The 58,382-nt window shown below is 40.0% G+C and overlaps 3 protein-coding genes across 5 annotated transcripts; 1 reads left to right on the plus strand and 2 right to left on the minus strand.

Moving 5' to 3' along the window:
- Nucleotides 1–12,483: 12,483 nt before the first annotated feature.
- On the minus strand, nt 12,484–29,905 carry dhx38 (DEAH (Asp-Glu-Ala-His) box polypeptide 38). Of its 2 annotated transcripts, none has more exons than XM_005929553.3 (27): nt 29,626–29,905; nt 28,601–28,929; nt 28,161–28,354; nt 27,744–27,905; nt 27,489–27,651; nt 27,016–27,137; nt 26,862–26,938; nt 26,624–26,779; nt 25,949–26,110; nt 25,722–25,829; nt 24,867–24,991; nt 24,626–24,763; nt 24,192–24,378; nt 23,650–23,835; nt 23,429–23,569; nt 23,130–23,240; nt 22,787–22,903; nt 22,591–22,698; nt 22,381–22,493; nt 20,266–20,474; nt 19,133–19,287; nt 18,363–18,518; nt 17,980–18,114; nt 17,462–17,587; nt 17,278–17,373; nt 15,597–15,718; nt 12,484–13,537 (listed from the first exon to the last, which is right to left on the minus strand). In XM_005929553.3, the coding sequence occupies exons 2-27, from the start codon at nt 28,924–28,926 to the stop codon at nt 13,456–13,458; spliced, it is 3,777 nt and encodes a 1,258-aa protein (XP_005929615.1). In that variant the 5' UTR covers nt 28,927–28,929; nt 29,626–29,905; the 3' UTR covers nt 12,484–13,455. The 2 variants fall into 2 exon arrangements, with proteins under 2 accessions (XP_005929615.1, XP_005929614.1); XM_005929552.3 differs by having other exon boundaries at nt 28,161–28,357.
- Nucleotides 29,906–31,137: 1,232 nt separating this feature from the next.
- Nucleotides 31,138–35,806, plus strand: LOC102311689 (cytochrome b5). 2 transcript variants are annotated; one of them, XM_005929551.3, is made up of 5 exons: nt 31,138–31,619; nt 32,625–32,753; nt 34,019–34,045; nt 34,147–34,178; nt 34,313–35,806. In XM_005929551.3, exons 1-5 carry the CDS (start codon nt 31,422–31,424, stop codon nt 34,401–34,403), a joined length of 477 nt encoding a protein of 158 aa, XP_005929613.1. In that variant the 5' UTR covers nt 31,138–31,421; the 3' UTR covers nt 34,404–35,806. The 2 variants fall into 2 exon arrangements, with proteins under 2 accessions (XP_005929613.1, XP_005929612.1); XM_005929550.3 differs by having other exon boundaries at nt 31,140–31,619; nt 34,310–35,806.
- A 5,601-nt stretch (nt 35,807–41,407) lies between these two features.
- Nucleotides 41,408–44,612, minus strand: zgc:162592 (uncharacterized protein LOC561993 homolog). Its single transcript, XM_005929549.3, has 2 exons — nt 43,588–44,612; nt 41,408–42,547 (listed from the first exon to the last, which is right to left on the minus strand). Exons 1-2 carry the CDS (start codon nt 44,387–44,389, stop codon nt 42,252–42,254), a joined length of 1,098 nt encoding a protein of 365 aa, XP_005929611.1. The 5' UTR covers nt 44,390–44,612; the 3' UTR covers nt 41,408–42,251.
- Between the last annotated feature and the right edge of the window lie 13,770 nt (nt 44,613–58,382).

Raw genomic sequence — 58,382 nt, forward strand, 5'->3', positions numbered from 1 at the left:
TGTGTGTGTGTGTGTGTGTGTGTGTGTGTGTGTGTGTGTGTGTGTGTGTTTGGGTAATATATTTTTAACAGCTTCCTTACTTTGTTTAGTGCATATTGTGTCAGACTGTAACAATTACGTCAATGGTATGTGCATACATGTTGTGACTTTAATATGTGTGTGCATGTGGCGTGTATGTGCACGGCTGTCCTTTTTCACGGATTAGCTGGTGAATGCTGCAAGAGGATGATCAGACTGGGAGCACACCAGGGTTGCTCTGCGATCACATAGGGATTACGGGGGATATAGAGCTGTAGTTGATTCCAGGCCCGCCTCCAGTTAGGCTCATCTCCGCCACAACTCCCCTCACACATACCACTTTAATTGCCTTTGCTTCTTTCATTACTTTTATTGCCTCTCCTCTGCTTTGCGTGCTCCCTGGGCTTGTGGAAAGGTCATTGTGATGGCGCTGGTGTGCTCACAGCCACTGACTCTCTGAATAGCAGGAGATGATGATGCGGAGGCTGAAGCTCTGCAAATGAGTGACACATCAGGATGGCTACTGACAGGCTGTGGATAGATTTTTGCCTTAAAGTCTATTAAAGGCTATTATAACAAAAGAAGTCTTTAAAGGAAGTCAAAACTAGGATCATAGCTTAAAATGCCAACTAATGTGTGACATTCATTAATCAGATTCAATCAGAATACTCATTTAATCACAGAAGAAAGAAAATGTTTTCTTACAGATGCTTAAATAAAGAACTATTCAAACATTTCAAAGTCAAAACAGTGCTATGTTGAGTATCGACTAATACAAGTGAAAAGGAGGAGGACTTACAAAGTTCACTGGCCCAGATAGGAGTGATTTCTCGTGGCGTTCTGTGATGCATTGTGGTTAAATGAGTTCTTTTGTTTAAGGTGCTGTGCAACATGAGAGAGATGGTGGAGAGGGATTGTCCAGTATTGACGGTAACTTGGACAGGATCCTTCTTTCTGAAACCTTGGAAACCTCAGTCGAGCTCCACGCCCTGGGTTTGCAGATTAAAAAAAAAAATAGCTGTGTATATATCAGTTTAAAATAATAAAGAAGTATTAACATTACTTTAAAAATGGTTATTATCAGTGTGCTAAAGGAGGGCTTTGCAGGGGTGTCAATGGTAATGTCAGTGTGTTGGTGCAAAAGCATTAAAGAGTTGATGGCCCTTGAGACATGCTCGTGCTTCATTGTGTTCCCTGTGCACAACACCAAATTACTACTGATGTTAGTTTATTTTGTATACCAGCATTCTCTTGTTAATCCTGCTATAAAAACATGACACTTGCACTCAGTTAAAGTCTGTTGCTGTACTAGTTTTTTGTTGATAATTTTTATTCATTATTCTCTCGCATTGATTTGGGTCTTGCAGTTTTAAACATGCAGTGCAGCTACCAGGCCAGGTCTGGTTGCTGCACTGCTGGCAGTGTGGGAGTTGTGTGTCATTTTAATAAAGGTAATGATAGCATCTCCCAGACTCAGCTATGCCCTTAATGTCACTCTTATCACTGTAGGTCTTCTCAGTCCACATCATAACCAGTTTTTCTAAATGCTCCTTTGTGCCTCTTTGTGCCTCATTTATAAGACTTCACAGGCTTGAGTCTGGGGAAAAAAACCAAAAAAAAAAACCAAGGGTACTGCAGAGCAGCATCACTGCTATTCAAACAGCTCCTTGGGATTTTTATATTTTACTTGCCTCCTACTGCCTTTGTCCTTTACTCCCCATCTCTCGCTTCCTCTGTCTCAGTCCCAGTACAAGGTAGAGGTTTTGTGTTGCGTTAGACTGTTCTCGTGTCCACAAGAAGCTTTCCACTGTCACCCAGTCAGTCCTGAAATTTAACCAAGTCTTCTTTATTAAACACTCCTACTCTTAAGATCTTTCTGAACTTTCGTAGTAATTGGTTTTTATCCCAACAATAGCTAATGCACATTTTATCGCATCCCAACGTTGCTGCAGGCAAACAAATGAAAAGCTGGCACTGAAACTAAAGGAGCAAAGAACTAGTCTACGCCAAGAGAGAGAAAGTAGAGATAGGAAAGTTATATTTATGTAGTTTATTCTCAGTTGAAACAGAAAATCAGTGCACCTTTTTCTTTGTGTTTACAGGTTCACCTGCAAGAGGGCGGGGAATCGGCAAATTGAGGTCAAAGCTACGCTCAATGAGAAGACAGCAGAGGAGAAGACCTAGGTACATCTATCCATCTGTTTCCTTCTGCTTATCAAATTCAGGGTTGCAGGAGGCTGGAGCTCATCCTAGTTGCCACAAGGCAAGAGGTCGGCGACAACCTGAAGAGGTTTCCATTCTGTAGCAGGGCCAACAGATGACCATTCACACTCACACCTATGGCCAATTTAGAATCACCAATTAACCTAAGCTTCCTTTGAAATGTAGGAGAAAGCCTGGGTCCCTAGAGAGAATCCATGCAAACTTCACAGAAGAAAGGCCCCAGTTTGAAATCTCATTGGGTTTTTTTTTTTTTTTTTAATTCCAATACTTCTGAATAATTGTACTTATTTTGTCTTGGAAACTTCTGATGTTATATAAAATGTGAACTTTCTCTAGAAATGAAGGCCAGCTCCACTTTTCACTCCCTCCCCCATAAAGCATTAAACAGTTGGGTCAATATGGTATCTACATAACAGTATATTCTTACTGGGTTTAAATTTGATATAGATGTAAAGAAAAAGAGGTGATTTTGATTTGGCTTAAGCTGTGAAGGATCGGTAACTACGAGCATATAAAGTAAACACTTAATCGAGCTACCTTAAATAGCCTTTTTACGCCAGATATTGCAGCTTCAGTATGTGAAACAGAAATAAATCAGAAGAGGTCATACGGTGAGCCTGGTGTTGAGCTACACTTTAGCTCAACACCAGGCATATATGAACACTGCTGGTTAGATTTACTATGCATTTACACTTCCTGAAAATAACAAATCAAACAGGTATTGCAGTAAATAGAGTTCAGCAGCATGATATGAGCTGACACTTGATTTGCTTCACCGACAAACAAGACCTTTTAGTGTTTTCCATTAAAAACTTGAGCAAAAGTTGTTGGTATGGTTGTCCGAGCACCACCCCTGCCAGAATATCCCTCCGCAAGTTAGTGTGCTTCCTTTCCTCTACATCCTCTCTCTGAGCTGACAACCAAGACATTGCAAACTCAAATGTGAGACGGCCCACGACCGGCTGAAAATGATACTCCTTGCAAAGACCCCATTTCTCTTCAAAATGAGGGGCAGCAAATCTATACAAGCCCCTCTCTGCTTTTGCTCCGGTTGACTCCAGAGACGGTGTCAGTGACAAAGAAGCAAGCTTTCAGATGGAGCACGAGTGTTCCTGGAGTGGCTCGTCTGAAACGTGGGTCAATAGAAACACTCACCAGCACATCACACAAACTGAAAAACAAAGATGCTGTATAGCTCCCCAGATTTTATTGGCTGTCATGTTGATTTTTTCTTGTTCTGGGATTAGCATAGGCCTCAGTGTGTTGGTGTGACTAATGGTCTGTGTTTTTCCCGGCTGTGAAATCAGTAGCCCGAGAGCCCAGAACAGCCTGCACAACAGTGTTTGAAGTCTGCCTCCCCCATGGGTGGTGCCTCTGGGTCCTGCTGCTAATGCAGCCCCAGCATATTTCTGTCTCCGTCTCAGAGCGGGGGCTCTCCTTTACATACAGCCATGTTTAGCACTCCCCCCACTCCACTAATCTACCCCTCTACCCACTTTGTGTGCACCTCACTTGTGTGGCCCAGCCTTGACTGATGGCTAAAGCTTGTTAACACTGAAGACACATTTGTAGCTGGGAAATGTTAAGAGTGGCAAAGGGACAGGTGGTGATCAGAGGACATGGAAAGGCGGCGGAAGAGGTCTCACATTCCTGATGTAGTTTGAGCCTCCAGAGTTGGCAAACTTTTCCCCCACAACTAACCCAAGGACATTCTCTCCTCTTGCCAGACAGACAGATGAGTGTTGGTCGCTCTTAGTGTTCCCCAGGACCCCATAGGAGGCTTTAAGTAAACATGTCACTCAGCTATCACCATGGAAACTTGGGTTATTCCCTAAATATAATATGAATTTTATGTGTTGCTTGGGAAATAGTTATTTGGTGCTGGAATGGTATCTCCCAGATGAAGCCTCATTTCATTTTTCTCAACCAATATCACCTTGCTTCAAAGTAAGCCAGGTCTGTGTTGCCCGGTATTTGCCTGCAACACATTCTTATCTGACATCCTCTCAAATTGAAAGCAGGGAAATTGGGGCTGATTCAGGGGATACGTTTTTGGTGATGGAAGGACAGAGGGAGGGGAGAAAGATGTGAACCCAATCTGCTATGTGTTGACTGTACTGATTAGGGGCTTGTGCTAAGAAGAGCCTCTCTATCCCTTCATTCCTTGTGTTTACTTTGAACCCCACCGCCCTCCTCTACACGGGCATCACTGCAGAGTGCCCTCTCTATCCATCTCTTCTCCACTCCTCCATATCAAATGTATCACATGAGCCACAAGCACTACTTTGAATGCCATCTAGTAAAATTAAAAAGATGACAGCTTAACTAGGGCTAGAAGGGGTTTTTGCCAATCCATTAGGGAAGGTAGAGTAAGTAGAGTGATTAGTAATGTGAGGAGATGTATGACACATCAGAACCTTGACTGAGTTTAGGTTGGACAGCTGTGCATTTGTGCGTATTTGTGGAGAGCAGGAGAGTACAAATGCAAAACTGAGCCCATTAGGGGCTGCGGGGTTACTGGAGCAACGTCCAGCTAATGTTTCGGGCCATTCAGAATGCCTGCGGGGAGCCGGGATTACAGAGCTGGTCTTAAAAGCGAAGCAGAAATACAGGGAATAATAATACATAGATAAATAAGGGATGGAATGGCATGGGAGAAGCTGGGAAAATAGCACATCTATTCTCACGCAGCATGTTTGTTTATTTATGGCGTCTGAAGGCCTGGTCTGGATGCAGGGTGGGGGGCTGGTGAAAGGCTTTCCCTCTCATACTCCAGCTCCCTAGCTTTCATTAAGTGTCATTACCAGTACTTTCAGAAAGCTGGCCAGGCTGAGACCTAACATCCCCTCTACAGATAGTTTGCCATGCATATGGATGCATTTCTGATCCCTCTTATCCACCACTGAGGAGGGGGAATTAGGCCAGCGAGGAGGAGAGGAAGAGGGGGGGGGGGTAAAGGGTGCATCCATATCTGACTTTAATGGCAGAGACGGAGCTATTACTTCAATTGAGGGACAGTATCCACGCTTGGCTTGTTTTTTGTATATGTTATCAACACTGCAAGAATTTCACTTAAGATTTTCCGTTTTTATGACCAGAAAGGTCACGTACCCCCCATTTCTGTACAATCAAATGTGTTTTACACTCTTTAGAAGAGTTGCATTTTCATTTCAGCACAGTACAATGTACTCGCAGTGCTATTTTAAAATGTGCATTTCTAGCAGCGCGGTATTCATTAACAATTTGCTATTCCAGTTCACTTACTTTGAGAGCGTCCCCTGATTGATGGGGGGCTTGTTCTGTTTATTTGTATATCAGGGAATGAAAAATTCATATTGTGCGCTTTTCGAGCAGAAGTTATCTAGATTCAGTGTAAATGGTACTTGGGATTAGATTTTCACAGCAGATTGCTGTTATTAAGGAGAAAAATCCAGCTCCTTTGAGCAGTCATCTTCCTGGGAGGCAATCTATTTCTCTTTCACGCAGCCCGAGTGCTGGACCAGGCTCTTAATGCACTGAAGCAAAAGTGCTTCGGTCCGCAACCTTTCACGCCTTCAGCTCTCCTTTATGTGATTGAATAGTTAATAACTATGAGTCGCCTTTGAAAGGCGCGCCGTGGTCCTTCTGAGGCACTTCTCTTCTTTTTGTCTGTTTGGCTGCTGTACCTGCCCATTGCTCTGTCTACCTGCACATCTACTTTGCCCAGATGCCAAGTCAACTGATAGCCCACCCGTTTCTCCACCAGCTCCTTTTACTTTTATCTTTGTCTCTCCCCTGACTTGCCGCTTGTGTCTGGCTGTCTTGGTGTGCACATCAGAATTTTGAGCGCTGTGCATCAACATTTTTATTTATTTATTTTTAGTATTTCATCTCCTGCTTCTTCTTTCTCTTCACATTCACACAAACAGACAGACACACACTCCCTCACACAGCTCATTAGCCCATCCCACGCTCACAGCTCTAGCAGAATGTGACCCTGCCTAATTGTGTACCATGCTCATTTGTTCTCCCTGCGTGATGTGACGATTGCTTATTTATTCTCCTCAGGGCTCCCATCTCACATTAAAATGATTGACTCATTTCATTCACTGCACATTTTCAAGCTTTATTTGATAAGCTCATTTCCCTTGGCATTCAAATTCCTCCTTTTCCCATGCTTAAAAGTTATAATGTTACCGAGGCACGTTATTATTCATAGTCGGGATTGTTTCTTCAGCTAATTATCTGTGTTGGAAAATAATTTTGCACGTGCGATTCTGTTTATTCTGGTGGAATTGAGCAGTACAAAAGGGCAGACATTAACAATGCAGTTGGGATAGCTGAGGAGCCAATTGTGTACACAAAGTTGGCAGACGCGGTCAACAAGAAGCTTAAGAGGGATTGGGACGCTGTCGAAACTTGGCCAGAATAAGCAGAGCAAATTTGCATTTGGTTAGAATTTCCATCTGGTTAGAGACCTGTTTTACAAATGAGAAAGCCATCAACCTTTTTGTCCAGTCGTGTAATGAGGGAGTGTTTTGACACAAAAAGAACCATAACAAGTGATTGCTGATTGGGGATTTGGACAGCATTGTTACAGACGGATGTTAGCTTGTAATTTAGTCAGCTGACAGTCGATGTTTTCTCCCTTCAGCTACTGTATATCGACCAGGCCTCGGTGACACAGCACCTGCTGGAGGCTTACGTGCTGTGCTGCTGGGTCACTTGAGAATAAGATTTGTGCAAGTGACAGGCTTAAAGAGACGTGACTGGCAGAGCTTAGTAATGCACATGAAGTATCATTTGGCGTGAAGCAAACAGAAGGGTTGATTCTGTTCATCTAGATGTAGCGTTTTCTGAAAACGTTACGTCTGGATGAACAACTCTTTGGATTTCCTTGCCTGGATGGTTGAGCATGAATCAACACAAAGAGAAGGGTACACGGATTGTTTGCGTATCTACTACAGGATGATTCATTGTCATGTAATAATAATTTAAAAAATAAAGCCCTTGTTATGTTCCTGAGTAACTCTCCACAGAGTAGTGGTTCACACATTCAAAAGATCTCTGGTTTGAGACCCGAAGGAGACAAAAATCCATGGAAGAGCTGTGTCAGGGAGGTTACCTGGCACAAACATCTGTACAAAATCAAACATGTGAGTTACTGTGACAAGGAAGTAGCTGAAAGAAGTTTTATGTAGCTGAGCATTTAACACTTGAGAATTTTTGCTTCTTTTAATGACGAGGTACTCTGACAGTTGGGTCATTTATTTTGGTAAGACTAAAAAAAAAAGTGAAGCAGCAGAAGCCAGGACTCCGTATTTTTGAGGGAGAAATACAGTTCAGGCTCTGAAAACACTGGATCCTTAATGAGAAGTCTGATTGTATATGTATGTCTCTTTCTTGTGCTTTTGCAGTTTTCGGTTAGCAGAGCAGAGAGCCGAGGGAGGAGGAGCATCACTGCGAAAACCTTTGCCAGCATTTGTCCATCCAGCAGCCAGCAGTCATGGCAGCTGGATGGAGGTTCAGCTGAAGAGCTTGTCCTTGAAGTTACTTCACCCTTAAGAAGGCAATTCTTGAAATGGACAGACTGCATCACTCCAATGTGAGGGGCCTTTAACATCTTAATGATTTTTTTTTTCAATCGTATACACTACCTATTTAAAGTAAATAGTTCAACGATTCTGTAATACCAGACTATAAAGGTGGAATATAAATGTTTATAATGTTTGATGTGTTTCTTTCCTTTCCTAGTCAGAATGTCCTGAATGACATTTTTTGTGTTGTTAAGTTGAACAAATTATTGGCTTAAAGTAATAATAGTCTATATTTTATGGTTAAGTTTCTTTACACTGTTTTCTATAAAAGTGTAGCACTTTTGTTTGGAGTCACAAAAAGCATCTTCTCCTAGAGCAATAGACCCACAAGCCAAACTCCAAAATCTTAATGAGTGTACCCAGATAGACAAGAAATTGCATCCAAATAAAAGAATAATAAAGGCATCTAAACCGTAACAAGTCTGCCTTTGTTCTTCCACTCCACCCACCACAAGCAGGCATTGTTGCAGCTTTGAGGGCAGCTCTGAGAGTTCCATGCCCATCGGCCTTCAATCACATGGGATGTCTGAGTTTGACAGTATAAAGTCTTTCTTCTAGAATAAAATATAACCCCTAAGCAATAGTGGATGAGCTGTTAGTAGCCATGCAGTCCACAGGGATCTAGACCAAGCATGGTAGTACAGTATACACAAAGTGCTGGTTAGGGATAAGACAATGGACCAGTAAAAACATCACTCGATGCCGCAACACTTAAATTTCTCACCATTTGCTTCTGTTAGCAAATATTTTTGTTTCAATGGTAATATTTAAGTTGGCTTCACCAAAATTAAAAAATAAATAACGCTCTTTAAAAAAGTTAGTCTGTTTAAAGGTAATTTCATTACTATAAAAGTATTAAAACACCCTCTTTAAAAAAAAAAAAAAAAAACCTTCACCCACCGAAACTGGATCTTCTACCGTAGTCCTGCACCGCTCAGTCATTCCAAACCGATTGTGTCCATCTTTCCTTTGATGTGTCAGAGAACATCATTGAGGATGCAGCGTGAGCTCGAATAGATTTTCCTTGGTAAGATTTTCACTCACTGGCAATATGGAAGGTTTCACTCCTGCTTTACACCAAGAGGACATCATCAGTTCTTGTCTTGGTCAAATCAATGGACAACATTCTTTCCAGCATAGCGGTCAATATGCAACGCTTAAGGTGTCTGAGGAAACTAAAGAAGACCAATAATTGTTATTAATAACATGGATCTCCCAAAGGATTGTATTTACAGGCTTTCAAATGTAACTATAACATGCACATAACCTACAAAGGTCCTGTCGCCCTGTCTGTGAATATCTGTGTGCAGGAATGTCAACACCGCAAATGGACCAATTATATAGTAATTGTGTTTTTACACAAAGAGGAACTCAAACATCTAGCCAGTGCATTCATGGCCACTTGAAGATGGTCACATGTATGAGTTCATTTGTCCATTGATTTGGTTAGAGAGGACCTTTTGTGCTTTTGATTCATTTTTCAAATACGTGCTGTTGTATCTCTCTCCTGACTGTCTTCATGGGCTGACAGTGATCTGAACCAAAAATTTCAAATTTTGATTCAAAATTGACACCGATTTTCATCATGTGTTTAGTTACTACTAATATCAAAGTGCCTAAACATGCTATTTAAAATTGTTTTTTGTGTGTGCACAGTTTCACGTAATGACAACACTGGTTCATCCCTCGAGTTGGATCCCTTTTTATGCTTGAATGATTCACAGGTCCGTGTTAAGTGGCTTAAAAAGGTCTAAAATGGTCAGGTACAAGAGTGGACTGAAAATGAATAAACAAGCATCCAATGTTCAAAGAAAAACTTTGGACCCTTTGGAGCAAAATATAAAGAAATGAAGGCGACTCGAGAGTTTTGCATAGTTCTGCCTGTATAACTATTACAGTGGAGGTGCTCATATTGAACATAGTGTTTCAAATAGTGAGGGAGATCAGTCTTGGCCCCCCATTTTTTTAGGATCTCTATGATGAACTCTAACTGGGAGCAAAGAAGCCCCACCTACTTGGCTGGCTGAAAGCGAGGTGGAAACGAGCTAAAAGACAAAGGATAAGGTGAAGGGTTCCATCCATCCTCTTCCACGTATCCAACTGGGGGTCATGGGGGGACTGGAGACAATCCAAACTGCCTTTGAGCGACTATAAATAATATATAATAACAATATATAGTTAAAGTATGAAATTATTTTTGAATTGTCCAACATAAACTAATCTACTCACATTATAATTAGGAGAGTCAAAACCCAAACATAACAGGGTGAACTTGGTAAACATCCTCCCAGCATCACGCTGGCACTTAGCATTTAGCACCATTGCACTAGGGCTGAGTTCAGCCATTACAGAGCTTGTTTACCATTTTCATGTTGTAAATGACACCTGTTATTTTGGAGCAGGCCATGTCACGTATGACATTCTTGACATTAAACATCATTTAAACTGAATTTTATAGCAAAAGTAAGTATTTTTGCTATAATCATAGCAATTAGTGGAAAAAAATGATTTGCAACTGATTAAAAACCCTTTTTTGTGCTGAAAAAACCCCCCAATTACAACTAATTTGGCATGATCTTTGGCGCTAACGTGAATAGCTGTAAAAATAAACGAATAAAAATCACAGCAAATTGATGGTTGCGTAGTTTAAAGACACCACAGGTCATTTATTTTAAATCTCTTCTCTCTTTTTTTCCCCAGTTTCTTACAGGGACACTAGACACAAACAGGCTTTTGTGCATCAGTTGCCGCTGCCCATTTGCATTGCATACAAAGGCACTCTGCGAAAGCCATTTTAAAGTGAAGGACGGTTAACAACAAGCATACATTGCCTCCTGTTTCCATCACAAACCACATGTGGGTTCAGAGCTGTTGAAGGTAAGGGACTACAGAAAACGGGGGTGAGGTGTGGGGTGTGTAACATTCAAAATTCAATCAAGTGAAGGCCATCTCCAGCAGGGTAACAGTGTGTGGAGGCAGGGTGGGGGGAGGGAAAACTCAGCTGAAGTTTCCACTGGGCCTGCTGTGTTCCTAATGCAGCCTTGGATGTAATTGGGTCCCAGAAGGCTGTTCATTATTGTGGGTGAGCGAGGCAACAAAACAGAAAGAGGTAGAAGGAGAAAGAAAATGTCTCATTCTTTGCTCAGTGTCTTTGTCCTGGCACCATTATGGGACAAGAGTTAATTAAAAGAGCAGTTGATGCCTCTGTTTTTCTCATCAATCTCACTTCTGCTCTTATTAAGTTTGTAATGACAGCAGAGCTTGTCCCTGTCAGCCACCAGACGCTCGACTGAGGGGAAGGCGAGGGCGGGGCAGTTAATGTGAGAGACAGCTCATCTCAACAAATCTCACAGTGGTCAACAGCTAACATAATCCCTCCATCACATCTCGGGGTGACGATGTATAGTCCGTGGAGGATGAGCTACTTCCATGAAAAGGCGTCTGCTTTATTCGGGGTGTGGCAGGAGAGCCCGTTTAAGAGGCGTGGCTTTACGCCCTAATCCTGTGGCTCCTACATGCAGCGCCTTGGAGGCCATTTTAATTCCTCCATCATTACAGGCACCGTCCCTGGAAAGCTTTAGTAAAGGTGACTGCTGACACTGTCATTCACAAGGACAATTTCAAAATGTCAGCCCATAGCTGAGATTTGTCTCATTAAAGTTGGTGGAGTCCATTATATCTATCCCCTCCTCCACCTGCCACACTCAATCAAGATGACTTGGAGAAATGAGGGGATTGAGGAGACTCATAATATGCTTATTTGCATTAGAGTTACAGTGAGACAGACGATCACTGACCAACAAGAAAGGCCTGTGGAAAAGGAAGTCAGCTGAGAGGGAAAACACTGCTGGCATTTGTAGAATTCACAAGCAGACAGAGCTTCGTTTAGTCTTTCCTTGCACATTGATGCCAGCTGGCAGGAAAGGTTTCCTCTAAGAAACATGAAAAAACAAGGGAAAAAAAATCTAAGTGTGACTGTGATAAAGACGCTGGCTCTCCATCCAAGGCGTTGTTCAATTTACATACAGCTTTAATTGCCCAGCTCTTCATCCAAAACATATCAGCACACATGTAGATGTGAGGCTTTCACTTTGTTTCCCTTTGATCAGTTTCACTCACCTCAGTTCTTAAATGTGAAGCTGACGGGGGAAATTTCGCATCATCAGCAATGTGGCTGCGTTTGGGTAGTTGGACAACGTGCAGACAAACCTCTGAGCCTCCAGTTTGTTTTAATCAGCTGTTACCTAAGCTTTTTTGGATGCTTCCTTATTAACACTTGGCAAACTTTTCCAGTCGTGGTCGTCTCCTCCCGGTCATCTTCTTCTCAAACTTCTTCTTTGTGACTTTTGGAGTATTTTTTGATAAAATATGATGAAAAATATTAATAAAGACTCAACTGGTTGGTTAACAGAGAACATTGTTACCTTTTCAGTGCCCAACCTCTGGGTGTGGAACTTGATTTAATGGCGGACATGCTTTATGATCATAGTTAATGACTTCTAAATTGATTGTTTGCCACTTAGTTTTAATAGATACATAAGCAAAAACTGAGTTGCATCATTTTCACTTATCAAATCATTATTCACAGCACTGCAAAACCAACCAATGTTTTGCATGAATGTGCAGAAAATGCATCAGAACTACACTGGATTTAAAAAAAAAAAAATTAAAATTGCTAATGTTTATTTTCATTTGTAAAATATGTAGAAAGAAAAAGAAACATAAGCTGAGTTTCATGTAAAAGGACGAAAAACCGACACACCAGTCTATGTGAAGCTGCATGGCATTCTGATCAGCTGAGGGTAAAGAGGAAGGTGCACACCAACAAAGGCATATGAGCATTTCTGAACATCTGTTTCAAGGAAAACCAAAAAGGTAATGTTTGCCATAACAGTGACACCGTTTATATATTTAATCCAGCGTGGTGAAATAATGAAGCGATGATCAGCCACAGTACGTTGTTGGAACAAGGTCAACAGGAGTTAAAAAAGGTCAATTGCCTAAGCCTGCATGTGAGTATTAGGGCGTATGACAATACGACTGTAGAGTCAGTAGACACTCGTGCCACAAGTACATTTTCAATAGTGCTTCTGTCTGTAGAGGAGCACTTCAAGGTGGCACGTGTCGTTCAAGTCACAACACTGCAAGAACTAGTAAATACAAGGACATGAAGACACGTAACACTTACATCAGCTTACCATTTATCAGCTGCACTCTGACAATACCGTCAGGAATATAGAAAATTACGTTTGAGTTTTTAGTGGAGGTACAATTATTGTCAACACCTCTCTAAAAGCCTTTCAATAATAAGCACATATAAATACTGTTTATGGGGGAACAGAAAGAAAGAAAACAGCACAGTCCTTTTTCCTTAAAATGCATCATGGAAACAGCTAGTGAAGGTGATGGAGGTGGAGGGAGGCTTTCTGATCAACCCAGCTAGTCTCCAAGTCTTGTGCCTTATACAAGTTCTCACTCTAGTGGTCTGAACATGAACTGCAGCTGACGGCCACACTGGGAGGAAGAAATGGCTGAAAGCTGCTCTGCTTTTGCTTTTGCTGGTGTGGTCCGAGCCTCGATGACAGTGACTGCTTAGAAGCGGAAATGGATCGGGAGCTTCTTACTTCCAGAAGCCGTTTTACAGTCCGAAGCGGGCGGGGGTGCGTCTGGGTGTCATGGGGACCTCTTCTTTCCTTCCTGGCGTGCAGATTTTCACCGCCCTGAATCAGGAGAGAGAAGCAGGTGCAGACAAGTTACTTCCTGTGGCAACATACACAACAGGAGCTTTATTCCTTATTGCGGTGTTTGGTCAACACTGAATGTTTCCTACTCTGGGTTAAAAGAGCTGGGTTTTTTAAAGCTGCGTGAAGAGGAGAATGAATGAAAAGAGAGCGGCGTGTCTCTGTGAAGAGTGTTGGGACGTAGAGCCTGACGCCTCTGACAGTGCAATCTATCATCTTTAATTACAGCAGTGTGACACTGACACTTCTCTCGTGCCTTCCTCCTGCTAACACACACACACACACACACACACACACACACACACACACACGCACACCTGCAGCAATTACAACAATCAGGCCATAACCTCCTTCTGTCAATCTGTCCCCGCTCTCTGGCTTACCGGTCACTTTGGGAGAAAATGTTGTGCTTCCCTTAACACAAACGCTTCCAGTAGCTCCATTAAGCTCAATGAACATGAATGTCTGACTGGTGGTGCATGTTTTATAACAGTGATATGCTTTTTTTTTTTAGTGTAGTGTCAGCTGGCCCACTGACCATTCCTAAAGGACTAAATATATCTGAATACTTGATCTAACATGTTCCAGCTAATTTTTAATGTTATGTAAAGTTTTAAAATGTAATCACTGCTGACTGGTGTGCAACTGCACTATATGACAGATAACTACATCTATTGGTGCACTCAATTAGATTTTTACCGCATGTTCAGTTTGTCTGATAAATATTGTTTGTTTATTAAATGCTCCCCGCTCTCAAACAGCAGAAGTGGTAACTCGAACCTGCTGGAAAGTGCAATTTACACTTTACTATTACTAAATGCTTTTCAACCTAATATGTCAACAGGAAGCTGAGACTTTTCTTTTGAAATGTATTTAATATTTAGGATTTTTAGGGGGGGGAGTAGAATTCATAAGAAGACCAAGCACATTACAGAATAAAACTGTCAAAATCTCTATTTCTGAAAACATAAGACCATCCAACCACTTTCTTCTTCTGTCTTAGTGTGAGGTGCAGGATACACCCTGCAGAGGTTGCCAGTCTATTGCAGGGCTAACACAGACAGAACCAACCAGTCACGCTCCATTCACACCTCAAGTTAATTGAGAATCGCTGATTCACCTGACTCCGTGTATACTGTGGGAGGAAGCCACACAAGGAGAACATGCAAACTCCACACAGAGAGATGGTGCTAACCATTGGAGTTAAAACTTGTTGCGTTGTCTCTTAAGCATTTCATATAGAACAAACACACAGGCTCCAAAAACACTCAATGCTCCCCATTTATACACAACACAAGCAACAGGGCTGTTTACTAATTCACAGCAGTGATCTGCGCTGCTGAGCAGGGAGACGGGTGATAAGCAGCTGCCACTCGAAAGCACGCCCGACAACATATTTCATCCCAGTCACACTGAACTCAGAGAGGAGACGCTCGTGAGGCCCGCCAGAGGACAAAGACAGCCACGAGCCCAGGAGAGCCTTCAACTTCATTATCACACGCCCAGCTTCCTCTTCTTAAATCTGATTCTTAATCCTATACCTCGAGTGTGATTATTTTCAACATATCTGTCACAGATGTGGCCACACTAAGCTCGAGACAGAAAAACCAGCTGATTAATTAACAATAAAGGGACTTTTTTAAATTTGTCTTTATAACCCTATTTCTCTATGTAAAGCTCTGAGATGGGTGTGAAATTAATTTTTTTGGTCTAATTTGAAAATGAACATTCCCCTCCTTTCTCTGTTCTGCTATGGCACAATTTAAATTGCTGCAGTAATGGGGGTCAGCCAGGAGTCAATATTATTTCTTTTTGTCTCGTCTGGAGGGACCAGAGGTGAGAAAAGCTCATCATGAAGAGTGAGAAAGGTGGAGTAGAGGGAGGGAGGGAGGGGTGGAGATAGGGGATTGGCAGCAGGGTAGGTAAATTAAACGTTTCTAATCTTGACTGTGTATGGAAAATGAGGGCCACAGGGAACTATTGTTGGACGAGGCCCGTGTAGAGAACCAAAAGGAGGGGAGATTTGTTGCCGCCTTACCTCACGCTGCCGACGTTGTTCTTCTTCTCCTGCTCTTCTCGACGAGCTCGCAGCTGCTCCTCGGCCATGGCCATCTCCTCCTCCATGTTGGTGATCTCCTCCTTGGCCCTGCGACGGTTCTCCTACAAGTTGAACACGGACAAATGGTTTAAAAAGAAGAATACAGAAATGTTTACATGCACAAGTCAATGTTAACATGTTATTCTAAAATCAGTGCTATTAACAGTCTCCGCTCTTCTGAGAAGAGAATTTTATGGGGCAGGTAAGTTTAGTTCGTTTCACTTATAGATCTGTCTTTCTGCCTGAGGATATTTCCAGGTTGGAACAAGTGACTCCACCTGTCTACCACTGCCGCTTATCCAGAGGGAGGTGCTGGACCTCATTCTCCCAGGCCAACTTCTCCAGCTCATCCGGAGGCACTCCAAGGCGTTCCTAAACCAGCTGAGATGTTAACTTTTCCAGCACATGCTGCTCTGCCCCGGGGGCCTTCTTCCACTACGGCCAGAAACACCTCACCTGGAAGGCGTCCAGGAGGCAGCCTCGTCAAATGCCCAACACACCTCAACTGGCTGGTTTCGATGTTGAGATGTAGCAACTCTGAGTCCCTCACCCCGTCTCTATTCCCCAGCCACCTTCAGAGGAAGCTCATTTTTGCCGATTGTATCCATAATCTAATTTTTTTTGAGCTTGCGTTCATAAGGTGTCAATCTCACGCCTCCCTATCCCCTCACTTGTGAGGCCCGCCACAGAAACTCCTCCATTTGGGGCAACAGCTCATCCCCTAATCAGAGTGAGCAATCTACCCTGAGGAACATGGACTCAGACTTGTAGGTGCTGGATGCTGATTTAGCTCACTGGTTGAGCAGGTGCCTGAATGCCCTACAGCTGAAATGCAGTGGGCCTGGATTCCAGTCTGACCTGCAGCCCTTGGCTGCATGTCTTCCCCTGCTTTCTCTGCCCGTCTTTCTCTTCTCCTCTTTGCTGCTAAAAATATAAAATAAAGGTAAACCCTAAAAATAAATCTTTGGAGGTGCCAATTCTTATCCCAGCCACTTTACACTGTAGTGGAAGCTGATTAGACCAAGACAACCACATCATCTGCGAAGAGCAGAGACATGATCCTAAGTCTGTCAAAGTTGACACCACTTGGCTGCGACTAGGATTTCTATCCATAAAAGTTATGAACGAGGGCAGGCCTGATGGGAAAGGATCCGATTTGGCGACGCAAACCAAGCTCTCACTACGACTGAACAGGGAATAAATGGTTCATAGCAACGGGGCAGTCAGCCTGTACTCACAGGATGCTCACAGGGACACGGTCCACAAAACACATGTAGACTGGTTGGGCAAACTCCCACGCTCTCTCACACAACTTTGAGGTGAATAAAGAGCCAGTCCAGTGCTCCACAACTAGGATGGAAACTACGTTACTCCTGAGTCTAAAAAATCTTTTTTTTAAGAAAAGTTGCCACCACACTGAAAAGCTGATAAGGACCACAGCTACGGGTTACAAAGTAAATCTGAGGGGTCAAAACAAAAACAACACAAAAATGTATATTTTATATTTACACAAAATTTCCCACCTCTCCTTCTGACCTTCCTGTCAGAGCCGCCTGCTCTTTCACCCCTTCCACAACCCCAGCATCCACCTGCATGCTGCTCCACCCATTTCTTGACTTACCTGTCTGCTTTTTCCAGCATGTTTGATGCTATAAAACATGGGTCCCAGTTCTGCTAGCCACTCTCCATCCACTGCAGTCACACACTGCATGTACTCCTGCAACACAAAGCACAAGTTAACATCAGCAACATTAAAAACCATCAACTGTTTTTTGCCAAAAATCTGCAGCAGTCGGTCTTCTTACCTTTGTGGTCATTACGAGCTCGTGGTAGATGATGTAGTCGGGAGTGTAGCCCATACCAAACAGGGAGCTGGTAGGATGGAGGTGACATGGCATACCTGTCCTCACATTCACATATTCCCCAATGCCCTGGGAGCAAACACATGCATAAATAAATTAAATGTTCAGGATCCTGGTTCCTGCAGTGTGCCTGTGTCTATGTTTGCACTATAAGGTCAGAGCAAAGCAGGTCATCTGGGCTAATTTGCTTCTCCACCTGGGTTGGACAGCAGGAAAATAAATTTAAAGTATATCCAGCATTACTATGATTGCTTGGGTTAGCTGCCTACACATAAGTCAAACTGAGAACCTTGATTATATAGTCATGATTTTGAATTTCCTTTCAGATTTTACCGCTGTATTAATGGGAGGCCAGGGGGGATATTTCACCACTCTGTAATTATGCTGCTATAAATCTGCCACAACCAGTCGCCACCAGGTGTAACATATTAACTGAAGGAAACCGTAAGTGAAGAAAGTACCTTGAGCTTGGCAGCCTGGTGGAAGTAAGCAGCACAGATGCATTTTCTGATGATGTCCCAGTCTGAACCACAGGAAACCAGGTTCATCCTCTGCTGCACCATGATGTCCTTCAACTGGGAGCGTACCTCACGCACCTGCACAAACACCGGATTTATTGGAGGTAGACCCCAACAGACAAAACAAGTCCAACCTGGCTGCTTACGATTGTTTTAAAAATACATATCATTGCAATAATGTAACACCCTGAAAATCTCACAGGATTTAAACTTTGCCCAAACAGCAAACTTGACACTATTAACCATTAAAACTGCACAATATTCATATAACAGAGTTTACAAGTGCAAAGTGAATGAGAGAATAGGTGAAGCAGTGCAAGTCTGACCTTGCGCATGGCCTTGGTGTGGATGAAGTGCTCGTTGCACCAGATGCTAGAGTAATTGTTGTTCTTCCACTGCATGTACACATTAAGGTAGGTGAGGTGGTCACTCTCGGGGACTGAGAACTTCTCCCTCACCTGGTCACTCTCCTCCTCACGACCCTGTAAAAAACGCACAGACAGAGTTTAATATTTAAAAGTGTTTATTAGTGTTTAAAAATGTAACAGCTAACCAGCGTGTAGCAGAAACGTAATATTATACGTCAAATTTGTTTGGATGGAGTTATGTTCCCCACCACGTAGCACAGTCCAACATTCATTTTCTTCACTTTCTCCTTTACTTTTGTTTTTTTTTTTAAGTCTCCACTAATTCCTGAGGGAATTATCAGACTTTTAAGCTGCTAGTCACCAACTGTGTCTGTCTTCTGTCTGGTACAGTGAATTAGCTTTTCCACTGAAAAGGCAACAACTAAAAATAATGCCATGAGGGTGCTAAGAGTGAGCCAGAACAGTGCGCGTCTGAGGCAGAAACGATACGAAAGGGGAAAAAAAAGGAAAGCTTTTAAACTCCGAAGAGCTCCCTGGGCTTTACATGGACCAAAATATACTAAAACAGTGCAGATGTCAGGCTTTTGATGTGATTCTCATGTCATCATTTGCTTCTTAGAGCAAACCTTTTCACATTCAAGAAGTCATGTGACGGGAGCTCATATTTATTTTCGAGAAAAAACAACAAATCAAATTCTTAAAAATTAAAAAAAAAAAAGGAGTTGTACCTTAGGTCTGTAAAAGATAGCTGGCACAGACAACATGGAGACGATGATGAGAATGTCAGCACTGCAGCCCATGTCACAGGACACTATCAGCATCTTAGAGAGGGCGGGGTCAAGCGGAAACTCCACCATCAGACGTCCCGTTGGTGTCAAAGCTCCTGAAAGGACGACAGAGGACACCGTGACAAACTCAGCGTGTGTGCAATATAAACGTACATGACATGTAAAGAATGTAGGAGGGACAAGTATTAAGATGAGTGGATAAGCTGCTTTTCCATCAAAAGCCTGCTGGCGTAAGGGAGAAGGCAGCATTGTGTGACACTTATTTATCTTTCACTGTGAGAGAGTAGAATGAACTGCTGACAGCTGAGAATACTTGTAGGGGAAAAAATAGAGTGTGAGATCAAAAAACTTTGCAGTTTCTGATTTAAATGATTAGACGAAAGAGTCTAAGAAGCTTACGAGGAGGAAAAGCAGAGTAGCAGAGAAGCCAGTTTGGGGCAGGTAAGCCTTAATCAGAGATAATCTGCTGTTAACACACCATACAGGGAATCATCAAAAGTCCCCCCTTATCCCCAAATCCCTAAATCCCCTGGAATCTGGCTAAGGATGAGACCAAAATGAGACCCGACCAGTCAAATCAAACACAGGATCAGTTACTAGGCAATTACTCCACTGGCTAAACCTCACAACTGTCTCCTCCAGGCCTGTTTGCAGCGTCTGCACTATCAATGCAGCATCCTTTACAGAAGCCGGTCTCGTGCCTGTTTGGGGTGTCACAATCACTATGTATCAGCTCAAAGCAGCACTCAGAGGGGAAATGCAATTCCTAAATACCCAATATCCTCTATCATCACTTCAGGAAAATGATTTATATTGTTTGGCCCTACTGGAAAAAACGACTGACCTGGGCTAAGTCCAGCCTGCTACAACAAATTTGGTATATAATTTTACATGTCCATTTAACACAGATGGAGGATATAGAAATACATTTAGACTTAGTTTTATTTTATGTCATCACTAATCGGAAAATATAATACTTGTAATATAATAATTGTACGCTTTTTTTAAAAGTCGACGTACTAGAAATCAATTTAAATGGGGGGAGGATTTCCGGTTGGACACTAGACACAAACCTGTGTTGTCCAAAGCTCCCAAGATCCAGAGCTGGTACATGGAGTTGAGCATGTTATCCTCAGGTGGTGGATCCATGAAGTGGAAAAGGAGCAAATCCTGAACACCCAGGGACTTTAACAGCAGGACTACGTTGGCCAAGTTGGTTCTCTGGATCTCTGGTATGGTGGTAGTCAGCATCTCGTTCTTAAAGGCGCTCTGAGTGTACAGCCTGTTCGGGCGGAGGAGACACAGAGTAACGGTCAAACTGGTTTGCTTGTTTTTGAAGCAAACAGAGCTTGAACGGAGAAGATGAAATATGCTCATCTTATTATGTGGACACGCGTCATTAGGAAAGTACCGAGCATACAGTCAGGTCCATAAGCTTTCGGACTGTAAAACAAGCCACTGCTGTGGATTTTAAAATCACACAGTCAAATAACTGAAATGCAGACTTCCAGCTTTAATTTGGAAGATTTTCATTATTTATTTTTTTACATGAACTGCAATTACAATTCAGTCATTTTCACACAGTTTGAAAATGTTTCCTTTTCCCTTCTCTTCCCATGATTTGTGAACAAGTTAATTTTGCTTTTATCTGTTACATTTTTTTCCTAGAACTGTGCGGGCTCTTTTAAATGTTTTATGGAAAACTCTAATCTGGATTTCCCATTCTTGACTTTAAACAGTGGTCTGCACCTCATCAAGGAAACTCCTGATACCCCCACCTACTTGATGGTGTTTTTGACTTTGTTAGATGTTGTGAAGCTGCTGACCTGGTCAGTACAATCATTATTTTTAAGAACATAGCAAATTGTTGATTCGACCCCTCCTAAAGTTTCTGCTGTCTCTTAAAGGTTTATTTAGTTTTTTGTTTTCAGTCTAACATCCTTCAGTCGTTAAACCACGAGGGAACAGGCCTCAACCGGTCATGATACTCCTTTCAGTGAACTTATTCTCTAACTTGGTCTCGAATTCCTAAACAGTTATTGCAATAATTTTTTATCAAACCCTTTGAATGAAAGCAAAAGTCTACATTTTATCTTATTGAAAGTCCACTGTGGTGATGTACAGAGGCAAAGAAAGTGTCACTATCCAAATATTTATGGACGCGACTGTAGAACGACTGCAAAGGGAAACTCCTTAAGTTAGAATTCAGGGAAACTTCCTGAGCATGGGTTAAAGTATCTCTTTCAGCAATTACAGCAGTCTGGTGTAGGTGCTTATAATTACAGGATGATTTGAACATTGAGGGATTTGAGCGTGTGTGGGTGCCTACTGCAGGCACCCACACATGCTCAAAGGATCTTTGAACAGGGAATTCTCCACACGAGCTGAGTAAATCACCGTGAATCTCTCTGTGCGCTCTCACATCCGCAGCTGCTCAAACGCCTCGACTGCGCCGTGTAAAGCTGTTCCAAAACCGATTCTTTGTATATTTTTGTGAGCTTGTGTGTTAAGAGCAGGTGGGTAGGATTTATCTCAGCATACGTGGGCCTCACAGCTCATTTCAAATACAAAATGCTTCACTATGTGTAGGCACGTCAGCAAGTCTCTATAATATGTTATAATAAGTTATAATATATCCAAAGAGCGAGAGGTCAAGTAAAACCTCTAAAAGGATCTCCTTTCCTGCCGTACAAACAGTCAAACTGCATGAAATCCTCCAGAGATTAGGCTTCTGGCACTCTCCCTCCTTTGCTGCCTCTGTCTGTCTTGAAGGCATGGCCACAACACACATGAACACAATTTGTGAACACATTAACAGTTCAACCAGAATGATGCAAGCTTTTTAGACAAGCAGGAGCAGAATAAAAGCCTGACTCTAACCCCGGGTGGTTTGTTTCTGAATATGTGCCATTCAGCCAAAAATACATTTACAATTGTAATGTGGAACCGGATTGCACGTAGTTACTGTGAGAGGGTTTTAAAGCAGGCAGAATGAGAATATCTTCCCTCTTAAAGGATCAAGAGACTTTCAGTATTGAAAACAAGAAAAAGCCTGAGTTAAAAAAAACAAAACTGCTAAAACTGTAAACTATGCACTAATTCCAGCTCAGAAATCCTGGAATGTGCCATGTGAATGTGTCTGCACAAATACCGAGTGTGCATAAAGCAGACAAGGGCCTGAATATTACCTGTAACATTGCCCTGGTCCTGTACGTCCTGCTCGACCAGCACGCTGGTTGGCATTAGCTTGGCTAATAGGATAAACCTGGAGCGCGTCCATTCCAATGCGAGGATTAAAAACCTTTTGAATAGGGAAAAAAAGGGAAGTAAATATCAATGGTGTCACTTTCCTTAAATACTGTACAGTAATAAAAATATCTTCAGCGGGATTGAGCTACCTTAAGTTTGCAATAGCCTGAATCCACAACAAACATGATGCCATCCACAGTGAGGGACGTCTCTGCGATGTTTGTAGCGACTATGCATTTTCTCACACCATCTGGAGCCTAGCAAGCGGCGAAAGAAAATTAATCAGCTGAAGGTTATTAGTTTGCGTAAAATGTTTATTTCAATTAATTCACAAGTGATAAAAACCTTCTGGAAGATCTTGGCCTGGAGGTCAGATGGAAGCTGAGAGTAAATGGGAAGCACAGCTAGAGCAGGAGCATTTTCCAAGTCTTCCAAACGCTCCACAATCTGATCCGATGTCACCTGCAATAACAAGGAAATACTGAAAACTTTACCAGACTCTAAAACTAAGATATTTCCTCTATGTTTTTATTTTATTTTAGTTAGTTTAGTTTTCCAAGTTCACAAAATTGATTCAGTTAGTTTTCTCAAAAATTTTGCTTTTCTCTTTTTTACTAAAACTAGAATAAGTTTGGTGAGAGCACACAAACCAAACAAGAAATATATATATCACGGTCATGTTGCTTACTTCAATGTCCTCTTGCCCAGGCATAAAAATGAGGATGTCTCCCAACAGCCCACTGAGGTGAATCTGCAATGCTTGCTTCACAGCTGCCTCCACGTAGTCCTCCTGAGGTGTCTACAAAGCACCACACACAACAAATCATCCAGACTTTGCATAATATATGAACTAGTTGTATTTCACAAACTGAAAGCTTCATGTTGAGGTAAAAATATGGCAACCTAATTTACATTTATTACCCGTATGATACAAGGTTCACAGAAAGGCTCTTATACCCGAAATAAGGAATAAAATCATAAACATACCTTGCTAAACAAAATGTCAACTGGAAATGTTCTCCCTGGAATATGGAATATAGGTACGTTGCCAAAAAATGATGCAAACTTGTCAGAATCCATGGTTGCAGACGTAACTATGAGTTTCAAATCAGTGCGCCGAGATACAACCTGATAGGAAAAGCAAACAGAAGTGAAGAGCTTGCTTGACATCATCGAGTATTCTTCTCATAAAAGTATGTTGTACCGACCTCACGCAGCAGACCGAACAGCACGTCAGTATTCAGTGAGCGCTCGTGAGCTTCGTCCATTATAACAGCACTGTAGTGGTCCAGGTCCGACTCCCTCAGTGACTCCCTGAGCAGGATTCCATCTGTCATGTACTTTATCAGAGTTTTCTCAGATGTACAGTCCTCAAATCGGATTGCGTAACCAACCTAGAGGAAACATTGTCAAAATAATCAAGTGAAACTGGAAAAAAAAAATGTGAGAGAATGACCACTAACCCAATACTCCTGTGTGACATGCACAGATATTCATTTTAATAAAAATGAAAGGGGGGAAGCAATTAAAGCAAAGATAGTACCTACTGGCAGAAGTAAAACAGAATTATTTTAAACCCTCTAAAAACATAGGTTCTCCCTTTACCTACTACTATTTTTCAGCACTTGAAGTTGATTATTTCAATCACTGCCACATTCCAGGTCGCTAACAAACCTGATATTTTCCTCCTGCCCACTAGATGGCAGTGTTACACAGAATATGCAAGATGGCTCCAGTGTGTTGGCTTTACCTCCTCTCCGAGGTTGGTGCCGATCTCCTCGCTGACTCTCTTGGCCACGCTCATGGCAGCCACTCTTCTGGGCTGAGTACAACCCACCATGCCGTATCTGGTGTAGCCATCCTCGTGCAGGTACTGGGTCAGCTGGGTGGTCTTCCCACTGCCGGTTTCCCCAACAACAATCACTATGCTGTTGTCCCTGCAGTTTGCAGTAAACACAATTAAAAATTGAAGGTTATATTCAAAGAACTCATCTCAGTTTTAATGCGGGTTTCTTGTGACTAATTCCACCATCCATTAAATAGTAAGAAAATCAAATAAACTGCTTAGTTGATGAGTATAAACAAATATTTGTCCAAACAGCCAATCACCCACATCCCTCTGTCTTTTAATGTCAAACACATTTTAAAGGTGGAGAACAACCAACATAGTCTTGGTATCAATACCTTATGATATTCAGAAGCTGCTGTCTGACTGCAAAGATAGGCAGGTACTGTCTCTGCTCCAGAATGCTCTTCTTCTTAGCAAATTCACTGCTGGCCTCGCTCTTCTCTTTCATGTGGTCTGCAAATTTTTGCTCTGCTCTGTAAAGCAAACAACAAAAAAATGAATACAGTAGATCAGACAAACACTAGACTTCAATGCTACAAGCCAGATTATTAATAGAGAAAATGTCTGTCAGCTCACCTGTAATCTACTTTGCCGTCCTCTCCTACAGCTTTGCCCCCTGGCATGTCTTCATCCTCCGTCTTCTTAATACCCATGATATCCCCCAACTTGGTGCCCGCCAATTCCCAGTGTTTGTGCTGTGCCTGAAAACATAATTAAGGGCAGGTACACATATTCAGATCAGAAAAAGAGTGAACACAGCATCTGGTGTCAGAGTCATCCAATAGTTTTGCCTCATTAATGATTTATTCCTCACACCGACACGGATTAAAATATTGTGATTATTCATTTAATGAAGGAATGTTGGACAACAGTAGCATAAGACATGCGTTCGTAAGCCTATCACAATTCATTTACATATTAATTTCATTTGTTAGAGATTTGGATCGTATGTGGCTTCCTACACAACTGTGCAATACCAAACTACACAATGTATATGACAGCTTGCACAATAGGGCATTTAATAGATTACATTATTACAATCAGGAATCTGTAATATGATCATAGATCTGTTATTATCATATTATTATTATATAATATATCTACTGTGAAACACTTTCAGGCATTTTAGATGTCTAGAATCTTTATTTTGTAATTCCATGAGGCAGGTGTCCCATCAGTCCCACGTTCATTCTGCAGCATGACACAACAATCCCAAAACCAAAGCCAGTAATAAAGAAATGTCTTCAGTGTTCAAAAGGGCAAGGAATCCTGCAGCAGCTTTACATACTTTTGCACACTAAGTTATATTGTGCATTGCACTAAATGCCATTACCATTCTCAGACTGAACCAGCCTCAGTATGAAGTCTGAGGCAGGGTCACTAAATCCTTTTCTGTGAACCTGTCTGAGTGGAATTGCATGCCCAGCATACCTTCTTTCGCTCTTTCTGCTCACGATGTTTACGGACCAGCTGGCTGCCCTTTCTAGAGATGATGGCCATATCAGAAGTAGGATCTTTCACAGGGATGACAGGTTCTGGCTGCGGGAGGACAAACACGCACATATTGACACTAAAATTGATAAGAAATTCCTCAAGCGTAATCATGAGACAAATATAACATCTCAGAGATTGGAAATGTTAATGATGAGAGGCTTTACCTGTTTAGTGAAGACTATTCTTCCATCCAGGAAGGGAGGGACCAGGTTATGAACCAGCAGGTGAACCTTGGCGGCATTGTCCTCCTCAAAATCTTCATCCACTTCCAACCTTTGCACCACACCACTGGTCAGCATTCGATTGGTCTCCCACCGTTCGTTATCCTTTAACAAGAATCACAGCCTCTTACAAAGATATGCCCACACAAGATCACCGCCCCATCTCGGTGTCTTAGACCTTCTTCTTCCCTTTCTCTCTCTGTCCCTTCCCCCCGTCTTGCCACCATGGGGAGCAGGGCTTTCAGCTGCTCTGCTCCTCGACTCTGGAAATATCTCTTCCATCTCTCTCTTTAAGACCCAACTCAAAACTCATTTGTTCAAAATAGCTTATTCCACATAACCTCTCCACTCTGCTATTTGAAATTTGTTTTATGACTTATTCTTTTATGATTGTGTAAACTGCTTGCTTTTATGTTGCTTTTATTATTCTGCGTCCTTGAGTGTTCTGAAAGGCGCTTTTAAATAAAATGTATTATTATTATTATTAAAAGACATGCACACACACAAAGGTCACCTGCATGCAGTGGCAAGTCATGTATGCAGATACACAGAAGATTTGCCACTGCATGCAGGTGTACAGTTCTGATTTTGGTAAATACTGAAGCAGAATGGTTGTACCTCATTGATCTGTCGTTTCTGGGCAGATATTCTTTTTTGAGTCTGCTTCTGAAGTATCTGCTCTCTCTTCTTTATGTAGTCGTCAGAGGTGGAAGTGAAAGGGTTGTGGAACTCATCATAGCCTTCATCCATCATGTACCAGTCTCTGTCAGCTTGCTGTAATTTCAGTTAAATAATCAGATAACAGAAAAAAAATGCTTATGTATGAGGCATGAAGGAGTGATAATTTTGTACTCACCTTCTGGTCTTCCTCCCACTGTTCTTTCTCGTCCTCATTATCAAACATAATTCCTGCACCACCTTCTTCTTTCCTCCCTGAAGAAAAGACAAAGAAATTAAATTTCTCCGGCATACTATAAATGTTGAATGAAGGTTCAATTTTTTAACAGTACCTTTTCCTTGTGATAAACGAGGTGTGGACCCCAAATGCTTTCGGTCATTGGCCCATTCATTATACTTATAGGATGGGGTAGGCAGGGGCGTGTCGTCAGGATAACGACCTGATCTAACTGATCTAAAAGCAGATAAATGATGTTAGCATCGAGTGGCAGTTAAGCATTTCACACAAAGTGCAATCATATTTACAAAAGCCTCTGATGAATCTAAGAAACTGATGATAACAGTATGATCATAACACTTGGTGATACGCAGCAAAGAGCTGCGAATTATATTTTTTATAAAATACAAACAGCCATGCTGCCAGATAACATTTAGAGCTGAAGATAATTCTAAATGCAATTCAATATATCGTATTCTGTGTGGGGTCACATATATAATATCAGTTTTGATCAGTACAAAGAAAGAAATAAAAATTACAGGTCCTGAGTCACAAAAATGTAAGCTACAATACACGACAGTTGCTCACCTGTCCCTTCTCTCACTTTCTCGGCCAGAGCGTTGGCTTCTTTCCGAGCGGTCGGACTCTCTGTGAGACGGGGCAGGGGAAGGAGATTCCCACTGGGAATGCCTTGAGCTGCCAAAACCACTGTCATCCTCATCCCAGTTGGAGCGGGAGGGAGTGAAAGAATCTATGTAAAAACAAAAGAAGGTAAGTGATCAAGTTGAATACACAACATTTTGTACATGGCAATAAAACAAATTCAAATAAAAGCAAAACAACCTCTGGGACGACTCTGTGGAGTTTGGGGTTCATCTCTCTTACTGCCCCGGCTGATGCGATCGGACCACCCATCCCTCTGTGAGCGTTCACTCCTCTCACTGCGCTCCCAACGCTCCGACCGACTGCTGCTGCTGCCACGGCTATAGCCGCTCTCGCGGTCATCTAACAGACAAAAGCAAAGGAATCTCAGCATCCTCAACTGATCTAATATTTGCTTTCATTATCACCTGATCTACAACGTTGAAACAAAAAAACAAACCAAATAAAACAATGGAATATCCAGAGTTTTGAGTAGTTCTTTCTTACAAATACTAAAAAAAGGAGAAAAAAAATATCACACTAAAATCATGATGGATGGACTAAAACCAAAAGTCAATTTTAATGACTATTAGAAAACCAAATGATTTATGGAGTCACCTCTTTCACTGCGTCGGTCTCTGCCCTTATCTCTACTCCTTTCTCGGTCTCTCTCTCTGTTTCGGTCCTCTTTAGAGGAGGCATAGACTCCATGCTCGCGCCTCTCCTTCTCCCTCTGCTGGTGTCTGCGTCTGAACTCTTCGCTGACCCCTCCAGGGTTTGAGGGCGTCTCTGAACCAGTCACACGATACTTCCTGCTAGCGAGACAAAAATAAAAGATTCTCAATTACATTATAGCATTTCTGATGAGAATTCCTCAGTCAAGTACACCATGACTTTTTGCTCTCTGCAACATTTCCAAGTCACGATCCCATATACGAATAAACTATAAAACAGCACATTGTAAAAACTTTTTCCACAAGCCACAATGAAAGCTTTTTAAGCTCATAAAATGAATTGAATACCTTTCTATCTATTCTTTGTAGAGTGCTCACACTTACCTCTCTTTTTTAGCAGTGCTATTGTCATCACTGTCTTCTTCATCAGATCCAGAGTCACTTTTACCTTCCTCCCAGTCTTTGTAGGAGGTAACCTTTGACTTCTTGCTACTCCTGTCATCACTGCTAGAATCTGCTTGTTCCTTAGTCTCACGCTCCTTCCTTTTCTGTGCTGCCAGAAGATCCAAGCCCAGTAAAGATGTGCGTGGAGTGGGTGCCCGAAATACATGGGGCTCTGCAGCAGCGCTCTTCTTCTTTACAATCAGACCTCCAACTTGAACGGTCGGATCGGATCCTTCCAGCCTATGCATTGACACGTCATCATCCATTATCTGTGAAGAAGTTATGATATGAGGAGTGCTAGTAATCTTCGCTGGTGATATCACCATTGATAACATAATTACATTCTATCTCAGGTTTTTTTTTTTTTTGCATATTTATTACACTTTTATGTTGCAGATCATCAAACTAAATTTTAAATGATGATTTTACTTATTAAGGAAAAAAGTTAACCTGGTCCTATGTAAAAAAAGTAATTGCCTCAAGTGCTTGTGATAACTACTAATGAGTCTTTCACATCATCCCAGAGGAATCACCGTGCCCACACTTCTGTCCAGAACTGTTTTAATTCAGCCACCTGGCAAAGCATCACGATTGGATTCAACTCCAATCGTGTGTATTTACTCGGGTTATATTTACCAGGAAGGAGACAAATACTTTTTCACAGCACTGTATCGATAGGCCGTCATTTCACAGTCATACTCAGAGTCCAAGCTAGGCTCCAATCAATAATCCAAACCACAGAGTAATAACATTGTGACTTATTTCCCACCAAAGATTTATTTAAGTCACATATGTATTAGTACCTATCACATTAATAGTATCAAAACCTAACTTGAGGCTCTATACGCTTCCGCTGTAGTTGGTAACATGCTTACGTAAGCTCTACGCATTATATTTACGCAGCTAACATTGCTCCATAAAAGAGCTCGTGGGTAAGAGTTTCATTTAAAAAAACTATCACATACCTCAGACTGAGCGGCTAGCCTCGGCTAGCCTTCGAGCTGCTAGTGTCCAGACGGGAAGGCGCAAAAATGCCGCGTGTTTCTGTCAGCGTAAAATACAAACACTCTCACATGAACGTAAACATCTGGGGCCAACTTATGAACCACAAAATGAATCACAAAACCACCACTAATGGCGTCAGAGAAAACGATTAACGATCGGTTTTCGTAAACTCAACGCGTATGTTTACAGATGAGGGAGCAGCCATTGCAATCCCACAATCCTTCTTCTTCTTCTTCTTCTTCTTTGTACGGCGATACCAAACCGTACATATGAAAAAGCGCCGCTTCTGGTTTGAAGTGATTACTACATCTCTTATATATTTTTTTTCTATATTTTATGTTCAGAATCAGAAAAGGGTTTATTGCCAGATGTTGAGCAGATTTACAACGTTAGGAAATTGCTGCGGTACTCAATGCGAAACATACTATAACACAAACACTTAAATAAAAAACAAAAAATAAATAAAAATAAGAAAAGTGCTAAGCCCCCATTAAGTAAAGGTTACATAACATCCCTTTAGCTTCTTTGGCCTGCATTTGTTTTCTTTTTCTCTTTCTAACCCCCTTTTAAGCTTGTATCCGTATTAATCTAGAAGTTCCTTTTCATTTAATTTCTACATGAGCTGTATCTAAACATATCATTCCACAGTTCTAAAATGTAATTGCGAAAAAATATTTATTTACTTTTATTTACTTTACCCATATTTATATATTTATTATAATAATAATAAGAGTTACAGGCGAGGAAAGAGTGTAAATGTCAAGAAAAATGAAGTAGAAAAATAACTTTGGAGACGAAAATAGAAAAGAGTACCTTGATACAATAAAATAAACAGCAGAGTTTTGGTAAAAGCACAAAAAATTCCCAAAAAGTAAACTATGGTGTTGACGAGCATTGTCCAATGACTATACAAATGATTATGATAAAGTTTGAACCTACAACAAACGTGTTTTTGATGCAAAGGCATAAGTGGAAATACTGAAACTTTGGGGTTAGTTTGGCTAAAGATTTTCTTCAGCTTAGTAAAAACCCATGTCTAAGATTTGACCTAAGACAAGTGTCCCAAAAAAGGGTTAACAAGCACACTGTGGGTGATCTATCAGTATGTGCTTCACAGGGTTTATCAACAGGCAGATAACATAGTGTCGCTGTGGGTTGTATCCGGGTTTTTAAAAAAACAGAAAAGAATTAGGAAAAATACCAAATATAAAAATTCCTATTCAGAGAGTACCAAGGAGTATAAACCTGCCAAGGAACTTTGGAAATGAAATAAAATCTTTTTGAAAAAAAAATGTCTGCAGTATTTACCGGGACAAAGAAAGTGTTATCTAAGCGCAGATAAAATGGGTAAAACACATGTTATGTCACCGGAGTCCCTTACATGCACAATGACAGCGCACACTTGACAACCTTGGCTTGCGCCATGGTCTCGTGATCATCAGTTGGGCGACCTGATTGGTCACTGCTGAGAAAGTGACAGTTTCTTTGGTTACTGCCCCGACGGTCAAACAACACACGGTGGCATTGGTTCGTTTCACATGTCTGCTGATACCGGTTTAGGGTGTCTAATGCTTTCGTAACATATAATTGCTCAGCACTGAAATTGTGTTTCTTTTAACTTTTTTTTCCTGCGGTGTTATCAGGGGCTTTTCGAGCCTAACCAAACAGCGCACATAGCTATAGCCATCTTTACGTCCATAGCTAAGGTTTAAGAGAAGCTAAGGTTAGCTAGTCGCTCAGTCGTACTGACGTTACAATGGGAGAGGAAAATAAAGAAAATCTCACTAACGCGAATAGTGAAGCTGGTAACTCCAGTGTTGAGCAAAATTGCGAAACAGTAGACGATGGCGTAAAATGTTACACGTTAGAAGACGTAAGAGTACATAATATGAGCAACGACACATGGCTTATCATCCACGATAAAGTATATGACATTTCAAGTTTCCTTGAAGAGGTAAGAAAGACTTTCTGTTGACTAGTAGCTCATGCTTTGTCATTAAAGTAGTCGTTATTAATTCTTCTTCGTGAACCCCTTGGTTTTGCCATTTGTCTGGGCTTCCTGGAAGTGCAGGATGAGCGTGATCCTTATCGTTACGTGTTGACGTGTAAGCTTTGCAAATTGTCTTCGGCTAATTTGCTGCTAACGACCCAATCCTAAACGGCCAGTATAAATAATCTACAATTACGACTGGCCTACTTTAAAGAACCTTCTTATTGTTTTATCATTTCTTCTGCAAGGGTGTCCAAATGTTGTAGGATAGATTAGCTAAGTTTGGTTAACAAGTAGTAGCTAGCCCTGTCCGATGATAGTTCTTCAGACGATTTGGGCTGAATGTTTATAGCTTTATAAACACAGCTGATAAAAATGTGATTTATAAATCAGTGGGCTGGTTGTGATAAAATCCTTTATCTGGCTAAAATGTGTAAAAACTCTGGAAGTTAAAAGTTGCTTGTTGTGTAAAAAACAAACAAACAAACAAACAAAAAAAAACAACCCTTTTTGCTTAAGTAACAAAATTAGCTCCTAGAGTGGTACGTCTTTGAACAGTACTGTGCAAACGTCTATAGCCACCCCTCAATCTTTGCATTTTGATAGTAAAATGGGGAGTAGGTGAAGGTTTGTAAATTACGGAAAATAGAGTTTAAATAGTTGTAACAATCTTGAAAACCAAAATTTGGTATGACCAAATTTTGTTCTAATATGTTCTTGTAATTTCTGTAAGTAATGTTGAGTTGAGGTCTGGGAATGCCAGCTAATGGCTGAGAATGTCCCGGGGTGTGTCTTTTCCAACCATGTATGCATTCCAACACTGGAAGACTATAATATTAGTGCATTTCACTGTTTTGTCTGTGATTTCAGCTGTAATACTGTCATTATTCATAACTTAAACAAGTATACTAAAACAGTTGTGCATGTCAGGTGCTTCAGAGTAACCAGGTCAACCACTTTTGATTTTAGCATCCAGGAGGTGAGGAGGTTTTACTGGAGCAGGCGGGTGCAGATGCCACAGAGAGTTTTGAGGATGTGGGTCACTCCTCGGATGCCAGGGAGATGCTCCAGCAGTATTACATTGGGGAGCTTCACGAGGTAAGGAGGAAAGACTGCCTGTCTGCCTGTAGTGTTTCTTTCACACGTCTAAACCAATCTTTCAATTACTGAAGTTAAATGTCTTTATTATTATGTCTTTGTTATTATTGTTGCCTAAACCCTTCCAAATCAAACAGAGTAACTAAATAATGTCACAAGATTGAGTCATTTGCACCTAAGTTGTTTGGAGTCACCTCCAGATGGTGTCGTGTATAAGATGACGTAAAAGTGGGTGGAAACTGATTTGTTACCAAGTCTATCACATGAGCAGTAGCTCTCTATTTAAGTTCCTATATCACATTCAGTCTAATGTTCACATTTTCTGTTTCCTGTGAGGCAGTAATTTGGTTTTGAGCAATTCGAGCATAAAGAAATACTGAAATTAGAGAGATCATAGCATAAATATAAAAAGCATCAGAAAAATACAATAAAAATACTATCCAATTAAACATGAGTAACAATATTTTATGTTATGCTTGTTGGAAATTTAGTGTAGCTTATCAGCCACTCTATTATACACCCAACAGTTTCACAATATTTATAATATACTTTAAAACATGGTTAAATTTACTAATTTACCATAATTATACCATTAGATGATAGATTTTCTGTTCATACTGTTGTTTATCCATTGTGCTTCCACTGAGTGCTAATGAATCTCCAGCAGTTTCAGTTAGACAAATCCAGTGCTTTCACATATAAAGTCTCTTTAGACTTCAAATGTGAAAGCTATTTGTAAAATCAATCTTTATGGGTCTTTTACAAAACAGTTTGTGTGAGCTGCTCATTTTAACGCCACAAGAAAATGGCTGTAGAAAAAAAGACTGGTCTGCCTTGCAAAAATAAAAATGGGAAGATGTCCAGTTCATGTGATTAATTGTTTAATTTGGACTGCTGCAAATTAATCCAGCTTATCTCCAGATGAACATTCCAGTGCAACAGGAAGTTGCAGAGTTTGAAGAAAGTTTCCTGCTGTCTTCCTGTTCAGATGACTTTTGCTTAGGTTCCCACATAATTAAAATCGCTGAGCTGGTTTCTTTGTCTTTTAATAGAAACTGGCAGCACACCACACAAACCGTATTCAAATTATCACTTTTAATTGGTGGATTCCACTTGCAACAAATCAATGAATGTTTGAGGGATAATTAGCCTTCTGGTTCTTTCACCAGTCCCACTTGATGGTTACATAAATTTCAGTATTTATTTATTTAATTCTACTCAGCATCACAAAACGATCATATGATTTCTTTTGTTTTCCTTCATAGGATGACAGAAAAAAGGACACTGCAAAGGTAAATTGGCTGTTCCATGCACCATGAAACGATACTGTATTTGGACTTTTCCACATTGTTCCACAACTTGTGTTTCTCCTTTTTTCAATTTTGTGCTGTAGAAAGCAGAAGTCGCAAAGTCTGAGGAGAGCAGGTTAGTCATTCTGATGAATGTGTCTCAGGCTCTCTTTGTACTGTTTCAGAGGGGCGAGTGCAATGACACCTTATATCTGTATAAATGAAAATGTTTTCAAATTAACGTTTGTGTAATATTTTTTTTTTCAGCAGCTCCTGGGCCATTTGGTTGTTACCTGCTGTTGCTGTTGTTGTTATTGGTATCGTGTATCGCTACTTCATTTTTGAGCAGAGGTCCTCTTGAGTGGCGACGTCATGTTTTCATCCCTGTCTTTTCATCTCGGAGGCCTTGAAATGTTTGACCAAAACCTCCTCACCCTGGACACGCGTGGTAGTGTCAACGTTCTCAGCAGCAAGAAGAGTGGAGAGAGTAGTTTGATTAAGTGTTTTTGTCCTTGTCCGTCTACTTGGTGCACCAAATAGATAGTTGGGCAGAGACTTTATGAAATTGTCAGCCTTTGCTTTCTTCACTGTGCCAGTTGTCATAAATGTCACGTGTTGTCTTTACCCTAAACTTTCATATGCACGTTCTGCAGTTTGAATCTTCATTACGCCAGCTATAGGTAGGCTGAAGGAGAGGTTATGCAGGGCGATGATGAAGCGAGCCTCCAGCCTATTTTTTTTTTCTTCTTCTTTTTTTATTGGATAATAACTTGCATAACCTCCAGTGCATTTTTTTGGGTTTAATAAAGTCAGAATAGCCAGTTAGCTCTCAATAAAAGGGTTTATTTTATTCACTCCTTTATGCACAGTTCAGCTGTTAGGCAATGCTTGATTGCTTTTATCACTCGGTTGCAAACTCATAATCTTTCCACTTTTATGAATGCATTTTCAAGTCTGTGTTGGATCCTTTTTGAAAATCGCAGTTAATTATATTGCATCATTGATTTGTTTTTGGAGTTGTCCCTTTCTGCCAATGTTCTCTTTTCAGGAATTTATACATGTTCAAATGACCTAGTCATTTAAATGTAGAGAGAGATACAATGCAACTTATTACCCAGGTATAATAGATGACAGGGAATGACAGAATACCCTTGAAAGAAAGTTAATTTCTATTTCAAGTTGTTAATGTTCCCTCTGCTATGCCGTTTGTTATTTAACCAGTGCTTTTTCACAGCTTTTGTTCATTGTAACGCATCTGAACTTTAAGTTTTGGGTGAATGGCACAAGCAGCTGATTCAGCAGAGTTTAAAATCTGGTCTGTGTTTCTTGTGTAGCAGGTTTGGCTATAATCAGTGGGTTTGGCATTTGACCTATAGATGGGTATCTTTCAGTCTACATTTAGTTGTCTTTCCCTGTTTAATGATTATTTGTGGCTTATATTTGTTATTGGTTTGATTTATTAAACCTTTGTCAAGGTTGCTAATTTGGTCTTGTTAAATATGTTTTGGTAAGCTTTCAAATTCTTTATTTAAATTTATTTCATGGTAATTAAAAAGTTTTTTCCAAATAGAGACAAATTGATGTCAGCTGTCATTTCAAAGGTTCTGAATGAACTTGCTGCTATTTTTACATGCGAGTACAAAACTGCAGATGTCAAAAATAAGTTTGTTGATTATAAAAGATAAGATGAATACATGTCATTGTTATACATTTTACCTGCCATTTCCTTTCTTTGAAACTATCAATAAAATGGGCCTTGACGTGCAATTTGCCAGTCACTACTTCCTGAAAATAATTAAATGTAAATCAGGGTTTATGTATATAGGTTTTCTGTTTCCTTTATTTATTTATTTTTTTAATTTGTGTGATTTGTGACTTCCCCTCCTGCCTGCCGTCTCTATATTCAACATCCTTTGTCCAGTGTATCCACCCGCTCTTCTTTGCATGTGCCCAAACCATCTCTACTATAACTGTCTCCCTACCACTCTGATGTACTCATCTTGTCCATCCTGGTCACTCCCAGTGAACATCTTGACATCTTCAGCTCAGCCTCCTGTCATTTTGTCAGTGCCACCATCTCCAAACTATGCATCGTAGCAGGTCACGCCTCTTTAGGTAGTCAAACTCGTCGACCTTCACTACCACTACTTCTTGCTTCACTGCATGTATTCTGTCTCGTTTCAACCGTCTTTCATTCCTCATCTCTCGAGTGCACACTGCCACCTTTCCAGGCTCTCTTCCACCTGCTCCCTACTCTTTGTAAAGATTAGTGTTGTTTATGAACATCAAAGGCCACAGAGACTCTTGCCTGACCTCAACTGTCAGTCTGCAAACAAGAAGGGGCTGAGAACAGATCCCTGATGCACTCACACTCTCATCTTACTCCTACTGCAAAAATCACCATGGTTAAAGCACATATATATATAAAACTGACTTAACTAAATCTAAAATAAAAACTAAAACTAGTTGGGAAATAACATTTAAACTATATATATACATGCACACATACACATCCTTAGTTTTAGTTTTTGCTACTTTGGTAAATAAGAAAGTTTATTTAACTGCCCTTATGTAACCTTGGATGTCTACAAGACGTAGTCAATTGCTTTCAAAAAGTTCTGTTTTTATTGTAGTACTTGCACTGATTTTCCTAAATTCTGCTAGAAAAATTTTCCCTCCATATAATATTTATTAATGAAGACTGAAATGAAGAATGAAACGAAACATTTTGAAAAACTAGAGCAAACACACTCTGGAAAGTGGTTGAAACTAAGCTGAATTAAAAGCAAAAAGTCTAAACGAAATTTAAAAAAAGGCCAAATAGAGAAAAATGAAAGAAAGAACCCCAAAACAAGCTAAAACATGTTATCATCACAGTAAAGGCTCTAAAACGTCACAACTTTTAGGTTCTGATTTAATATACAAAATGCTAGAAAATTAATTCCTTTGCTGATTGCTATTTCCTCGACATATGTTTCAGTGTCACATTAGGGCCACTAGTAAATCCTGCTCGATAATAAATTAGCTTTTGCTCTTGATACATTGGAGTGTGGTGAAAGAAAAGCCATTTCAGTCAATGGGCACTGTGTGGATGAGGCATGCTTTCTGATGAAGGGTTTGAAGCAATTTGATTCTTGGAAAGTTCCACTCTTCACATGGCCAAAATGGGTTCTTTCAAGCCAAAAGCTGGACCTCAGTTATTGTTGAGTGCTAGGAGGATGCTCGGAACATGGAAACAGCCCAAAAACAAGAAGTCAGGCAACATGCAGTACAGACACATACTTCTGTTTCAACTGGCACCTTAAATGGTAGCCTCTGAGAAGGCGTTATCATTAAATAAGGCTGCTTTACTGAATGCAGCTTTGTATACTATGTGTTTACCACAGTTATGTTAGCAAATCGTTCCTCATACCTCCGACTAGTGCTGTTTAAATAATGATAATTGGTAAACATTTACAATTATAACTGCTATTAAACGACAGCAGCAGCTCTTTCATAGGTTCAAATTAAGACCAAACATCACAACTACCTTGGAAAGATGCCATCAAAACCCTTATAATCTAACACTGTAGCCCAGTGTGGTGATAAGCAACAGATTTATAACATGAAGTCATTTAATTTTTTTATATAGAGGTGAGAGAAAATGTTATAGTATCTCTTAGAAATGTAATCATGGCCCCATTGTGATTTAATTTAAAATTCCAGGCGGGTACTTTTATTTGATTTTCTCATGCCTAGGCAGTTTATAGTGTAACTACTATATATAGTGTAGCTACTTTTTGCCGGAAGCGTGAAAGGTGGAAAAGAGCAGGAAGGGTGATTGAAATGAAAGATGTTTTTTCTCTGTCTACAATCTCCACAAGAGCCATCACAGTTTAGAGTACACGCCACATGAAGCATAAATCCGTGCCTGTTGATTTATCCTTTTTAATCAGGTTTTCACTCAGGTGGGACTTTAAAGAATCACATTCCTTAATTAAATAAATGTATGGCTTGTTTCAAGAAACCAAAATGCTGTTGTAGTTTATTTAAAAAGGACTCCAATGCTACGTGAATAGTGCATGTAACACTGGTATTGGGCTTCATGAAACTTAAAATTAGTAGGACAGAAACATTAAATCCTGAAACAGAAAAGAAATCCAACGGTATAAAATTATACCAATTGCTTTTGTGCAACATTATAGACATATTGATCCCTCTCTATATAAATATAGATACATTTTTTTGCCATGTTATACTTAGTAGAAACACAAGATGGCAGTACCATGTCAAGATGATAATATGCTAAGTCTTGGATTAAGCATTTGCCAGAAACAGTGAAACTATACACCATTCAGCTCCAACTTTACAACCAGTTACATTAAAAATGAAGACCAGCGATTATTCTGTGCCTGTGAAATGTTCTGCCAGGAAATATGTGGACATTTCTTTGACATGTATCACACACCTAAAAATGATGTGTGTGGTACTGGTCCAGACCAGCAAACCCATCATGCCAACCATACTCTCTTACAGCAGCAGCCTCCATCCAGATGTGGTGCCCATTGCACCTGTCCCAAGGGGGATCCAAGGTGTTAACCTGGCTTCTAAAGCTCACCATCTTCCATTTGAGCATACATGGGATGCAGTGGAGCAAACCCAGTCCATGTCGGCATCCTCCAGCAACTTATAATACCCGATAGATCAGCTGTCAATGTCTCAATACCAGATGAGGGTATCCCCAGAGGTCACAAGTCTATTTCTCCGCTACTCAGAGCCATTTTGACAGCACACTAGAGACCTACATAATATTAAACATGCAGTTTAATATTGTGGGTACAGCATTACAAAGTATATATTAAAATCATTAATCTCTCTAGTTCTCTCATTTTCATAAACACAGTTCTGTAGCATACATCTCCAAATGTTTATGGGCAAAGAAACACAATAGCAGGGTGTGATAGAGGGTGTTTGAACATGTAATACCCTTAAAGACTTTAAAATGTTAATAGTTTAAAGTAAAATGTAAAAATATTCTGCTTACAAAACTGCAGTGAGGCTAATGCAGATGAACAACAGATTAAAATATTTTTAGAATAGGGAGCTTTTGACAGTATTGTCTCAAGCACTGTACTTCCAAAGCCATAGAAGCAATGCATTGGACTTTATTGGGATCCGTGTTCTGTCTAGCTAGATATTAGATATTTTATCACCTTTTCAGCAAAGACCAGTGAAGCCACTTCTTGTTGTGGCAGGAATTATGACCAGAGAGAATGATAAGCTCTTATAAGATGACATATGGTGTCTGTATGAATATACTGCGTGCGAATCCCTAAGACAATCACCATTCCCCAAACCAAATCACCTGTCATTTCTGGCAGCAGTAAGGCTTAAGAAGAATGGAGGCTTCTAATGCACAACACTTCAGTGTCTTAAGAGACCACTTTGACAAACACCTCAGATGCTACGAAAATCACTTCTGGGTAATGCGGGAATACACCTGATCTCTGACAGGGTTTGAGTTAGCTGAAAGGGTCACATATTCATAGAAAACGTTTTTAGTGTGACTTAACAAAGAAGGACATTAAAATCCTGTTCTTGTGCACAGAGAGATGAGTGACAAAAACATGCAGAGAACCAATGTCAGAAAGAATTTAAAAATTTTAAAACTTGTCTAGGTTCATCAAAAACATTCAACTCTAGCTAAAGAAGAACTTAATTCTTTTGTAAAGGACACCTGCTGATGAAATCACTAAATTCACCCAGGCCTGAGTTTATGTATTATGCAGCAATATGAGATGGTAGTGAGACTCCATCATGTATGTTTTAGATTTAGTGGTGCTGTAAAAAAAGACACCGAGCAGGATTCGGTGAAGTTGAAGACGTTAAGATCTTCCTTAGGAGAGACCAAAATCGTCAACATTAAAAATGTGTATATCAGAAGGACAGCTCAGGTGGAGCCGCATGGAGACAAAGTCTGAGATGCTGAGATGGTTTCACATGACATGAGATTCATCAGGTCAAGTTGGGGTTTTTTCTAACATCATTCTTTGCAAAACTACTTATGGGACCACTTGCAGCTGCCTCACAGTTTGCTCCCTTCATTATGCATGTATCGAGCTGTTGTTTCATTTTTGTGCCCTTTGTCATGAGCAATACTGGGCATAATATCAGTCGAACCTGTATCCATCTACTATGCATAAGCCAAAGGATCATTTTCTGCTTATTTTATTTTATTATTTTTTTTAAAAGCTCCGGATCTACAGCTCAACCTGTTATCTAACATGACACTGGTAGGTAGCAATTAACATAATCTATCTCATATTATTCAAAAATTTGCCCAGAAGTATAAAACAGTGAAAATATTACCAAAATAGAATGACGTATCATTTTTTTGTGCATAGACTAACTTGCTGAGTTCTTCTCTGGGTGAAAAGAACGTTTATCTAATGACCACAAACAAGAATTCTCATTTTGAGCTTGTTAATCATCCAGGTTTGCCATACTACTTTAATATTACCACTTCAAACAAAGAATTCCCACTGAAATAATAGACTAGGCTATACATAATCATCATTAATTTGTTTTAACCCTCCAAAATAAAATAAATAAAAAAAAAAATGCATAATTCATATCAAACAAACCAAACTTGTATCTTCATTAGTTAGTCCTCTTACTGAGGAAAGCTAGGTATCTATGCATCCATCCAGCCATCCTCTTCCACTGATCCTTTTTAGGGGGGGGGGGGCTGGAGCCTATCCCGGCTGTCACAGGGCAGAGAGAGTGAGACAGCTAGCGAGTGCAAAATGCTACTCTACTTCAATAAGTTGAAACAAAAACATTAACAGGTAAAACATTGACAGCATATAGTACAGTTTAGCATTTATTATATACCACAGCATAGAGAAGCAGAGAGATGTTAACTGGAAGCTAACAATGCTGATGTAGAGCATCAGACCACGCATAGCTAGAAAAAAATATATGCTAAAGGATCAGCAAACATTTTTCACTATAACTTTATTTCAGTTCTGCAATGATACATCTGTAAATATCAAACTCAAACTGAAGACTTGAAAAGAAACAACTCATAGGCATCATGCTTTATTTCATAAATTATCCATATATCAATACATAAATTCTTTTATAATCAGGAATTTTTCAATCACAAACAATATACATACAAAAGGTTAATATTACGTTATTCAGATTTTTTTTTCCTTTTTTAACTTCAATTTTGTGACACTTTTGATCCTCCGTTTGCCCTTGCACAAACTTCAATGATGTAACTCAAGCAGAAAACCTAAAGGCTAAAATTAACTGCATAAAACGTTACGGAATTTCTGAATTCTAATCTCGATTCATTGTAAATGTACATAAACCGATAACATGACAAAAACTTTAGTGCAGATAGTGTGAGGAAGATCTTAGACTTAATATCTCAAAGTAAACAACCATAGCCTCAGATCTTATCCAAGTTATCTCTTCCCAGCACAAATGTGGTGACCTTTCTACAGTATAGATGCTTAATTACTTTCCTCCTTGCACCCACTGAAAAGCTGTGACTTAAAGGTTAGCTTCTCCAAGCTGTTATATGCCAAGGTATTTGATGCACAGTTTAAATTGAAGAAGAGGTAGATGGTTTCAGTCCTTCAGTGTGCTTATTATCAGATACTGATGTTCAGAAATGCTTCATATAGAGAGAATTTAAAACGAACTAATTCGCTAATCCTTACCTGTGCAACAGGTTTAAACAGGCTGACACTGAAAGACTGATTATATCACTGTATGTAATGTCAATTTTTGGGAGCACAGAGAACTTTGTTGGTTGGTTATAAAACAAATAAAAGGTGGTTTTAAAGACACTGTCTCTAATTGTAAATTAAATCTCTGCAGCAGTGTGAATAAGTAAAAGAAAATATCCAAAGCCGTTCTAAATTCATGCTCCAGTCAACTGAACACTGATTCTGAAGTTTGATAAAAAATAAAAAATATATTACAATCAAGATATCGCAAATTTGGATTTAATCTGCAGAGAGGAAATTTTAAATGTTTGCTATCATAACCAAATCATTCGTACTGCGACCCTTTTAAAGCTTAGTTCTCACCCTCATTACCTTGTATGGAACTATGTCAGAACATGGCTTCAGTTGTCTAGCTCAGTCAGACAATGCAACACAGTACAGAGGTTGCTGGCCATGTTTGTGTCCATGCCGGTGGTGCTCTTTAGGTCTTAAGCTACAGACAGCAAGGTGCAGGTAGATGACACACTGGAGGAACGCCCATGGACACTGTTGTTGTTATCCAGAATTCCTGATGCAAACTGCATCTTTGATGTGGTGCAACACTCAAAGGTGCTGGCCAATTCAGGGCAGAGGGCCAGAGCTAGTTTCTGAAGGACTAGACAGAATTTCTTGCGAAAGTTTCGGTTTATCCAGAAATAGAAGATGCAGTTGAGGAAACCATTGGAAGTTGGTAGCCAGACCACTACAAACTCAATCCACTCTGGTATACTGCTACCTGTGACTGCTGTAAGGCAGAAAACAATGAGTGTTAAGGCAAGTATCAACAAAGTGAAAACAACGTACCTAGCAAAAGACAGCGGCTACTTTGACCTGCTCCCTTTTTACAGAGCAAGTAGCTCTGTATGTTTTCTTTGTCTAATTTTCACACCAGAGGCCCTTCATGGGGTGACACAAATTCCTAAAAGTGTTAGTATAATTAGTGTTAGTATAACTGCAAAAGGAACCTCCTGAGACGGAGCTGGGGATATTTCACTTGGCATTATGAGAGAAACTAAAAAAGTCTGCTTTGGAGGTGCTTGCCTTACCCCTGAAAGCAATGATATAACCCATCAAACTAACATTTGTAGTCTTGACCTGAAAATACAAAATTCACTGATCAGGTGGAAACTGCAGTGAAACCAGCATTTAGACAGCAGCATACTTTAAAGATTAAGCAAAACCGTCGGCTTCGTTTCACAGGATATTCATCCAATATCAGATCATTTACAGCACTCTGTGGAAAAGGTCTTCACTACTAAAAATATTCAGCTGTGACTTTTCAGTCGTGACTACTCCAAGACAGCACATGGCTGGGGTAAATGAGAAAAGTCAAAAAAGGTCTGAGTCATATAACTGGCCCCAAATCAGCTTTTTATTTACAACAATAATAATAATAATAACAAAAATGTTTTTTTTTAAAGGGAAATGGCCATCTAATACAATTTTTAATAAACACATTCAAATACTTACTTTTGAATTCTCTTACGGCCTTTGAAACCACAAATAAGAAATACACCAAGACAAACAAGTACCTGTGAAGTTTACCTCTTCCAGTTAAGCTTATATAATCAAAAACTATCTAAACCTAAAAAAGCAAAGCTTGCTACAAAATAAGCCAGTTATATGAGTAGTTCTCAGATATTTTGTCCCAGTAAATGCCACAATTATAGACATAAACCGACTATATTACATGGGATATATTCATACATGAAATGAGGATGGTAGAAGAAAATCATCCACCATCCTCACACACTCACTTTACGTATCTAGTGAGGTTTTGCTTACCATTGTAGATCATTGCTGCCATGCAGGGAGTCCAGCAGATGTAGTAGGCTCCCATCACAGGCACAAGCACTCTGGAAGGCACATTGAGCCTACTGCGCCGCGCGCTGTCATATTTGCGCAGTTTTAACCTCTGTCTCTTGGCTGCACACCAGACTTTTAGGTTTGCAAATGTCATGATGATGGAGCAAGGGAAAAATATTACACATGTCAAGCTTAGGGAGTATCCAATATTTGTAGAGTAAGATGGGTTGCAGACCAGTGATGCGGTGGAAAAATGAACTTGGATGATGCCATCTGGTAATGATATCGGCGAGAGTAAAATGGGAGGAAAGCACCAGGCGAAGGCAATCAGAAACAGCGTCCTTTTCCTTGTCAGCAGAGATGAGTACTGAAGCGGGTAAAACACCGCAATGTACCTCTCCAGGCTTATCATGGCCAGTGTGTACATGCAGGTGGAGTAGACGGTGGCATTGCAAAAGGCCACAAGGTGACAAAAACCATCTGGACCTTCAGTGTAATCCTTTAGCAGACTCACCCAAAGGTTCAAGGGCATGACCAGCAGTCCGAACGCAGAGTCTGCTGCAGTGAGCGAGAGGAGAAAGTACCGAGAGTTTCTCGACCAGCCGGACACTGAGGAAGTAATAGCCAGGAGAACTGCAATGTTTCCCAACGTGACCACGACGCCCAAAACGATTATTATGCTTATTTTGACGGAGCGGTGAGAGAGCTCCTGCTGTCTCTGAGAGTCGAACTCTGACATGTTGAAGTCGTCCGAAGTCGAGAGGTTAAGGGCTGTATACATTGTTCTACACGGTGATACAAGTGGAAACAAATCATAAGTAAACCACAGACACGCAAAAGAAAAGAAAGAAAGTTGACGAAATTTTCTAAAGAAATCAAAAATATGAGCAAAATATGCGGCCGTTCGCTGCTAGGCTAACACTACAATCAGCAGCACACCTGAGGCAATTAGCGCTGGGTGGTAAATGCATTTACTGCAGCCATGCTTCAGCTCAGAAGCAGGCTAATCACGGTTAACTTTTCAGTATTTTATGAACTAAGTGGATGTTTTATTATTATTATCATCTAATTTTTATATTAATCATAGGTGGTTTAGCTGAAATGATTGTTTCTTCAACATGATCAGGTATTGCCCACATCATTGCTATACCCTGTAACTTAAAGGAATCTAAAAATGGAATTCTTACTAGTGTTAGTATAAATCTAAATATTCAGGACCATAAAGGGAAAGATTTCTTTATCAGCCCAAAACCATCTAACCTTTCCATTTCTATTATATTCTATTTTAGTGAGCTAATTTTCCTAACATCTATTAATATGTGTGCACATATTGAGTGTTATGTGCAGAGATATTTCTCCTACACATTAGGGCAAACTACCACGAAACCACTTAGCACAGCAGGTCAAAAAACATATTTCCTGTTCTATGTCCTAATCCTCTAATCTAATATAATATAATATAATCTAATATAATATAAAGCAACTATTGTCCTGAATTGGCACTATATGTGAATCAAACTGAAAAGACCTGAATTAACATGACAGCAAAACTGTACTACAAAATAGCCTGTAAAACAGGTATGCATGTTTCCACCACCATTACTATTTAAATTGTCCCCATTTGTTGTACACTAAGGTGGAAGAAAGTAAAAATATCACTTCTGACTCTATTCACAGCCTATTCCGTCAACTTGTTCCGTCTAGCTTCCAGGCCAGCCCATCTTGACAGGTTTCATCACCTGAAATAACAATGAGTCAGACAACAATTCGTCACTACCAGAAAGGTCTCACAGAAGACATACACACTGTCAGCCTGACGTCTCGCTACCAATCATGGTCCAATTTCCACCATCACACACCATTAGTGTCAACCATTCCTTCACCTCCTTTTCAAGCTCAAATCTGTGCCATCGTCTCTTCTTCAAATAAATAAATAAATAGACATACAGCAACTACATGACACAAGGGTAAGAAAAGGGCTGGAAAGTGTCACCGACCTTTCCCACTTAGGTAACCAGGAAACCATCTGTTTCAGCAACATTCTTCTGTGTGACTCTCTGCTATGTGAAACTGCAGTGGAACTAAGATGCGATATTTGTAATGTAGACTTCTAAAAATACACTACACAATGAATTTTCTTACACTGGCTTCACAGTCATCAATCCTCTTCCTCTCCTAAGAATCCATTACATGTTATTAATTTTGAAGAGAAGCTGCTGCACATGGGATAAATCTGTTCTGCAAAAGCTACACAGCACATCTACAAGACGAACTGCCTGTGACACACTTTTTCCCCTACAGATCCTCCACAGTAGAAGTGACAGCTATATTTGATATATGTATTTCTCATTGTCCTAATGAGAATATTTCTCTCTATTTAGTGCAAAGCCTGGAGGAGGAGATGGACTGAGGGTCTGTGGTTAATATTCTACCTCCTTTTCCCTCCTTCATATTCATTGCACCCTCGACTGCATGCTTTCTTACCTGATGCTTTCTTATTTTCAAAGCATGTAGAATTCCAATATCAATGGGTGCAAGCTCTCAGATCTTTAAAAAGAGCAATGTCACTTTATACAGGTGTTCTGTTATGGGTAAAAGTCTATCCATCCATTCATTCTCTTCCGCTGCAGCACAGTGGCACTGTGGTTAGCGCTGTTGTCTAATAGCAAAAGGTCATGCGGTTGACTCCACCATCCACCTGGGCCTTGGTGTGTGGAGTTTGCATGTTCTCCCCATGTTTCCCTGGACTCTCTCTCCAGGTACTCCAGCTTCCTTCAACAGTCCAAAGAGATGCATTTAGTTTGATTAGGTTAACTGGTGATTCTAAATTGATGTGAACGTGACTGTAGTCTGTCTCTCTGTATTAACATTTTATGTCAGTGGAATCAAAAGAATATAATATTCAGAATAAAGTACAACAAAAAAGCAACATTGCTTTAAAGTGGCATTTGAAAAATAAAGCTTAATCGTTTATTTGTTAATTTTAGTACAATATGAATTGTTAGCGATGAAGCATCTATTTACAAAGCAGAAACTGCAGCTGGTGGAAACCAGCTGCAGTTTCCAGCAATGCGAATTGGTATCATTTGCATGCGTGCATGTTATTCTGTCTGCCTGGAAACATGATAGCTTTTGAATGAATTCTAGAAAAAGTTGGGTCATGTTAACAATTCATTAAAATTTGACTTACATCCACTGAGGTGTTCAAGGTCAACTAGGAGTGTGGTGTGGATTGTCAACATAAATATTGTAAACATCATGCCATATTTGACCTCTGACCTCTCCTTCAAGGGCAATAGATTGATCTGAAGGTCAAAGTGATAATAATGCTATAGCCGTTTAAAAATATGTTTCTTACTGCTAACATTTGTACTGACAGTATATAGACATATGGGGATTCTAAACATCATGTTCCTTTGGACCTCCGACTGCTTCTTCAAAGGAAACTAAGGTCAAACTTTCATAAATTATCTTTTGTCTTTAAAATTAAAATTCTACTGCCTTTGTTTCTATTGGCAACATTTACCAAATGATACTCTTGTATGGGGATTCTAAATATCACATTTTAGGCCATATCCAAATGTTATGTCACATTTGAAGTCTGATCTCATTTTTACATTTCACATCTGTCTTTCTTTCAAGCTGACCCCAAAATATATCAAATCTTTAAAAATGTGTTGTCAAGAGGACGAGGATGAGCTGCCTAGTTAGTTAGAAATATGCTGCATTATATAATAAACTTAAGTTATTCATGTCCACTCATTTACAAATCAATACCTAATATCCATTACCAACTCCTACATGCAAAAGTCTGCACTTTGTACTTGTTTTTACCGCACTGCAAACCTCTTAAAGTACATTTAAAAAGAACAAAGAAAATAAAACGATATATACAAAACACAGTATTATTCCCTTAAAAATAAATACTGCAAAGAGAGTGAGCTACCTTGAGGTAGGTTTGGGCTCTCAGAGTACTTCTTGTTAATGCATGTAGTAATATGGGCCCTTGAAATGTTCAGCAGTCAAGAGGTAGTGCAAAGTAGCCTATAATAGATTTACTTGAGTGAATTCAGTACAGTACTCAATTAAATGCACTTTATTTATTTACCACGTCTGCAAATATCAGATCCATATATTTATCACATGAAATCTTTCGCTGAGCTAGAAGTAAAATATTCAGTGCACATTTCTGAGAAAAGACAGAAATGCACATATCCTCACAGTTCATTCATAAATCTATCTGTGTCTTTTGAGCATCTCTGCGTGGCTCAAATCCTAAAGTGTTTCCATGTGACAGAGAGGGAGGGTTTGTGTGCGTGTTTCAATGTCAAGTCTACATGTGTGGGCGTGCACACGCAAGCACTTCTTGCCCAAAGCTGTATCTGTAAATGTAGTTGATCTCAGGCGAACATGAGTGAGATACAGAGAGGATGAGTTTCTACATGTGTGCAATTGAATATCCTGTGAGTGGGCGGACTCCTCCATTGGCCACCTACTGTACAGTACTTCCTGATGTAGGGGAAAGTAGCCATTGATTTGATCTGTCTGTGCATGTGTGCGTATGTGTGTATGAGAGAGAGAGGGTGTTTGTGTGGGCTGCAAAGCTATCTAATTCTACCAGCAAGGAGGATGTTTAGGGGAGATAGTATAGCACGAGGTTTGATGAGCGATTGTGTGAAAACTTCGTGTCTGTCTTGACCGTGTCTAACTGATAACAAGGTTTCGCCAGCACTGACACAACCAACCTGGCAGGTTGGACGTTATTAAAGCGGTGTCAGACATACAGTATATTCTTGTTGGACCTACACATCAATGTATTCCCCCTTTAGACTCAAATAAGAAGGACAGTGCAGAGAAAGAAGTGCAAAAACCAAATCGAAAGAGAAAAAGTGCAGATGAATCATACTGCAAATTGAATACAAATATCATTGAAATAGCATTTATACAGCTCTGCTTGTTCATAATATTCCCATTCATGAACAAAATGCTTTAATATAACAAGTGATTTAAACACTATGAAATGAGGACCGTATTTATGAGGTTTCCTTTGTGTTTCATGGGCACTGAAAAACACATTGGAGAGAGTCTATTAATAACGTCTGACTTATTAGTACAAATATAATGATTTGAGAAACATCTTTTATTGTGCATGAAGTGAAAGACAGAAATCGGGTGCTATAGATTCCTAAAGAAATAATAAAAATAAACAAAAACCCAAAACAATCCATCCAATTTAAGCAGCACATTTTGACCCGGTTACACAATGTTTGTATGTCACAGTGCCTCTGCTTCACTCCCATGTACAAAAATACCTACAGTGAGGCTAGAATTTCAGCCTCGCATAAGAGCCTTTCTCCTCCCATTTAAAAAGCCTGAGTATTGAATATCATTGAAGCTCTTTTTGCTTTCAGTTGTTTTCCCAGAATCAGAGCTGAATTCAACTATGTTGCATTTGTAGCCAGTCTTACACAACAGGGGTCTCATTCTCTTTTTGAAAAAGGTCTTTTAGACATTTAAAAAAAAAAAGAATATCTAAGAGGGTATATTATGCTTTGGTGTTGACCTTTAATTTCACCAGTGGTTGCAACTTACATAGAACCACACAAGCAGAAAACTACACAGTCCCTTGGTAGCCTTGCTGATTTTCTGTAAGGGAGCTTTATTTTGAATCCAGCTGCTTTCCACTGACCTGACCAGATTCTAAGGTATTAAAGGCTGCTTTCGTTATATACAGCAGCCTTTTAGGAATCATACATCATATTGTAACCATACTGAAGTCTCTATTTACTATTAAGTTCTGTATAGAATGATAAGTTAGCTTCAGAACTGGGTAGGAACAACAGATTAAATAATATTGAGCTATTTACATTTTTACATTTTTTTCAGTCATAGAGAAATCTTTGGTAAAAAGATCAAAGCTAAACAATGGAAATCAAAGAAATATTTTAACCTTTGAATCATATTTATCGTGGACCAAAATGTGAACCTTTCTCTGTAGCTTATCTGGGCTGCCATTTCCATTCCTTGGGTCAAAGATAAGGCACCAAATTAGATATTAGTGTTGAATAAATACTGACATTTAGGCAGTCATCCGTGGAATCACAGTATATGAAGCAAAAACTGAGTTTGTACAATTCTAATGAATTTGAAAGTCACGATTTGTTTACTTTTCAACACAGCCTGAACGTCCCTAGGCAAGCTTTCTTGCAATATCTGTAAGTATACTTCAGTAATAGATTTCCAGGTTTCATGAAGGACTTTTCTCTAGATGTTGGCTTTTGCATTTGTTGTCTTGTTGTTTGGCTCAAGACTTTTGCACAGTATAATGTTATGTTTTTTACTCCACAGTTTTTGTGAAATCTGCCAGTGAACGGTATTGCTTGGAAACTGAAATTAAAACATTTATGTGCTCAATTCCAAGAATATCATAAATTGAAATAATTGATGTCTTTGTGTTAGATGAGGTCACCTGTGCTCGCTCTAAAGTTTAGTTCATTCTACTCCAGACTAAGTTCTGACAGAATTACAGCTATATAACTGCAGTAACTACCCTTGTGTGGTTGAGTAATTGTGAAAGCTGAAAGAGCTGTAGCAAGTAAGGTCTCAGAATTATTGTGCTTTCATCTTTACAGCACATCCTTGGCCACAAAGGCTCTAAACCATCATAAGATTATTCACAATGGTAAAGCTTGGCAGGATGACAAAATTATTTGTAAGGCCAATAAGCCAATCAAATGGAGTGTGTGCCAGTCTCGTTAAAAGCATACAAATGGGAAAATCCAGGATAAACTATTAATCTTTTATTGCTTTTACATTCCCAATATTTGTTGCTCTAGACATCAGCGGGCCTCCGGTAGTTTATCCAGATGTGGCCGAGTGATCAGGCAGATAAGAGAGATGCAAGTGCAACAATGAAAAAACTAAGGCATCCCCCAAACAGTAAATAATATAAGACCTGAACATTATTTACATGTTGTGTGAAAAGTCCACAATTCAGGTCACATGTTTTGGTTAAAACTGGCCACTTTTGACAGCACTGGCCAGTTTTAATCAAAGTCTCCTTGGCTTGTGTGTCTGCAAGCATAGCTGACTTTCTCTTATCAGTTGGTTCCTGTTGATTGTGCAGAGAAATGTTTATTATGTGACGTCATCCATTTGTGCGTCAAACCTTTGATGCTGAGTAACATGGGTTGAATAACAATGAGCCAACTGGGGAAAACTGTGCCTGAAAATCCTGGCAATTACAGTTATGGCAGCATTTTTCTCCTCCTCCTGCAGTTGTACTTACCTCAGAAAATGCAGCTTATTAGCAGCCAGATATGCCGACATTCAGCATTCATAACACAAGTGGTTTTTAAAAAAAGGTCTCTGGGCATCCGGCATCCAGCGCCAAACACTCTTCATTTTAAAATGCTGGTTTTTGATGAAGTTACTTATGAATTCAGGTCTTTGGAAAAACAAAATAGTAGAGCAGATACTGATGTACGGTGGAGTTTTGTATGGCTCACGTCACATTCAAGGTCTTGGAAACATCAGTGGTTTTGATTTATTATAAAGAATGCCAGCAAAACACAAAATAGTACATGGATAAATTAAAGAAAAGCAACTTCGGCTGAAGGAATAATTGGGGTGGGGGTGGGGGGGGGGGGGGGGGGGGGGGGGAGAGAAAAAGAGGAAGATTGGCTCTTTGAGAATGCATTTTGGCTGAGAATTGCTTCGAGCTGGATCCGAAATTGGAGGCCTATTTGTTATTTTGTATAATTTTGGTTACATATCGAAGCATTTTTACAAATTAAAACCTCAACCTCATGGTGCTGCTAGTGAAAAAAATTGGGGTAGATTGTGTCCTTAGGATATATCTTACAAGGTTTCTATCCAGAAGAGCCTTTTCAATCAAAGTGGTGCTGGTGGATCCTTCAGCTGCTTGGCACTGCCATTTCTGGAGTGATGCAGGAGGATTGGCTACACTGACAGTGTAATACATTTAGTAGACCATATAATCCAATTATAGCCAGTCCATTACTACAATTAATGTAATAAAATCAACACTGTAAGTATAATGAGAAAAGCTCATTATGTATTTTTATGTATACAGATACAGCATGCTTATAAGTGCATATACTAATTATTATACTAATACTAGTCATGTTTTTGGCATTGTTGGCCCTGCCATTATGCAGAAAGCAGACCCTCACACATAGAGCTGCAGACACAGAATCATCATATAGCTTATATTTATCTTGTATTTTGAACCATATAAAGAGACCAGGGCTGAATATGAAGCTGGCAGAGTTGAAGATGGTCAGATCAGATTAGAAATGAATATATCAGAGACACAGCTCAGGCTCAGCAGTTTGGAGACAGTTAGACATGTGCAGAGGAGGGGTAGTGGATATATTGGAAAAAGTATGCTGAATATGAAGCTGCCTGCCAGAAGGAAAAGTGAAAAATCTCAAATAAGATTCATGGATTTAGTGAAAGAGGACCTGCAGAGGGCTGGTGTGATGAAGGAGGATCAGGTGATGGGGTAAGATGGAGGCAGATGATCCACTGTGGCGAACCCTAAAGGAGGCAGCTGGAAGAAAAAGAAAACAGAATTATTGTACAGACTGTAATTTGTAGACTGACTTCTATCAAGCTTAACAATAGGTTAGGCAACATCAGTTGATAGGTGCCACAGATGAAATCTTATTGAGGAAAACAAGGATGCATTTAAAAGCCTATGAACGAGCAGAACAATGCTCATCTGCCACAATCGTCTTCAGCACAAGACAGCCACCGTCGGGCTCACATGCACAAATGTTTTTGCTTTATTATTATGATCTGTTGTCAAGACTAACAAATGGTGCCGTCTGACAATGCAGCTTTATTGAATAAAAAATAAGATCTTAAAAAAAAAGTTGTAATTGAGACAACAGGCAGCTCATTGGCTCATCATAACAGCCAATTTTTGCACATTGAAAATCTTCAATGATCTGTTGTTTAGCTCTTTAACCGGCCGTTTTACATGTGACAACTATCATTGTTAAATAATGGAGCACTGGACTTGGAGAGCTTACATCTCTCCCCATGCTTGCTTCCCTCCCCCTCAGTCTACATTCCCTCCTGTTCTGGATTCACTGCTGTTTATCTAAGTAGAGGCAGTTACTTGCCATAGAATCCCCCAGGATTTCATCCTCATATGAAGCTTGTTTACCATTCACATATTGGTGCCCTGTGCTCTCGGTTTCTCTCTCGGTGTAACTAAATGGAAGAACAGGAAAAGATGGGTATCTATTATCCAAACATCACAAACACAGCATATTTTATAGCTGGAAACAGAATAAAATGAACACTAGAACAGCACAAATTGTGCACTACAGCTTGCTGGTGTGAAACTACAATCTACCTTGTTGCTTGATAAATGACATTCGATTTCATTTATTCATTTCTTTTACTGCCATGCTTCCGTTCTCTACTGTTTTTTTCAGAACCGCTATATTACCACTATCTTTGACTGTCAGGCTGCATAAAAACCACAGGTACAAGGACTCTGTGCCTTACCTTATGAGACGGTGAATCACAGACCACATTTTAGCCCATAGGTAAGCCCATAGGTAACACAAGGATTTCTGTGTACACTGATGTTCTTAATTCATAGGAATTAAGAATACTTTCAGTCGCTCCCTTATTCAAAATGTGGTCACCACAGCAGGTAGCGCTACATGTTTGATTTGGCACATTGTTATGCCTTCCCTGATACAACCTCCTCCCAGGATTGATCGCTTGTTAGGCAAATGCGTAAATCATTCAGTGACTCTTATTTTCGTTGAGAAATTATCGACATACTCTACATCCTTGTCTATATCTTTCTCTATTTACATTTTGTAAAATTTTGTGTTCCTGTTAAACCATTTATAATTTTATTGAGTATATTTCAGATTTTATTTTATTTGTACTTCCTATATTTGTTTATTTTTCCTGCCTGTCCTGTTCCAATAAGCTGACAAATGGCATAAATGGCGTGACATAAAAACCTACAGGCTTAAGAACCTGCAGGCTTAAGAATAGCTTGTTAACAGCAGAAATGACTTAAACTGGTTAAAACTTAAATCGCAATTTAAAAGAATTTTTCAGATTTCCGTGAAAAATAATGATGGCAGTGACCAAGTGTTTCTGAGGAAGACAAAAATATAGTAGAATTAATGATCAGATCAGGATTTAGTTCAGGCAGTGCTCCATTACTGGAGCATCGTGTAAAATAATAAAAGTTTCACAGTATTACTCAGCCCTCAAGCTTTGGAAACTAATTTGCCTAATCAGATGGTAAGCTGCATGACTTTTTTGGGGTGTATAAAATTTACAAAGGAATTTAAAAGAGCACTTTTATTTGATTTCTGGCGAAATTTTGACTCAAATCTTTAAAGATTTGATGATTTTGGCTTACACTGACTGTTAATTACACAAGTTATGTAAGTAAAGACTTTTAACTTGAATGTTTTATTTGTAAAGATCAGATGTGTTATTCAAGTCTTCCCTTGGGTTTTTATTTTTTTTTGGTTTTTGAGCAGTATAATATGAGTTGAGTTGGCTGGGTCTCCCTGTGCTTGTGTTCTCTCTGGGTTCTCCAAGACACGGGGAAGACAGGGTTGAAGCTGTATTTTATGGCAGTACAATAAATGACAATAAATCTTAGCAAAGGTGTTAATTGTCAGTCTAGAATTTTAGTTCTGGTTGGTCCTTGTTACCTCTAATATACATGAATTTATTAAATTCTTCTGAATAAAATTTTGGGATCTGATCAATGAGTAGCAGTGTCACAATGTAACCATGTGGACAGTTAAGCAGAACAGTTAACAAAAATCAAGCTCTTTATAAAAGCTGATTTCTATGTTTAAACAACAAATGATCCAAAAAGGGTAAAATTCATAAACTATTGGGACAAATAAAGAAGAAAACACAGAGAAACAAAGTAAGGACCATAAACAGTACAACACAACAATTAAAGACAGGACCTTATATATATATTAAGGGCTGATTAAGGACTGGACACAGGAGGGAACTGAAAAACAGAGGCACGCAATCACCTACAGGTAAGATATGTCTGTGGAGGTTCTCAGTCATCCAGGTCATCGTAGTCAAAGGAGCTTGAAAAGAAAAGCGTCTGGACTTCTTTAAGTTACTTGAAGACGTTTCACCTCTAGGTTTTTCTCCCACTAGGTTTATATCTGGGACTCTCCACCATTTGACCTTAGAACTTAAGAAGCTTCTCGGATGAGAGGTGAAACGTCTTCAAGTAACTTAAAGAAGTCCAGATGCTTTTCTTTGCAAGCTCCTTTCACCTACAGGTAAAAACAACCAGGGAAGTGGGGAATGGCAGACAGGAAGCAAAACTATTACATGACATCACAGGAACACTAACCTTCAAACTAAAAGACTAAGGAGCCAAAAGGAGATGAACAGCATGAGTCTTAACACTTAATAAGAGAACAGAGAGAAGCCAAGACACAAACAAGCCCAAGGGAAACACAACAGAAACACTAGTTACTGCTACTAATGATAAAAAACAAAACAAAAAATAAGAGAAAACATAACATAATTATGCATACATCAAAAGATATAAAGTGATGTATGAAATAAAACTTAAAAAAATCTAGACCAAATTTGATGTGATTTTATGATTTTGGAAAATTTAACTATTTATAATTACGGCTTACAATCAGTCATGTCTTGGTCAGCTTACTAAGTCACTAAATCTAATTAAAAATAATTTAAAAAAAATGATTGAAAAGCTAAACAAAAAACAATCTAAAATGGACTGGTGCTTATAGCGCCTTTCTACTTGTTTGAGCACTCAAAGTGCTCACAAATGTCTTATATGGGCTGATATTCTAACAATGACTCCATCTATGAATCATTAACATGGCAGCAGTGGTGCTGATAAATATGGATGTTTGCAGCATCACTTCTGTCAAGTGGAGGCTTCAATATGGACATGCTGGCACAGAGAGAGAAATGTGTTTCTGACTGCTGCATCCCCATGTGTCACAGACTTGACAACTCTCTTTCATTCCCTCCATTTACTGTCATTTCCACTCACCCAGCACCTGTGATTTATCATAGCAGTAGCAGGAAAAATGAATATGAGATTAAACGAATAAATCTGCTGGTTTACCTTGCTGATTAGATTGAAAGGGAACTTAAGCTAGCGAGCAAAGTATAGCGGAGCTGGGTAATAAAGTGAAAGAGACAAGGCCTCTTATTTCTTAGACCACTGGACTAGACAACAGATAATGTAAGTTTAACATCAATGCAATTCACTCCTAATGGCACTCGCTGGAGGGAGGCACATGGATGCAGCTGTTAGCACAATCACCCGGCGGTTGGCTTGATCCTTTCTGTGCGGATTTTGCATATACTCCCCATGCTCGTGTGGATGTTCGCTGGTTTTCCTACACGGTCCACAGTCGTGTATTTGTCTATGTCATTGAGAGAGCATTATTTGCTTGTAGAAAGAAAATATGTAGACCATTTTGCTTCCAGCTTTCATTGTGTTTTCTGTGTCTAGTAAGGTTTTATGAAAATGTTTGTATCCTTGCTATTTGAGTGTTTTGAAAGGGGATTAACTTAATTCCTCTTACTTATGGAAGGACAAGTCAGAATCAGAATCAGAATCAGAATGGGGTTTATTGCCAGATGTTGAGGTTTACAACATTAGGAAATTGCTGCGGTGCTTCAGTGCAAACAATAAGAATTAAAGTGCTATGTAGAAAGAAAGATATGTGCATGAGATATATACATGAGAATAAGAATTATGAGTGCTACGTAGAAACTACGTAGAAAGATATATACATGAGTGCAGGTGGTGATCAGTGCCAAACATGAAATGATGCAGTGACACAGCGTAGGGTCATGTGTTAGTGGCGGGGACAGTCATGTGGTTATTGTTCATGTGTCCAACAGCAGAGGGGAAGAAACTGTTCTTATGGCGAGAGGTTCTGGTGCGAATGGACCGGAGCCTCCTGCCTGAGGGGAGCAGGTCAAACAGACTGTGTCCAGGGTGAGAAGGGTCAGCTGAGATCCGGGCTGCACGCCGCAGTGTCCTGGAGGTGTACAGGTCCTGCAGAGATGGGAGTTTGCAGCCAATCACCTTCTCAGCAGAGCGCACAACACGCTGCAGTCTCTGTTTGTCCCTGATAGTGGCTCCAGCGTACCACACGGTGATGGAGGAGGTGAGGATGGACTCGATGATTGCAGTGTAGAACTGCATCATCGTCCGTGTTGGCAGGTTGAATTTCTTCAGCTGCCTCAGGAAGTACATCCTCTGCTGGGCTTTCTTGATGACGGAGGTGATGGTGGGCTCCCACTTCAGGTCCTGGGTGATGGTGGTACCCAGGAAGCGGAATGAGTCCACAGAGGTGATGGGGGTGTCAGTCAGGAGTGAGAGATGAGTTGTTTGTAAATGGATATACGAAGGCTAAGATGTTGCTTCTAGCAAAACATCCACTTGAGATGCAATTTCAGTCAATTACTATGCAACAATTTCATAACCCACAAATCAAATTATATGCCCCCACTTATCCAAGCACTCCTTGCAAATATTTACCAGGCACGACAACGGCGCTGGTATTGTTTTAACCTTGTGTGTGTTTGTGTACGGTGTACGATGGTTTTGAGTACTTTGGTAGGTGTTTATAAGTTTGTTTGTGTCTGTCTGTCACGAAACTTGTAGGTGTAAAACTGAGATCAAAATGTGCTGGAAGCATGCTCTCACAGCAGAGTGTTGAGTGAAAGAGCGCCAGAAGGGGAGCATAAGGTCTAATTGTTTGGTCATTAATAGGTGTGGTCTGAGAAGTCACTGGTGATTATACAGGCTGTAGTTATTTTTATATTACTGATTGTCTGAGGCATAATTTTAAAAAAAAAGACACGTTTTAAAAAAGGAGAATGCTGCATTTCTATAATACTTGTTATTTATGAAGCGATCTGTGCTACAACTTCAGCATACTGAAATAAAATCTTTTAAAATTTCCATCTGTCTGAAGAGAAGCACCTATAAGAATCAAACCAATCAGAGTTGACAAAAGTACAGAAGTACAGACATTCTGTACTTAAGTAGAAGTACAAATTCTTTGGAGGATCTTTCTATTTTTGTTCAAAGCTAACTGAACCTTGTGCAATATTAACATAATGATAAAATAATCTGACTAGATGGGAATACAACTTTAGTCTAACTTTAAAAAAAAATTCAGTTATACTCAGCTTGAATCTGAAGAAAAAGAAGGACAATTATTTTCTGTTGCCTACATTGTAGAGGGTGACTTTGCCTCTAAACAGTCAGTCAGTACAGTCAGGGGTTAAATTGGATTCAGCAGGGGGGTTAGATTGGCTGTAATGGCTCAGTGTGGGGAAAAGAATCATAAGTCAAAATAATTTCTATTAAGAGCTCCAGTAGATTTTTTTAGTGTGCCGGCTCTGATCAGCTGACCCCAGCTGACTGTTACGAAATCAGTTTCACCCCGGTTCTTTTTATTCCTCGGGCATCCAGAGACAGCACTGGAACTCAGTAGTCATTTTCACAAAACCTTTATTCATCTTTATTCATCTTCATTTAAGCATGCATCTTCTAGAAGGGGAGATGTGCCAGGCTGGTGTCCCTCTGCAGATTTTCCACTCCTTTGTTTGTTACAGCCAGCTTTATAGAAGTGACCACATCATAAAACCCCCATGGTGTGCTGCAAACTCTGTGTCTGTGTGTTTGCACGAGCACGTGAGTGCCTGTGTGTGCGCGTACC

Source organism: Haplochromis burtoni, unplaced genomic scaffold (genome assembly GCF_018398535.1).
Source record: "Haplochromis burtoni strain Fernald_Lab_line unplaced genomic scaffold, NCSU_Asbu1 Contig_50, whole genome shotgun sequence".
NCBI classification, from domain to species: domain Eukaryota; kingdom Metazoa; phylum Chordata; class Actinopteri; order Cichliformes; family Cichlidae; genus Haplochromis; species Haplochromis burtoni.

Excerpts from the sequence above, each read along its gene's own strand:
- dhx38 (XM_005929552.3), bottom strand. The coding sequence starts at position 28,926 with ATGGATGATGACGTGTCAATGCATAGGCTGGAAGGATCCGATCCGACC. Across the intron at positions 22,699-22,786 it reads AGGCCAAGATCTTCCAGAAG|GCTCCAGATGGTGTGAGAAA; the intron begins GTTTTTATCACT and ends GCCGCTTGCTAG. Across the intron at positions 13,538-15,596 it reads AACAACGTCGGCAGCGTGAG|GGCGGTGAAAATCTGCACGC; the intron begins GTAAGGCGGCAA and ends CTCCTGATTCAG.
- LOC102311689 (XM_005929550.3), top strand. The coding sequence starts at position 31,422 with ATGGGAGAGGAAAATAAAGAAAATCTCACTAACGCGAATAGTGAAGCT. Across the intron at positions 32,754-34,018 it reads ACATTGGGGAGCTTCACGAG|GATGACAGAAAAAAGGACAC; the intron begins GTAAGGAGGAAA and ends TTTCCTTCATAG. Across the intron at positions 34,046-34,146 it reads GAAAAAAGGACACTGCAAAG|AAAGCAGAAGTCGCAAAGTC; the intron begins GTAAATTGGCTG and ends TTTGTGCTGTAG.
- zgc:162592 (XM_005929549.3), bottom strand. The coding sequence starts at position 44,389 with ATGTATACAGCCCTTAACCTCTCGACTTCGGACGACTTCAACATGTCA. Across the intron at positions 42,548-43,587 it reads GGCAGCAATGATCTACAATG|CAGTCACAGGTAGCAGTATA; the intron begins GTAAGCAAAACC and ends TCTGCCTTACAG.